General features: G+C 46.5%; 2 protein-coding genes and 1 long non-coding RNA gene across 5 annotated transcripts; 2 read left to right on the forward strand and 1 right to left on the reverse strand.

Moving 5' to 3' along the window:
• Nucleotides 1–13,810: 13,810 nt before the first annotated feature.
• LOC142578971 (uncharacterized) lies at nucleotides 13,811–18,701 on the reverse strand. The gene is made up of 2 exons (XR_012827341.1): nucleotides 17,968–18,701; nucleotides 13,811–14,288 (listed from the first exon to the last, which is right to left on the reverse strand). It is a non-coding gene; the product is annotated as an uncharacterized LOC142578971 (long non-coding RNA).
• A 122-nt stretch (nucleotides 18,702–18,823) lies between these two features.
• On the forward strand, nucleotides 18,824–35,071 carry cib (thymosin beta cib). 3 transcript variants are annotated; one of them, XM_075688724.1, is made up of 7 exons: nucleotides 18,824–18,980; nucleotides 23,184–23,226; nucleotides 25,471–25,568; nucleotides 27,490–27,603; nucleotides 30,328–30,441; nucleotides 31,728–31,772; nucleotides 34,547–35,071. In XM_075688724.1, exons 2-6 carry the CDS (start codon nucleotides 23,210–23,212, stop codon nucleotides 31,730–31,732), a joined length of 348 nt encoding a protein of 115 aa, XP_075544839.1. In that variant the 5' UTR covers nucleotides 18,824–18,980; nucleotides 23,184–23,209; the 3' UTR covers nucleotides 31,733–31,772; nucleotides 34,547–35,071. The 3 variants fall into 3 exon arrangements, with proteins under 3 accessions (XP_075544839.1, XP_075544837.1, XP_075544838.1); XM_075688722.1 differs by lacking the exon at nucleotides 31,728–31,772 and having other exon boundaries at nucleotides 18,825–18,980; XM_075688723.1 differs by lacking the exons at nucleotides 18,824–18,980; nucleotides 31,728–31,772 and adding an exon at nucleotides 19,128–19,150.
• Nucleotides 35,072–57,848: 22,777 nt separating this feature from the next.
• On the forward strand, nucleotides 57,849–63,634 carry LOC142578972 (uncharacterized). The gene is made up of 2 exons (XM_075688726.1): nucleotides 57,849–59,512; nucleotides 61,449–63,634. The coding sequence occupies exons 1-2, from the start codon at nucleotides 58,116–58,118 to the stop codon at nucleotides 62,413–62,415; spliced, it is 2,364 nt and encodes a 787-aa protein (XP_075544841.1). The 5' UTR covers nucleotides 57,849–58,115; the 3' UTR covers nucleotides 62,416–63,634.
• The last annotated feature ends 8,051 nt before the right edge of the window (nucleotides 63,635–71,685 follow it).

Here is a 71,685-nt window from a genome sequence, read left to right on the forward strand (position 1 = left end):
AATAATCATAGCCTTCTACTTTTACAAAATACGCTACAGCGACTAAGCCAACTACGGCTGTGTATACTTAAAATTGTTATATGCACATTGCAATAGCCAAGACAGGATAAATTTGGGTTCATATGCAGCTCACCGGGAGATACAACTTTGCAATCAACTCATTTCTGCTTGCCAAATATCTGCACTAACATAAGACTACAAATAAAAAGACCCTCTTTTTCATAAAACACCGGACTCAAAATAGAAAATCCAGTAGCAATATTACAATTTCACCACATAACACAGCCAGGTTTTGTAAGCCTAGTAGGATTTACTATATAAATGTTGCAGCATATTCATGCTTTCAAATATCTACAACCGTGAAAATAAAGATTAAGTAAAAATAATACATTATATATAGGCTTAGATTGTGAGCTAATGTGTTTTCTACTTACAGCCAAATACACAAAAAATTTGTTCTCTTTCAGCGCTTTTAAAGCGCTGTGTCTGTTCGCTTGTGCATGCAGCCGCTTTACCGCTCTTAAAATTTCTGTGCTGCCACATCGCCTGACACTGCCGTACAGCGTTGTAGCGCTTTTATTATTCGCGGTAATATACCTAAAGCGCTAGTAAATCTTCAGAATACACAAGCTGCCTTTTCGACTACCTGTCTTCGCCATGCGAAAGTCACACTGGCGCTAGTATTGTATCTACACTTCAAGTTACGCAGTACTTGATATTCTACGTATTTTTCGATGCGACAGGCCACTCGTCACTAAAGTCCTTAAGAACGGTGTTTCTCCTGGCAGTACAGCTTTGCAATAATTTCGGATGCTCTCCTGAGGCTTCCGTCGGTCAGTAGTATTTTCGCATACATACGCGCACGCATGCCTAAGAAACGTCTGTGAACTGCCAAGAGAAACGTGGCGCAAAATGTAGCCATACCGGAAGGGCCGAGTACGCGCCGTTTGTAAACTCGGAACAAAAGCTGATATGCTTACCTGAGACGTTAAGAGAAATATGGCACAGGTCACTCCCCGCTGGTAGTCGTTCGTATGCATCTGGTCGTCTCTGTCCGTTGCGATCTCCCATATCACAAGAAAAGATGCTGTGCAAACCGCAGCACTTCGGGCGCTTGTGACGGTCCGGCGAGCTGCACTTGCGCGATGTCGGCAAAGACGAAATAGGCGACACGCTGCTACTGGCGGCGGTCCCCCTCGTCGCAATCACACAGCACGGACAGAAGCTCCCACCGTTACTTGCCGCAACGCCTGGTTGCAGTCGCCCCTAACGCGGCGATTTCAGAACCACTCAACGACAACGTACCCGCGCGTGATGCAGCGCAACTGTAAAATGGCGTCATGCTACTGACGGCTTCGGCTTTGGATCATTTTGTGTCTGCACAACTGGGCAAAACAGTTGCGCTAGTTTCGGTTTTGTTTCCTTGCGTTGAAATAAAAACTGTTTTGCTCACTGATAATTTTACGTTACTTAAGTAATGTTCACGAATGAAACAGCCATGAATTTAACACGCGTCTTGAAATACCCGCTACGTTCACTTGGCAGAAGCAAAATTTGCTCGTCCGAGTGTGGTTGTGTTTGAAATATCTATCGCTGGGCTGTCGGAGCGTGCTCGAAGTGTGAAGACGCGGCGTAATTGTCCTTAATTTGCTTAGCTATAATGGTGCGGCTGCCCTTGATTTCTGTCGAGTGCAGTTTGCTCTGATGTAAGGTAGAACTACAAAGCCACCCATGTTACTGAATGATCTAGTGCACCTGAAGCTGCCAGAACTCCGGTATTTCCTCCACAAGTTCTTGCGACTGTGTGCCGCGATCACCAAATGGGAGCGTAGTCATTTGGCGGAGATTTAGCAACACATTTTCTAGAGCTATCGTTCACCGCTATATCACGACATGGAGAAGCAGCGGGGTTGGTCCTTAGTGAAATTTTCTATTTATTGCGAATTTTGCGATAGCAATTATATGGACACAACCGTCGAAATATATCTGTCGGTGTTGCCGTGACCTTACGCATAAAGTCAAGTGCGATAAGATCCTATCCTGCGCCGTTAGCTGTGCGCGTTAAAAGAAGTGTACGAGGGCGAGCCGAGATGTATAGTGTCTGGATGGGTGCCCCAAGTAGCTATAGGTGGTCACGTGATAAAACGCGCGCAAGCCGGGGAAAGGAGGCGCTTATTTAGCACGCTTCTCCTCTGGCCGTTGCTCTAGCCCGGTCTGGCGCCACTCTCGCTCTGTCTTGGAGATAATTTCCGATGGGTGCAAAGCGGCGAGGGGAGGGGGGGGGGGTGAGGGGAAGGGCGCTTTTATTGCGCCATTTCAAGTTTCGGAGGCGCTTCGAAGGATGAGGCAGCAGCAGTGTTCTGTCCGCTCTGTTCGCGCCCTTCATCACGCCGAGGCTGTGACAGCGAGTGTTCGCGGTCATTGAGTGAAATCTGTTCATGTTTGCACGTGCGCGTGTGACCCCGTGCTTGCTAATTTACGGAGTAAGCGATTGTTTACTGCAGTTTATTCAGGTGATGAAACTACGAACCTTGGTTCGTGCAGTTGTTCGTGCAGTGGTTCATGCAGCATTGGGGGGAAACTGCTACATTTTTCTTTTTAAATTTCTAGGGGGTTCAAAAGCAGTGCTGCGTTCGTTAATGTTTGTTTCTGGTCGCGGAACGCAACGCACTCCGGTAGGCCAGTGGCTTTGGTGTTGCGCTGCTGAGCTCGAGGTAACGGGAACAATCACACCCGCAGCAGTCGCGTTCCAATGGGGGCAGAATGCGAAAACGCGCGTATATTGTGCATTCCGTGCGCGTTAAATAACCCGAGCTGCTGAAAATAAATCTGCAGTTTTCCATTACCGTGCGCCTCATAACAAAATCTTGATTTTGGAACCTAAATCCTCAAAATTTAACTTTACGTAGTGCAATTACATTTACAATCGACTCTGTTGAGTGCGCCTATACTGAACTTGTTATCTCGTTGCTGTGCTCTCTGTAGTAGCCAATGCTATATTTTTTAGATTTACTTATGGTCAGAATCCAGTTTGACAAATCTGGGTATTCCTTAGCATAGGATGCCAGCGTGTGAGATATTAACAAACATGTTCAAGGAAAATCGATATTTAGAGTTCGATGTAATTGCAGAACATGACAAGCTTGACGAAAGAATGATACACCGCATTACAACCAGGACAGGAAACCGAGGGCCTGCCTAAAACATAAGACGTTATCCGGTATTTCTTCTCCTGCATTTTAATCTTTCTCTCGCCAGACTCATCTCGAATATCAGAGGAGTCGCGATCTTGCACGACGACTCTTCGCGTGCTATTAAGAGTCAAACGACCCACACACAAATGTTGACTCTTGTTTTGTGACTCTACCCGCGCGAAAATGGGTCTTCGTAAGAAAAAAGAGAGTCAAGTTGCCGTGACTCACTTTTTACTCTCTTTTTTCTTAGAGTGCAGCTAGCCATCCCGTGGGAGCAGTGGCTCCGCGGTGGTTTGAAAATTATCTGCTGGCATCGGGGAGTGACGCCCGCCTAGCTGACCCACCGCAAAGCACACCTTTTGCACTGTTTGGACGCGGAAGGCCAGCGTGTTTTCTACTCATTGCCAGAAGAACACTTGTCAGCTTTGACTGTGTGTGTGTGTGTGTTAGTGTGTGTGTTAGTGTGTGTGTGTGTGTGTGCGTGTGTGTGCGTGTGTGTGTGTGTGAGAGAGAGAGAGAGAGAGAGAGAGAGAGAACTTTATTGAAATGAAGATAAATTTCACGGAGAGATGGTCGTCAGGCCTGGCCGCCACCTCCTGGGCTCGTCGAATGGCCCGCAATTGCACGTCGAGGCAAGATTTCCGGAGCACGTTGTCCTACTCTTCGGGCGAGGGAGTGGTCAGGAGATCAGGCTGGGCTGGGTCCTCGCTGCAGTCCCAGAATATGTGTGCAATGGTGGCGGTCGTGCCGCACTGCTTTCACTGTGAAAGAGAATGAGCCAGGCACAGACGCTAAGGTACGAGCGCACATGGCCTATATACTGGAAAACCTCTGGATAACGAACGACAAATACGCTAATTCGTTATAGCAGTACCGGCATCACACAGGGCGACGTGCGTTTATTTGATGTCATTTTAGTTATTTCCACCGCATACCAAATTCGTTGTCGCAGTACCTGTATCACACAGGGCTACGTGTTTTTATTTGATGTCGTTTTAGTTATTTTTACCATATACCCACCTCCAGCCCCCCTCCCTTTCGCTCCACGAGAGAGAAAAAAAAAAGCGCCAACGCGAGTACAGATTTCGGGTACGTTCTTGCTCGGCACGCGCCACGTAGGAACGTCGCGGGTGTCCGCAGAGATTCAGCCGTCAGCTGCTCACGGCCTGTCAGCGCCTCGCGCTCGCTTCCTCCGCGCGTACCGACACGCGCGTCATGCACATGGGGCGACCCGAGGAGCGCGCGGGTCTCGCCTGCAGCGCGAAATGTTTGTTTGGCCGTCGCTTGTTTCCTGCGCTTGAATGCACGAGCGAGGCGGCAGGTGCGACGCTTTCATTGCGACAGCGCACAGAAGAAGTATAAGCAGTCTGGGACCCCGACAGAGAGAGCGTGAGAAGGCGGCATATATGAGAACCGCCCTGTGCGCGAAGAACCGGCCTCGTGGCGAAAATGAGCTCAACCCTGCAGCCGTCCCTGGCCTCCTCCTTTGCGGCGGAAGGGGAGGCGCGCCGCTTGCTGAGCACGCAGCAGTGAAGTCACAAATAAAATATTGAAGCGGTAGTCGCTGACCACGCGCCTTCTTGAAGTGGCGATGATAGTTCAAAGCCCCTTTATTTTGATTCCCGCAGAAAAGAGAGAGAGAGAAAAAAAAAACTAAATAAACGACAAGCAAGAGAACGCTTGCTCCAACGAAACCTATTGGGGCTCGACGCTGTTTATAAAATTTAGAAAACGAGGAGGCGAGGAAATTAAAGTTAAAATATTTTTGAGGGAAATGAGAGTTATCAAAAGAAAGAATGAGTGAAAGAAGGGACGCAAGGAAAGCCTGGTGACTTTTGAATTTCTTGTTTAACTTCCTTTTTAACGACAACGGTGTCTCCTCTTCCGTGTGAGGACGACACACTGCTGCTGGTGCGTGCGGACGTGTCCTCCCTCCTCCCGGTTAAGTGCGAGCCCACCTCCCGAAAAAGAATTATAATAATAATATTTGGGGTTTTACGTGCCAAAACCACTTTCTTATTATGAGGCACGCCGTAGTGGAGGACTCCTGAAATTTTGACCACCTGGAGTTCTTTAACGTGCACCTAAATCTAAGCACACGGGTGTTTTCGCATTTCGCCCCCATCGAAATGCGGCCGCCGTGGCGGGGATTCGATCCCGCGACCTCGTGCTCAGCAGCCCAACACCATAGCCACTGAGCAATCACGGCGGGTCCGAAAAAGAATATATATATATATATATATATATATATATATATATATATATATATATATATATATATATATATATATATATATATATATATATATATATATATATATATATATATATATATATATACGGTGACGCCATTGACTCCAGCTGGGATGTTATGAGATAAAGTGTTTCTTTCGCTCTCTCTCAACTGTGTCGCTTGCATACAAAAGAAGAACCGCTACATGCTACGAAGTGTCACCTGCATTCAGTCGAAGACGTGGTTACAGAAGAGACATGAACCTTGACTATAGACAAACTTAGGATCCTCGAAACTTCACATACAGCTACGATATCAAGTAACTGCAGGCGCCAGCGACGGTTCAGTATTGCTCATATTGTGAGCCTCGACTGTTCGTATACTTCTCCGCCCGCTATTCATTCACCGCAGTGGAATCGGTATCTGCCAGTCAGTCGCTAAATATATGTTCGTTGTATACACGCGTATTGCGCGTTGTGTTCGTCGGCGAGGCGTGTAGGATGCACAAAACGGAGCTGGCACGTGGTTCGTCGAATTCGACGTGTAGAATGCTTGCTGGAATAAATAGAAACTCGAACAAGATGTCGTAAATTACTGCGTGTCTCTGGATTTACGGGTTCGCCAGTTTTCTCTCGTTGTTTTTCGTTAGTGTTGCATAGTTATCAGAAAAGAAAGTGAGAGGAACCGAGACTGCGAATTGGCTGCAAAGAGCAGAAACGAAGATAAGACCATGGAGATTTACAAGAATGTTAAGAAAGAAACTAGAGGGGGGAATGTGTACGATAACAGAAAGGGCAGTGCCTTGCTATTTGAGGCTCGAGCTGGTTGCCTAAGGGCAAAAACGTACCGGAGCAAATATTTGCAACAAGATGAGGCATGTGTATGCTTCAGCAAAAATTCGGAGAACGCTCAGCACATCTATAATGGAATGCGAAGGGAATGACCCTGTGAGACCCGTAGGTAACGTACACCTGCCAGAAGCGCTTGGATTTAATATAGACAGAAGCATCAACCGGTCGGCAGTCAAGATAAGCAAGAGACATTTAGAGTATTGGTGGAAGAAAGGCAGGGAAGACATCGATACGACCGGATCTTCTACACGCACAGGTAGCGATACAAGGTAGATAGAGAAGTCCTGAGGAAGGAGGACGAATAAACTTGTAAAAATGAGCTGACGGTGGAGTTTGGGCGGCGTCCCTAGACCAGTATGCCGTGGGCCTGAGCCGATAGCTTGGCCTTGCTCACCAGACAATGCTGGTCTTCAGGGCTCGGGCTTGAGGAAGAAAAGAAGATTAAAGAGATGTATACAAAAATTTTAGAATGGAATACATCTATAGCGCACCTGATTAAATCAAGCAGGCTAGGCGACTATTTGTCACCGGTCAGTTTCAAAGGTGATGGCAATAAACCGAATATGAAGATGCAACGTCGTGTGCATGGGCTGCCACATTGAAGTTGCGGCCTTGATTTTCATGTCATTTCGCTGTGTTCGAAAACACGCTTCATATGGTTACTTTTAGTGACCTGCGACGACACGACAGGCTATACTATATCAAATTAGTGCCATTTTTTCCCTCCAAGGCTGACGGTAAGAATATATGATTAAACTACTTTCATAAAGTTGCACGTGCACCTGACATCAAATCCGCGATGAATAAACTCCGTATTACTTACTTTCGAAAAGGAGGCAAAACGCAACATAATGTACGCAGGTCAACACACTTGCCTGGAACGCGCTCCTCACGGCCACAGCAGCTGCCAAAGCATTGGATGACCAGCACGGCCGAGAGTAGACATCATCTTTAAAGTAGCCGTGCATGGTCACATCCAGCACGTTTTTTGTATACCACGGTCTATCGCCAGTGCCGCCAGCACAGTCCCGAGCAGGCGCCTCGTGCACGTTCTAGACAAGTGCCTTGACCTCCGTATAAGCGGCCTCGGCAGGATATGGTGAGGTGCAATTTGAACGCCGGATCACTAAGTCCTGCCAGTCTTCGTTTCCTTTCTTTCTTCCATTGTCTGTACATCTAGTTACCGCGCTGTGAACTTGCAGCATGGATATACCAACGAGAAACGGGCCAACTATAGTTGGTGCGGTGACTCATAATGCACATAGTGGGGTTCAGCACAAGACTGAACATAAGGATAGTATATAGGCAGGAAAAACAGGCGCTGGACGCACAGGTGACATGCAGTGCTCTGCTGTATTTACCTTTCCTGTGCTTTGGCGCTGAACACAGCCGGCGTTCTTGTCACCACCTGTCTGCGCATGCGCTAATTATGCAGTAATCAGCGAACCGCAAGGCGGCACTGACGCGACTACGATCGACACGCGCCGTGGGTCGGGACCGCGAGCAGGCGGCGGCTGTGGCACGTAATTACTCAGCCCTGAGCTGGCAGGGGATTCGAGTGCGACAGCGAGGCTTCTCGGAAACCGGGAGTGACGCGGCGCGGACTGCGTGGTCGAGAACTGCGTACCGGTGCAACCGGTCGAGAACTGCGTACTGTGCGCGCGGACGTGGAGGTTTGTATGGCTCGTACGCGTGCACATTTTGTCTGTGACTTGCCGAGCTCATTCTCCCTGCGATTTCACTTCACGCAACATACTCGCCCCCCTTTGCTCAACGTAAATAACGAATGTTCGCAATATAATGCAAATTTACTTGCAGTACACTGCGACTATTGTTTCTTACCTATAAGAGCTTTTCTACTTAAAGCCGTTGTCTACCGTTGCTCTGAAGAGTCACATATGGCGAACACGAAGTTAGCAGGACGCTCTGCCACTAAGGAACAAAAGTGTGAGCTGGGGTCGAGCGCGTGCGTATGGGGATATTGATGTAACGGTATTTTATGCGTACTCTATTGACAAGCCGCGACTGGCTTGAGTCCTGTATTTGCAACTTACGCAAGTGTAGTTGCAAATCTAAGTACAGTGGGATTCTGTCAACTAGCTAACTGCGCATCATGATTAGACGATTATGAATAAAACTATTAGTATTAATTTGAGTGGACGAATCGCCCTCTGCGCTGGCGTTGTACCACAACAACGGCGTTCGTGATATGCCTCGACTCTTTCAAAAATGACTTGTTTACTTTCCTGCCGGTCTGTTTCGTCAACTGACGTTCAAGAGCAGAAACCGAATGGCACCGCTGAATCGGCGCAACATTTCGAGCGTGAACGAGTGCTTTACGCTTGCACATTTATGCACATGACTAACGGTGCGTGCAGAAGACGGCCTGCAATCCACGGCCGGTGGCAATGTATAATTCAGGAGCATGCAAATTTTACACTCGCTGAATGACTCGCTTGCTCCACTGCTCCTCTTTGCTTCGAAGCAAGGATTTATGCCGCTCCGCCAGGAGGCATTCGAACCAAACCTGGCGCGCAGTGCAAGTCGCACGCAGACCGACGCACGATAAGGCGGTATACGGCCGTATATATACAACACAGTGTGCCAGGTTTGTGTGTGTGTGTGTGTATGCACACTTGTCAAGACAGCTGCCTCGATCTCCATGGCACTAGGTTATCCTGGCAGAGGGACGGGGCGAAACCGCAGCAGAGCTGTGTGGCCTGGTGGCAACGTGTAGAGGCCGGACGTCGCGTGGAGACGTCGAACGCAGTGGCTTCGCCGGGGCTTCCGCAGGAAACCGCGCCTTTTCCCTGGCAGCTATGCTGCTTCTGCCGCCAGGCAAGACTTCGCCGGCGCCTTCTGCGACGGCTCCAACAGCTAGCTCGCCACGCGCTTGGCGCGGCTTGTTCCATGGGCGACAATCCCAACAGCCGCCAAAAACCTGCCTGCACGATAACGGTCCCGGTTCGCCTTCTACTCGGCTGAACCGCGTGCTCCCCAAACTATTTCGTTGACTTGATACTTACATATCGACACTCTCACCCCACGCTGAGTCTCCGAAAATATGTGAGGTCACACTAAAGCTGACTAATTAAAGAGTATTTTAAGTAGCGGTTAGCGTCATGCGCGAAAGAATGCGCTGCGGGGCTACGCAGCCAGCTGCTCACGCGCCTATGTTTCACTTGCGCAGACTGTACGAGCCCCCGGATGTGGTTTCATTTCAGTACCGTCTCTCTACAGCTTTGCAAAAAAATGCGGATGCCTGCTGACAGCTCACGTTGAAACCATGCCGGAATCAGACGCAGCATCAAGTGCTTCGTCCAAACGGGCAATGAACGCGTGAAAACAACGGACTAACAAACGAACCAAGGGAGTTTCGAAAAACGCAGTGCGCTCAAAATGACAGGAACCGCCTGGGATGATATCAGAGCGAAATTCCCGGAGTGCGAGGAGCGCGCGCCACGGGAGACGATAAAACAACCGCAAGTTCTTCGTTCGTTCGTTTGCTTTTCTTTTTTAAGTCCGCGCGTCTTTCTCTCTTTTTTTTTTTTTCTGGCATGACTCATCGCGCCAGGCGTCCGCGCGTGCGTCTATTTGTCGTACAAAAATCCCTCACGTGACCTGATCCTAGGTGCCTAGGGACTGCATCGTTTAGGGATTTTTGAGAAGGCGCGATGCTGGCGCCGAGCGACGCCGTGGCGTGTTCGTCCTCGGCGTGATCGTTCTCTGGACCCCGCGTTGTTCAACATTGCTCATGTGATTGTACGTGCGTTGCTTGTGTGTTGGTTGTAGGTTCTGCGTTACTTGGCGGAAAGCCGCGAGTAGTGGTGGTGCGGCAGTGCGGCTTTCGCCTCGGTGAGCTCTGGCAGTAGAGAATCTGCGTTGTGTGACCCGTGCTTGCTTGACAATTGAAATGTCGAAGTGGCCTAGCGCATCGGCAGCGAAGTTCTGCGAACCGCGATGTGGCGTCGCCGTGTCCGACTTTGCTTAACGGACATCGAGGGATGTGCTGCTCGCTACAAGTCATGTAAATGCGACTGCGTCGACCGCCCACTGTTCAGTGCTGAATGTGTGTTAGGTGTGCTGTGCTTGAAACGAGTGGTTCAGCCGTGCAGCGGGGGGTGGTGGAGGAGCAGAGTGGCTTGTCTCCATTTGCACGTTCACAGATATGTACTCCCGTTTTGGTCTCATTAGCGGCTGTCGCGGGATTGTGGTGTGCTCCTTGCCTAGTATGAAGTTTACGATGCTAACACGCAGCATGTTCACGTTTTTCCGTGCTATATGTCATTTGCATGACGACCGAGTTGAAAACAAGGCATATGTATCTGTTGTTTTCGTTTGTGTGTTGTAAATTACTACCTGTTGTGGAAGTTCTGGAAGTCTTATTACGCAAGGAGTACGAACGTAAACATATAAACATATTTCTGTGTGTGTGAAATTATGAATTACCCAGAATAGCCTTTACGACTGATAAGTGGGCTACACAGCCTGTGTGAATCAGCTACCTTTTGTTGCGACGCTCTTCCATGTGGTAGACTGATGCATGGTGCGTGTTTATTTCTGTACTGTTGTAAAAAGCATTTGTTTATTTACTCAATACAAATGTACTGCTTCTTCGCCGCAGTGCATTTTAGTTACGCGGTAAAGGATACTAAAAGTGGGAGGGGGCCGCTATCACCCAGCATAGTATGTCCACTCAGGCGACCTGAGAGGCGGCGGTTGCGCGAGTGTATAATCATAGGGTATAATTAAAGAACTCTTTTTATGTCCAGTGACAGTGGCCCCTTTCCACTTTTAGTATGCTTCAACGCAGTACATTGCTTAGGCTTCACCGCAGAACATAGGTGTATTGCAAAAAAGTTAATCTTAAAAAGCTCAATTATGCAACGTTTCTTTCGTAGCTTGCTACACCGCAATACAGAGGTGGAAATAAGCATTGTGCAGTAAAGCATACTAATAGTGGAAAGGGCACATAGGTTTGCTCATTATTTTCAATTGTGATATAATTTGCAAGTGCATCTGTGCTCTTGGTAAGCTTAATTGACAATTCTTTGTACATTACAAATTCATATTGCAGGGAAGCTTACTAAGGCACATTCGTCATTTTGTAATGCAGTATTCACCTTCAATGCAGGAGCACAATGCGGATTCATACCTATGCTTCTGGCTGGACTGCACATGCTCTTTGAGAATTGATTCGTTTTGCATAAGTGCACTGGTACTTTACTCTAAACTGGAGGGCTGAAGTTTATACGGAAGCACAATTTTTATTAAGGGGACAAGATGTTGCCAAGATGGTTGCAGCACAGCTTTTTTTTCTTCCAGGCACCTTTTCTATTAGAAGCTTCCATTGCAGTGTTTCGAGCCTCTTTGAGGCAGCATATAGTGTATATAAAAATCGGACACCGATTGGGAACATCACCTATGCTCTCTGCAATAAGCTGTGCACAGGATAAGTTCATGCCTATATATAGAAAAAATGTAGCATGACCAGACAAAATAAAAGGGGGTGGGCTGCAGCAATACTAGGTGTTAAGTGGTGCCTTATCCTTTCCCTTCAGTTTTCTGTTTTGTGCTTTCTATTATGGATCCTCCACAGTAACTACACGAGTGCTGAACTTGAGCTTGTTGGTTTCAGATCTGATGGTTGTTACTAACAGAACAGTGTGATACACGAACAAGGGCTTGGAGGCATCCGGTCACCTTGCTTGTCTCATGGTGTCGCTTTGTGAGCACCATGAGCCTCCAGACCAACTCGGAAGAAAGGTTTCTTGCAATCGCTTCTGAACTGTATTGCCACCAAACCAACAGTGCTCTCAATGACAACTTTTGGACAGTAGAATGCTTGCACCCAGCAAAGTCTAAGAAGGAAGCATTCAGGATGTGCCAAGTGGGCCTTTTGAAGCTGGCCGCATTGCTGAAGGGGCTTTGCCTATCCGCCCTCTTTATGGATGCACAAGGATGATTTCTTGTTTCAGAAGGATTGTTTCAGAGGTGTCACATGGCAGCAGTGTTGGGTGTTTAGTAGCAGATAAGCTTGCCTTTGGCCACTGTCAATAATCTGTTTTTTCTCCAATGCCCCTGTGAAGTGCCTACTTTTTGGACACAACATGCTCTCCATGCATGCATGCATTTTTAGCTTGTAAAGATGTCTATTACCCCTTGCCTCAAGCTGGTCCTTGCTGATGTCAACCAAGAAGGCAGTGGGGAGTATGGCGATGCATACTTACAAAGCACTGCTAATACCAGTGAAACCAGATTAGTGGAGCTGCCGTTTTTTTTTGTCCACTCCATCTTCATCAGTTACAATGAGCAGTTCTTTGTCCAAACAGAAGGCATATGTAGTTGGTCATGCATAGCCTGCGCACTAAGATTTGTTGGCGTGTTACAAGAGACGTGCCTGAGAACCTTAGCAGTGTCTATACGCAAAAACCTTCTGATGTGTTGATGACTTCCTTCTCTTTATCACAGTTTGCCTGATGAAGCCAGCAACTTGGTCAATTAGATGTTCAACAGGCTTCCCACTAGTTTTCCCAGCGTCTCCTTTACCAGTGTGCTGCTCATAGATATCTGTTTTCTTGACCTTGCACTGCACTTCAACCATGGCCACACCTGCTGAACCTATAGTATGCGATCAGAAAAGTGCTATACATCACGTTGCTCCAAACTCATGACAAGCTAGAAGGCCTTGAGGAACACCTTCATTAATTTCCGTCCTCATCATACTGTAGGAAGCTTCGCATGACAAGTGCAACAATTAACATCTGCTGGTTTTTCAGTGCTATTCCTGTCCAGCTTGCTGAAAGCTATCCTGAGTGTTTCAAAAGCAAAACTGCTGCCGGACAAGAAGTGCATAAAGCAAGGGTAGCTATAACCATATATGTCACACAAAATGAAGAAGGCCACCGAGTGTACAGGCGGTTTAATTCATATCCAACAAGCTTGGTTCTCTCTTTGCAAGTGAGTAAACCCAACTTGCCCCAAAAACATGGCCTGTGACAAACTATGTGCCAGATGCTGTGTCCCCTGCAAAGCTGAAGATGTGTACAAGATCCTGACACCCGCAGTGGCTTCTACACTGCGCAAACAGTTTACTATAAGAACGACTGCCTCAACTAATATGCTAATAACATGAAAACGGGCAGAAATTTGGCTATTCATTGGACCCCACTGCAGGTGCAAGCCACTCTTCCGCCAGATGCGTGTTGTTCACAGGAACTGGAGCTATACAAATGCAGATAAAAACAATGATGTTTGAAAGTAGTAGAGTTGAACTATATTCTGCACAAACAGTGCTACTTGCAGTGCTGGTAACTTATAGCTACAATTCATGGCTGCCCCACCATGCAAAGGCACTATTCTTGAATTAACTTCTATTTATGGTGGCCATATATTGCAAGTACATATCATCCACATTATGTGCAATATGATTAAATGATGTCAACTTTGATAGCCATTCCTAATCTGAGATACAACAAAAGAACTAATATAGGCAACAAATCGTAATTCAAAAAGACAACCAGTGCACAGGATAAGTGACAGACTTCCTTTTATTGAACAAAAGTCACATGTCAACAACAGTGGGTAGCAAGCTTGGGTGACAGAGGCAAAACTTAGCGAAATGCTACACTCATACTCAAATGTAAAACAGCCTATGACACAAAAAACATATTTTACTGAATGAAAGGGCAAGACTCCATCCAAGAATGCACTATGGCACCACATAATTGACATGGTGTAAAAGATGTTAACATGCCCTCTCCATAAAAAAAAGAAACACTTAAAACATGCCTTAAAAGGCAATGTGCAGAGTCTGAAAGCAAGGAAAAACAACCCAAAAAAGGTTTCGCTAAGTCTTTCAATGATTAAAATTGTCAAGCTGTCTTGTCACTTCTTAATGAATCTGCACAGCGGAAAAGGATGAAAAGAAAGCCCAATAGCAGGGCCACAGAAAATGTCACCAAATAAATAAACCTTGCTTACCAAGGATACTGGTTTAGTTGTCCGACTCTGCAAAATAATTGTCTATGAGCTTTTCTTGTTTAGAACGGTTTAGCAGATAGCGGAAAAAATGGACATGAGAGCATCAGGTGCATGCATAGTCTATGCACGAAGAGCCACTGTTTCCTTACTTTTTTTCTCTACTACTATTCACGAATATGTAAGTGCCTTAATAGCACTGCTAAAATCCTACCTCAAAACACAAGATTGGGCAAGTTGTGGCATAACGAAAATTGGAGTTCCACTCATACTGTGAAAGTGATGCAATAAATGGTGAAATATGCGCAGGAAGCTTGCTTCATTCGGTGTTTGTTGAAGTGAACACTTGCCAGCGCAAGTCAGTAATCTCCTTTAAAGAAGTAAAATAAGTGGGAGTTGTGCCTCCCAGTGTTGAAGTGGAAAGACTAGTTTTCTTCCTCCTCTTTCACATCCAGACTTGGTCTCTGGTCTCCAGAAAAACAACCCTTTAGCTTCTTACTGCTGAATTAATTTGGTTTTCTCAAAGCTATATTTGAGCTACCCATTGCTAGGTCTCGCGCTCTGCCCCGTCAACCAGCCCCATCCAGCAAATCTGAGAAGCCAAGCACTAGAATATTAATAAAGCAGATGCACCCAATCACTGTCATTACATGTAAGAAGAAAAATTAACATAGTACTGCCTTCACAAGTGGGGAAAGTGATGAGTAAGAATTTGAAGGCGTGGACGCCAGCTCTATATACAGCACGCAGACATTGAACAGGTGTTAGCCAATCATGGCACCTGTTGGCTAGATCGCACTCTCCAGGATCGGTATTCGCCACGACTGTACCTTCAGCAGAGTGGCTGAAATGTAGAATTGTGGACTGCCAGTCTTTTGATCATATGTTTGAATGAATCACAATGAGAACTTTATCTGCAATATTCTAGCAATAAATTTGGGAATTAGAGCGACAACACCAGTAGACATCAGAACCAGGGGAGTTGGCCCATAGCAGCTATTGGTGTAAAAAAGAAGACTGGCATAAGAAGAATTGAGATGTGCACGCTACATGCCTTTGTTCTGGTAGTGTTCCACTACTTTGGTGCTACAGTTAATGATCTCGAATGAGTTCAAGGAGCAAGAATTTAGTCCAGAAAAAAATATTACGCATAACAGCTGTATCTAGTTGTATCATTTGCCTATGCCGCTGTATATAACCCTGTCCACACTGCTAGGAAGGGAAGCGTAGCAGAGGGCGGCCGAAAGTTGGGTGGGCGGATGAGGTTAAGAAATTTGCAGGGACAACATGGCCACAATTAGTATATGACCGGGGTAGTTGGAGAAGTATGGGAGAGGCCTTTGCGCTGCAGTGGGTGTAACCAGACTGATGATGATGATGTCCACACTTACCTAAAGCACATGAGTGGCATCCTAAACAAAATTGAGCTTTTGATATTGCTTTGGAGAAAATTAATCTGTTTCAGCCTAACAGTATGTATACATATTGCACATACCTGCATTCGGTGTACCTTATCACCAACTGTTAAGTCACCTTCTTACCTTATCAGCGAATCACTCCTGCAACCAAGTGTGCTGGTCTGGGTTTTACCTGCATTTCCACCTGTGCAGTTGGTAAAAGTCTTTGGCTGTTTACTATAACTTCATATTCAAACATAAGGTTGCATTAGAGGCTTTCACACCACTAATGACTGGGCAAGCTTCACGAAAGGCCACCAGTACCTCCTCATTGCAGACTGTGCTCAACATCCTTCTTGGTTGGACTGTGACTAAGAACCCATACATCTTTCCTCCAAAGCGGCTGGCATTGACGATGGTTTGATGCAGAAAGAGGCTATTGTCTTTCCCAGATGCTGGTTCAGCCTCGCGAGGCACATTCCTTCAGTCAATATGCACACTGTCAATGTGAGTGAGACTGATCAAAGGTTGTCTATGGTGTCAGGTTTCTTGCCTGGTTTCGGTAGTGGCATCATGACCAAGTGTTTTCACTCTGTGGGGAATTCCAATATTCCAGATTTCATTGATTACAAGCAATAGTGCTTGCTTCCTTGTTTCGGCAAGATTCCTCAACATCTGAAAAATGACTCCATCTTTGCCATGTGCACTCTGTGGTGTCTGCTTCGTCAAGGTGGCATCCTCTTGGCCGTATGTCTTTGCATCCCCAGTGCGGGTGATGTGCATTGAGCTCACCTCGACTGAGTATTACGTGCTTGTGAAAGCGAATTTGAAGCTGTCAAAGACAAGTGAAGTCGCCTTGGCTGTGGTGCCTGGTTTTGGGACAGAGGTAGACCATTGCCAAAACGGCTTTTAGCCTGCAGCACACCACTGCAACTTTCTGATGAGACATATGTTTATTCAAGCCGTTTCTTCCTTGCCCTAATTCAATAATAGCCAATTTTAGCAGCTGCAAATCAAGCTGACTTCAGAAGACTGCTGATTTTTTAGCCACTTCTAGTAGATTATTGCATGGTTAATTTTCTAGTTGGGCATGACATGCTTTGTGCTTAAAAAATGAACTGTTCAAAGAATTATTGGAGTAATATTAGGACAGGCAACTCTGATTGAATCATCACTGCTTTTGTCGCAAAATGTGGCAATGAGCTAGGCAGATGCTGTCACAAAACCATAGGTTGTACAAGTACAGAAGAAACAAAATTGGAGTTCTGAAATTTAAAGCCATATTTTTACAGCCTCTCTTTATACTGCTGACATTAGAGAGCTTTAGATTAGTGGACGCAAGCAGCGTGCGTAAACAAGCACCATGTTTGGGTATTTCTGGCACCCATGTGGTTTGCATAACCAAGCAGCACACGAGTCGTTTGCGTCCTCTTATGCAGTACTATTATTTTCATTGTAAAACAACCAATATCAAAGTAAGTCTGATCAGCCTGCATCAATATGCTAGAAATTTTTAAGCACTTAAGGTGTGTTGGTTGAATGTTTAAAGCACTTCACCACACCCTTGGTCACTAGACTTGAACTTTCCAGTATTACTTGCTAATCAACTCTTGAGGTGTTTACGTTGCTTTTCTGTGCTGTAAGATTAGTTTGACAGTCCTAATAGAATTGTTAAAGTGAAGGTATGAGCTGTTGTATTGGCCATGTCATTCTATAACTGTTAGATCTGACACTGTCAAAGCACTTGGCAACATTAATCAGCTTCACCTCACTATATATATGTATTGCGGTAGGACCATTCAGCACGTGAAAATAAAAATACCGGCAAATAGAGAGTTCGAGAGCACCTGAGATTATAGTAAAGCGGGCGGGGCAGTATGTTCAAGGTAACAAATGTGTTGCGGTGAAGTTATTGCAGACGTATATACACATTCATTCGTCCCAACTTTGCACCGAACCCTGCGTCCCGTTGCTAAAACTAAGAGCGCGAAAAACGGGCACAAATGCAGCTGAAGATTACAGGGCACAGTATTAGGCTCCACCTCACTGTGCTTATCGCGCCCTTAGTACGAATAATATTAAACATCTACTCTGCACTTCGTGGAATTCTGGCAGATCATGTGACATCACTAAAGCTCCGTTATGTTCACAGCACTACGCGATAATTGTCGTAAAGCCCACGATAAAAGTAAATCACATGAAGTGACGGATAGTGCACTAGCGCTGAACACGATTGAAAACATGCGCTGCCCTATTTCAAGGACGCGTGAACAGTTGTGAGCAAACACCACCTTATGCATTATATTACTTACGTAAGTCGTGGCGAAAAACACGTGCAATACCTCCGCCTACGAGTCCCGTCAAGTAAAAGTGCATGTGCGATGTGATGACGCTGCCGAAAAGGGGCGAACACGACGACGCTGCTGCACAGCGCCGGTTCGCAAATTGCATTGCCGTGGCGCTACGCCACTTGAATATTTCAATCGTCAGCACCAATGAATTCTTCAGAAATACGGATCTCACACCACCAGAGTTCACCGAGACTTAAAGCCGACATGCCACACCACTACTACTGCGCGACTTTTAGCCAACAAGTACTGATCCCACTGCGGAGACACACGACCAGTGGTCGGCGTGGGCCGGAGATTCAACGCACGCCACGGCATCGCGGTTCGCAGAACTTCGCTGCCGAGGCGCTAGGCCACTTCGACATTTCAATTGTCAAGGAAGCACGGGTCACACAACGCAGATTCTGTACTGCCAGAGCTCACCGAGGCGAAAGCACAGATGGCGAAAGCCGCACTGTCGCATCACCACTACTCGCGGCTTTCCCGCTAAGTACGTACAACCAACACACAAGCAACGCAAGCACAATCACATAAGCAACGTTGAACAACGCGCGGTCCGCGCGAGCCGGTGAACGATCACGCCGAGAACGAACACGCCACGGCGTCGCTCGGCGCAACCATCATGCCTTCTCAAAAGTCCCTAAACGATCCTGTCCCTAGGCACCTAGGATCAGGTCACGTGAGGGATTTTTGTACGACAATTAGACGCACGCGGCGTCCGCAAGCTGGGTTGCGTAACCACTCGCGCATGCGCAAGCGCACGCGCCGTGCGCTGTATTCTCGTACCCGGCCGCTTTGCGGCGGCGCGTACTCTGGACCCCATCAGCGCTTTCAGCGGCAGACGACGACCCGGCGCAGTTTGGAGTGTTCGGCAGCACCGGTGTCGACGTAGCCAGCTCTGGTGCGGTGGTAGGAGAGGAAAAAGAAAAGCAAAGCTCGCCAAACCGAATCTCTGGATCCAGCGGACACAATCCTAGGTTGGTACTTCCATTATTCTGCCGTTTTCTGCTACGCCGCCAACTCGGACAACGGGGAACTGCGCGACGACGTCGTCTGCTCTTTGTTTTGGTTGTGCAACAGTCAACGGGAAGGTTAGGCCTGACGCGCCGGCGTCAAAGTTGGGCGTCGGCTGCAGCTTGCGCGCCGGGTGTGTTCTGCTTGTTGCGCTTTGCTCGTTGCCGCTACTGGTTATGCTCACAGTTTGTGACTGACGTTGCTTTGCTTGACGACGCCGTAGTATATCTAACCATGTCTTGCCGACGTAATCGAAAGCCCATCCCTTAGTCATCTGAAAACAAAGCACTGCGATACGTCATAATAGTTCGTTTTTGTGTAACCCGAGATGGGGGGAGGTGTCGCGCAACTGTTGTGTGAGCTGGGACCTGTCAACCGAACTCTGGCGCGCCTCTCATCGTTTCCCTTGTCGACGGTGTGGCCAGACGTTCGTATTCGCACTTTTCGCCGGGCCGGCAGGTTTGTAGGCGCGAATAGCCCTGTTGGGCATCTTGATCCTTCTCTCCGCAGCTTTGGCTAGGCCGTCAATGACCTATATTGGTTGCGCCCGATTTTGAACAGGGGCCAATGCCACCCCGTTGGCGCTTATTAATGACCAGCCGTTTTGCAAGTATTATTTTTCTTCGATCGTGCTTAACCCGCCATTGGAAAATAAATATCCCGTGGAGGCTTGGTTTTGCAGTTTCTTCCAAATTTGCAGTGTGTTTATCAGTGTTATCGTGCACTCTTGCAGTAATGCTAGAGCGTTCCTCGCATGGAAAGTGTATTAGTGACTCCATCAACATTCTGTTACTTAACCGTGGGCTTTGTTCAACGCGGGAATACCGAAATGCGTAGTTTGCGCTCCATGGCGTTGCTAGTCATCCCGGTACCCTGCCATTGCTACCGGTTAAAATTTCCTCCTATGCCCAGAATGCTTATGGGCGTAGTCTAATTGTGCCACTTTGACGAAGCACTTCGAGCAGCTCACTTTGACTCCTTTCTTTTAGTGGAAACTTTGGTATCTTGTTGCTCAGAGATCCCTTATTTCGCGCGTATCTAGTTGCTGGTAATCTCTCAGAGATTGTTCAGCTTTACGAACTGCACCTTGGCGTAGTACCGACGCGCCGTATGCTATACCTTGATCTGGCTGTTGACTTTTCAAGATGCCGCACAGCGTTATATCTGCACTGTCTGCTTGTTCACTAGAGCAAGAACACCCCTTTCCCCTCCCCCTTTCTTTTTAAGCATCGTTGCTTAATTATTACGCAGAATGACATGGGGTAGGCAACCGTCGTGAGGTCTGCTCTAATCTGGCGCTCTCTCAATCCCGGCTCCTCCTGCGGCCGGCGCTGCGGTGCTACGACTGACTACGAAGGCCTCTTGCGTAGACGGCAGTAATGGGATGAAGCCGCGCATTTTGATTGTTGCTGCAGAGAGCTGAACTCTCCACGTGAAACTTTGTCGGCGCGCGTGCTCGATAAAGGATGACATGAATTATAGCGGTTCTTACTAGCGAAGTATGTTACTTGCGAAATGCTTTTCGTTGCATTTCCGATCGATGGTTGTCCTGGCAGAGTTTGCCGTAATCAGCGAGATCGATTCAGGTTTTAAGGAATCGCATGCGTCCCAGCAATCTGGTCCCGACCGCTTCCTGGCAGCAAGGTTTAACTGCCGTGACTTGACGGCACGATTGGGCTGTCACGGCTAAGGTTGCGACGTAATAGCCGTAATAGCTCTTCGGTAACGATTGCGAATGGATGTCTTCCGCCGCCAGACCGATCGGCCTCTCTCAGCCGTGAATGCAGACTTGGCCTTGTTTGCCAAAGATCTAGGGGGGAGAGTCGGACGCGTTGCCACGTCCTCAAAATAGCAGGCGGGCAGCCTCCGAGGGGCGCGTAGGCGCCGGTCGCTGCGCTCAAAGCTTGTGCGGGGAGGCCGCTACGGCGCCATAATTCTGCCCCGACCCCCTCTCAGCGTGCTCGCGTGGGACGAGTTCGGAAGCGTGCGGCCGCGCACACCTTGGTGCCGAATGGACGCGAAAATAGTGCCCCATGTTGCGCGTATGCCAGCACTATCTTCAGATTACCAGAATGTACCTAGCTCTAGTACACTAAAACATAGCGCGTGTAATTTTTATCCTGAGGTGCCTCTATCGTCAGTGTGCACCGCGATAGTTCCACACCTCAAATATGTTAAAGCGGGCGCGCACTGATATGCGGCGAATCCGATGTCTGTGTGCAGTTACACTTTGCGGCTTAGTATCGTGCTTTCAGCGAAGGAAGTATACTGATCAATGAAAGAACAGCTTATGCAGAACGTCTCGCAGCACAGATTGGACAAGAAGTCGCCACACCGTAACGTGTGTAGTCCGAGCGCCGCATGTGGTGCTGAAACGTAAAAGAAAAAAAAGTTTGGACTTAACCATTCAGCACAAGTAGCTTACGCGCCTGCTTGTATTCGGCTTGTTCATGCGTAATCGTGCTCAACACGCGCTCCTCCTACTTCAGCGTCTTTGGCAGCAGACGACGCCAGTTTCACCACGCGCCTGAGCTCCGGCGTCCGGTTGATCCTCGCCACCTTTCATCCGCGGCGCGTAAACCCTTTCGTGGGGAGGTGGCAAACGTGACTGGGCTAGTTTCTAGGGCGACAGTGTCCATTGTTCCGCCTCCCTCCTTCACATCCCTCCTGCTGCGATGCGGCCTCGCGGCCCCGTCCGAGCGCGACGCGTGACCCCGCGCGAGCGGCGCAGCCAGAAGCCGGCCTGCCGCCCTTTCCCGCAACCTCTCGTCGGGCTTCCTTCGCATTTTCTCGGCTGGCTGCCTTTGGCGGCGTTGCGCCTGCAAACTGGCCCGGCGATTCCCGCCGCCTTTGGTCGAGTTCGTACCGGTAAACGCCGTGGGCCCGCAGCGCGCCCCCCACACTCCCCCTCCCTCTTAAGCGCGTTGCGCCCGAGAACTGGCGATTCCTCCTGCTTGCGGAGCAATTTGTCCTATTCCTAGGCGAGGCCCTTAGGGCCTCTCACACAGTACATAGTACACACACAGTACATAGCTCCCCGCAGGCCGTACTTCTACATCTCCCTCCCCTAAAGGGGGGGATTTCGCCTACCGATTAAGAAATGTAGGTTACGGGAGTAGGCTTGGGAGAGGACTGGGAGAATAGGACAAATTATCTGAATACTCCCTACACCATAACCTTGGGCCACAAACGAGGACCCTTGGCTACTATGATCTGCTGAAGGGACATGACTTTTCAAATAGCTAGGTGGGTTCTTGGCACAGATCAGAGGCCTGGTGTATCAGGAGATACTGTTATGGATATTGCTTCAAAGTTACTTCATTATAGTTACCGTGGTGAATTGTCCGCGTAAAATATTTCTTTGCACACCTACTACCATGGTAGCTCAATGGTTGTGGCATTTTGCTGCTGAGCATGAGCTTGTTGGCTTGATTCCTGGCTGCAGCGTCCTATTATAGTGGGTACACATTGGAGAAACGCTCATCCTGAGTGTTAGGCTTGATTATGAAAGCCTGGTTGGTCAAAATTTAAAGCCCTTCATTGTTGTCTGTCATTGCCCATGTGTTGCTTTGGGATGTTAAAGGTCGGGCAATTTCGTTATATTGGAAAATAACTCAGCCCAGGAGCTCGGAATGCTTGAGAAAGCAGTGCATGGGAGCAAGGGACGAGAAGACATAATGCGACAGGTTGACGTGGCATAGCTGCAGGTTAGTGTACGTTAAGGTGGTCATGTTTGAATTATCACACAGTTGTTTATCATGGATGGCTTAGTGCCCATAGGCGTGTAAGCTTGTGTATGTATAATTCGTTGAAGGGTATTTGATTTGAGTTCTGCTTCAGTGCTTTCAAAAGGTGACCCCTGCCTCAGTTTTGTTCATGACCTCAGCAGGTGTAAACATTCTGCTGGTCAGCTTGAACAGCTCAGTTTAACTGGCTGCTTTAACTAGTTCGAAAGGAAGCACTTCATTAATAGGTGAACTGCTGTAATCTTAGAAATTGCTTATTTTTCTAACAATGCTGTTCACAATTATAATCTTATGGTTTGGGCAGGTGCATGTTGGTGTGGTGTGTGTGTGTGTGTGTGTGTGTGTGTGTGTTTATATAACTAACAGCGTGTGCATGTTGACTGCCCCCATGCTGTCCCACCCTGGTTACCATGGACACAGTGGTCATCTCCTTCTGAGCGTGCATCATGGACAAGCACCCCAAGTAAGCAGCCTGTTGTGTGCAGAGAAACTGTTGCATAGTACTTGTAGGATCTTGTGCAACCAGTAGACCTTTCATTTGGGGAGGGCCGAGACATTGCACCTCTTAACTGTATTTGGTGGATGCCTCAGCAGTGCTTTCAATCTGGGAAAGGCAAGTTCACAACAGTCATGAATGTATGGTGACACAGCCTTCGTTGTAAAGGCCTATAGCAAGTGTGTGTCACTAATGTTAGCACTGTTAATTTCAACATTGCGCAATTCATAAGTTTTGGAAAGTGTCCTCAAGTTGCTCTGCATACCCAAAAACTCGAACTCCTTCATATGCCTTTTACGTTCCTTTGTATGCCCGGCCAATAGTGCCCTTTAACTTTTGGTCCCCCATTTTTGAAACTCCCTATTTTGCTTATTCAAGGATCTCTGGTAGAATTCCAATGTTACTACAAGCTTATGGCCTTCAGGTATAAATCTGCTTTATGGCACATAATTTAAACTCTGAAACATACAGTGCTTTGTGTGGCTGAGTGCCTTAAAATGTGGCTACAGTATCATGTTGACGAACAAGCCAAATCACTAGTTATGTATCTTCAATAAGGGAGCTCATGGAATGCAAAAGATCGCTACAATTTATGAAGAAGCCATACTCTCTAATGTTTAGTTTTACTTAATTTTACTTCAAAAACAGTGCCGGATATTGCCACAGACAGAAAAGCGATTGACCTGTTTCTCTCTTGTACACCTCTGTTTTTGTGGTTTTTCTACTATTAGTCCTGAATTGACAGCGTAGTAGTGTTGGCACTGTGAGTGGCTAGTCTGTACGAAATAATTTATATTTCTGCTAATACATGAGTGCCCCAGCACATACTATTTCAGTGGGCGACACATGTGTACAGTGCAAACATCCTTGATTTCTGTCCTCCTGCTTTTTGCAAGTTTACTGTTACTAACAGAACTATAGATTTTATACATTTTTGCTAAATGTAGTGTCGTGCATCTGCTACTCTAAATGTCAGCTCAGTTCAAAAATGGAATTGGTTTGTACAGAAATCACCTGTTGCACATCCTGTCAACATACCAATCAGGGGATATCTGGGTGCCAAATTCAAGAGCTTTATTTTCTCAGCTACTGATCATTTTTCCGCCAAATAAACTCCTAGCTTTGTACCAATACTTCTGTTCGCCTGAAACTAGACAAGTTACCATTTCTGCATCTCAAGTTATCTAGAATGATCTACTTTTAATGCCGAAAAGTGCTGTCAGAACCCCAGATTAGACGTGTGAAGTAGAAAACAACTTTAGCCTGGTATTTAATAAAGAGATTCAACCTTTTAGTTTTTAGTACATTACCATATTGTTGTGCATATAACCTGCACTTGGAATTTCATGCAATTCCAGAGTGTGTTGCATGTTATTTATATCCAGGCACAGTCTCATTGCAGCAAAGCTGTACATAGAGGCAGACTTTGCTTATAAGTGCCTGATGTACAACTATAAAACTACCTTATGGTTCAGTGGAGAGCGTCCGTGAAACATGCAACACTAAAGTTTCTTTTTGATGTAAAGACAACACGAAGTAAACAATGAAAAAAGTTGTCAGGTGGACAAGTGCCATGTCTAATGTGGCGATTATGTCTATTTTATTTTATGGTGCCTTTACACCAGAAGTGAACCCGTATGAAGTGGTCCAACTTTCAGTACTTCTGAATATTGTTCGTGGGGCTTTCATATGTGCCACCTGTTGTGCCACTGACTTTTTAACTATTTGAATGTGGTTCTATGTGTGCGGTTACGTGAGTGAGTCATATGCACGAATTATGTTGCTTCTCTTTTGTTGTAATGGTGTAAATTATGTTGTGGTGCCTTATGGGTGATAATGCACTGTTGCACAAATGACTTAACTCTGCAAAAGCTGATGCTGCAGGATGTAGTCTTTGATGCACAATCTGGCCTAAAAGAATTAAAGAAAGGGGTGCTCTTGGCCCATAGAATTGTCTGCCAGTCACTTTGTCATTTCTTTAACTGTACCTTTAAGCGCAATATAGGCATTTGCTTTAGTAGAAATGACTGAGGGGTAGCACATTCGCTGTGACAGACTTGTTGATAGTTAGTACGACGAGTGTTGCCAAACCAAAGTGATGTCTGATTGTGCGATTCTCCTCAACGCCTATTTCATTGTCTCTGCTCATATGTGCGCTACATGGTCAGATGTTGTACAGTGTTGGCTGATGGGATGGCCACGTATTCCTAGGGTTGCCGACGAGATTCAGCAGGAGCTTGCGAGCTTCAACGCTGCCTCCTTGAAGCACACCGAGACCCAGGAGAAGGTCCTTCTTCCTTCCAAGGAAGGTTTGTGTCTGCCCTTCTGATTAATCAGTGTTGCACATTTTCTCCCATTTTTGTTTGTTTGTTTGGAGGTCCTACCTGGTCTAGTTTCCCATTGCCTAGTAAGTGCTAGTGCATGCTTTCTTGCATGTATGTTATGGTGTCAATGTTGAGTCATTATGGTTAACTCTTTGAGGGCAGATTTTCTTTTTATTGCAGATTCCAATTCTTCTTAGCGACTTACTTTGAAAAAAAATTTTGTATTTATATATGTACTCTTCATTTATGAATAACAATAAAAAAGAAAATAAACTTATAGGAGTTAAAAATTTGATGCATTGTTATGCACATAGTTCAAGGCTTCGAAAATGGGCACACGAGAATATTTCATAAGACTCAAATTTTCCTGCTCTTACACTAATATATAAATCCATAGCGTAATCGAACTGCGTAGGTGCACGCACTCAAGAAAATTGTGTGGTTGTGTGCCCACCAAAAAAGCAAAACGTGTGCCAAACTTCCGCTAATCTTCATCTTAACGCCAACCAGAAGCAATTAGTTTTCACGTGTGTCAAAAAAAAAAAAAAAAAAGCATTGGAAACGCATGCATGGCGGCATCCTTCCTATGTGCACCCCTGTGAGCACTAAACGAGTGAGAAACAAGCTGTCACCCTTTGACCGATTAGTAACGAGATAGCCATCAGTTTTGCAAGCTCAAGAAGCTGAAGCTGCCCGCGGAACAAAACCCAAACCACTGTCGGCGCTTGCGCCAATGCGCGAGAGGTAGTATATAGATACACTGGAGCAAACTAGCTCTAAAACAAACCATGCAACGAAAACCGAGTGGGAGGCACGTGAAAAAATTTCCTGTATTCCCACATAGTGGCAGCACGTGGCAGAAAAGAAAAAGTTAGGAAATTGGTGCGCTTTTTAAACGTACAGACGGCGCCGTAAATATACGGCAACGACCATTTTTAGACTTGTTTGTGGCACCGTATATTTAAGTCATTGACCCTCAAAGGGTTAAACTGCCCACTATCATTTGCGGTGTCCAAATTTCTTAGTGAAGTAAAAGTATTCAACCCAGGCCATCGGTATAGGAAATCTTTCTGGGGCTGTATTGTAACAATTTCATTTCCCCTTCTCGCCTTTGTCATAAAGCTTGCTTGAACACAGCTGTGCAGTCACATTATTGCTAGGATCTGTCACTCGGGATGACAGATGAAAATGGAAAATAAAATATTGTTGGAAGAAATAGGCCCTGGTATGGTTCTGCATGAATCTATATTGTTGCAAGCAGTGCGAGTATAATCAGTGGAAGCTTAAATCTGAGCAAGTCGAAAACAGCTGAAGTGCATTGTTGCATTACCAGGTTTGACTGCATTTGCAATGATGGCACAATTTGAGCTTCAAAGCATACGTGTAGGATTATGCAATGACTGGAAATCGGCTACAGCACAATTGCATGTCACACTCCCATGTAATTAAGCACAAAAGGCATTGTGATTAGGTTTTTTTTGTGACCTGCCATGGTAGCTTAGTGGCTATGGCATTGCACTGGCAAGCTTGAGGTTACAGGTTTGTTCTCGGCCGATACAACTGCATTTCTATAGGAGCAAAATGCAAAATGTTTGTGTACTTAAACTTAGGTGCATGTTAAATAACCCCAGGCAGTCAAAACTAATCCAGAGCCCCCTACTATGGCATGCCTCATAATCACGGATTTTGGCACATAACGCCACAGAATTGACTTATTTGTGTTCACATTTCAACTTGTGATTACCTTGCCCGGTGGTTTGAGCACTGTTCTGGCACCTAGAGTTGCAGATAGTTAACCTGTAGTCTTGAGTCAGTGGCCTCGCGGAAAGGCAGGTGAGTTTCCGTGACGGTAACGGGAGCAGGTAAGGCTGTCCATGAAATGTGGTCCGCGTGGCCTGTCATGCAGATGTGCAGCAGGAGAAGATCCACAACAGCCTGTTGGAAGGTGTGGAGCAGTTTGAGAAGACAAGCATGAAGCATGCACAAACGCAGGAGAAAGTGTGCCTCCCCAAGAAAGAAGGTTAGCGCCGGGTGCGCAAAGCTTCTTGCTGGTGCCACTCCTCAGAAATTCAGCACTTTCAGTTCCGTTAATCCCTTGGTGTTGGCAGTGAGCAATTCGTGATGGATTTGACTGGCAAAGCAGGTACTGCAAAGTAGATGCAGCAAGTTCTGATGGCCAAAATTCAGTAGGAGCATTGCTGGAAACGTTTTATGTAAAGGAAAATTTAGTCACTTGTATTATTTGTGAAGTCGTTTGCTAAATATTTGGTAATGAAGCGTGCTAATGTTCACTTCCATGTAACCTGAAAATCTATTATCTTGGTAGCACGCTTTATATAATAGAGGTGGGCGAATATAAACTTCGAATATGAAAATAAAATTGAATGTTGAATAGCCAAATGCAGATGCATGCATTTACACTAGGATTTCAGTAGGATTAGGTTCCACACCCATACTGAATACTGCAAAAAAGGTGGGTATAGTACAGCAACAAAGGATGTTTTAAATTTAAGATCACTAATTGTCATAAAAAATAACTGTATGAATAGCCTCGAAACTTTAGAGCATGATTGCAAACAAGCTTTCCAAGAAAGAATGGCTGCTGTATGACTGACTTTCCAACAATGCGAAATGTTTGCCAAGAAAACATAAGTTGTGGAGAAATAAAGAAATGCTCCCGAAGGACTTGTGTGCCATAAATGCATGTAAAAGGAGCAGTTTCAAGAAAAAGAAATCGAAGGTTGTAGCATAAAAGATGAAACTGATACATGACCAGACTGCCAGAAATGACAGACAAGAAAGATTGCAGGTTGTCATGTAGGCTTTCACGATGAAACTGAAGGCAAAGCTTGCATTACCCATGTTGTTTCTGCATTATTGAAATGTTTTGATAACTTCTGGTAATTTGCAATGCCCTGTTTAGCGGACAGGCAACAGTAACCAGACTTTAACATTCTTTTGTTGCAAAATATTTGGTTGTTTGATGTGAAATATTCGGAAATATCTGGTGTTGTAGTGGACTAAGTTAAGCATGATGAACTTCGAGCATCTGTGAGAGTGGCACTGCATTTTATTTATACTACTTGTTGTGAGGGCTGCTGCGAGGTTGGTAGCAATATGGAGTGGCACCAGTGAAGTGTTTGCTCTGTGTACATTTCTTCATCTCTTGGTGGTTGGGTCTTGGCATGGGCAACCTTGCCACTGTCTTCGTCTCTTTCCTTCATTATGACAATGTTCTGTTCTTGTGCTGTTGAGAACGCATGTATTGTTTATTATTGCTACTATAAAGCTTTGGTGCGCATGCACTGAAACAGTTGAACTATAAAACATAAACAGAGCACGAGGTCGCGGGATCGAATCCCGGCCACGGCGGCCGCATTTCGATGGGGGCGAAATGCGAAAACACCCGTGTACTTAGATTTAGGTGCACGTTAAAGAACCCCAGGTGGTCGAAATTTCCGGAGTCCTCCACTACGGCGTGCCTCATAATCAGAAAGTGGTTTTGGCACGTAAAACCCCATAATTTAATTTTTATTTTTTTTATAAAACATAAACACTTGCAGCATCCTGCAGTACGCCTTGCCAAAGGTTTGTGCACTGTTGTGTGTTAAGTACGTCAAAAGAAGCATTGCTGTGTATTGCGCAACCATTCTTAAAAACAATATATGTGCATTTTGATTGTTCGTGTTGAAAGTTCGTGTGTGAATCATAATTGCGAGTCTGCACCTTGCATATGGTTAGTTCGAATAAAGTGCAGTGTCTTGTCATCGCATGAACTGGAGCTAGGTACCTCCTGTTCGCACACTACTTTGCCATTAGAGTTCCTTGGTGGTGGTATGCCATTTTCACTCAGCCAGTGGTGATCTTTTTCTGCAGTGTCCCAAAATGGACAACAACAGGCAAGCATTATTAGGTGGCATCAAGGGCTTTGAGAAGTCCCGGTTAAAGCACACAATCACCAAGGTGAAACAGTTCAAGCCCACAGCACAAGGTTCGAGAGGCACGGCATGGCAGTGATAGCCCCTAGAAACATGGCTACTATCCCCCCCGACCCCAGACTAGTGTAGCAGCAGTTGCAGCAAGCATGTCAGTGGTGCTTGGCCGCCACTGCATGCATTGTGGCCCCCAGGCAGAGCTTTTGTCCTCTGGCTTCCCAAAATGTGAACAGTTGCCTAGTGTGAAAATTCTGCTTCATTGGGCGTTGTGCACATTCCCAAGTATGCCAGTGCTAGTCCTTATCCTCCTAATCCTTTAATCTGCTGGCTTCCCTTTGCTAAAACCTGGTAAACAAGGTGCTTTTGATTCAGCACTGCAAAATTGCACTCCTGATCTGCGTTGCAGTTGCCAAATTTTTTTTCATAACAAGTTTGTGTTGCGCTTTGGTTCATTTTAATTGCATTCTATTGTGTGCACTGTTTGATTTGGTGGCAGCGAGACTCTGAAGAGGTGCAGGAAGTTGGCGGATAGTTGAATGCTTCAGTGCATTGTAGCAGATTAGTAGTAATGACTGACAGCATTGGCTGTTTCATGTATTTGGTTCTTGGCAGGTTCGTTAATATCCATGCCAGCAAACTTCATGTGCACCAGTTCAGGGTCACCTCATGGGCTTTTAACTGTCGGGTCTCCTGTCCTAACTACTGTGTGGTGTCCACAAGCATGCCTCTTTTCCTTAATCCATCCAATTCTGTCTTAGTGGTGCATGCTTTCCTCACTCAGAGTAATTGACATGCAATCTTTCTTGCAGACATTGAGTCGGAGAAAGAGCACAAGCAGATGATTGAAGGCATTGAGACCTTTGACCCCTCGAAGCTGAAACATGCGGAGACCAGCGTTAAGAACCCACTGCCGACCAAGGAAGGTATGTCCAGTCTTTTTTTAGAACAGACATGTCGGTGCTGCACTTTGTTCCTATTAGAATTTAGTAATATTGTCAGCTCAATCCCTATGCTTCATGTCTTGTAAAAGAGTGCAATAAGTGTGTAGTATGAGGAGCTTACAATATCTCGAAAGATTCCAGTGCTCCTATGAAACCGTTTAAGCTATATATTTACACATATAATAGCATGCACAGTGCTTTTAGATATGAAGATAAGAAATTCAGCAGACACTTAAGACTGTTTACATGTGGGAATGCAAAAGCATCATTGTCGCTTTGATGAAATGTTTATTTTTGCACGTTCCTTGTCTGCACAGGCTCTCGTCCACATTTTAACAGAACATTAGTAAGGCCAAATGAAAATGGGCCAAGTGTCTCAATACACTCGCTTGCCCGCGAGGAGTTCATAACTAAAAGGACCACTCGGCGGCATTCAATTGGACATTAACGCTTTTTATTTTACTCATTTTATACTCGTGATGTGGCTCCACCTCCTGCCCATTGGCTGCGCTGTCACATGCCCAATGATGCATGCTCCAAGTCGCACGCACTAGGCACACATTTAGTCAGTCAACCAGAACTGTAGCCGCTGTGGCGTTGGGGAAGTGTGCTTGTCGCGCACCCCGAAGGCCCGAATTCTGTTCCCACCCAGACCGAAATTTACCTAATTTGGAAACTTCCCTGAAAAATTTCACATGAATGCTAGTATTTTTTTTAGGTTTTACTCTTTGCCATCGGCCATTTTTGGTACCATCATTTGGTCACACCGCCGACAACAATGTGTATTATTGCATAATGGGGCATATGCTTTCGCATTAATATACAATTACGGAAGCTAAAGACTTTGTGTAGCTTCGTCTTTTGGCTTAGACAATGGCCATTTGCTTGGCATGAGCGGTCTGGTACTGCAGTGCACATTTTTTTGGAATTGCGTGTGCCGGGGCATGAATTGGGTGTCTCAATATCGTCACACAAAAAAGGCTTCAACAAGAGAACTATATGCTGTTACTGAGAATGAGATGCACAAACATCAGCTAGCATGGCTGGGAAAGGCAATTATGCAATGGGCTCTTTCTCTGCCAGCATTCTGCTTTAGGTGGCAATGAATATTGCAGAACTAATTTGATTGGATAGCATGAAATATGCTGCTGACAGATATCATGGTTGTTGGCTTACTTAGCGAATGAGTGACATTTGCTCCATTCTAGAAGTTGCTGGTTTGTTGCATCTTTTAATGCAGTGAAACTTCACTTGACCGAACATTTCAGTTTGAACCTTATGGATCATACCACAGTACCATTATTACATTCAATGTAAGTAAACAAAGCTTAGTGAATTGCTGTAGCACTTTTCGTAGCCATTCTAAAGAGGCACGCTCTAACCAGGTAGCACAAACAGGCCTGCAATAATGTACGTTGAATCCATACCATGCCTGTGTGTGGTTGCGTGCCAGTTGTTGGCCTCGCAGTAATTCAAAGCACGATATTGAAGTGCCCCCTTTTAGGTTTGTGACAGCAGTTGGCTCACTGCTATATTTACAGAATGCTTCTGGTACAAAGTCGCACCTACACCTGCAGCAGTATCTATGGGATTCTTCTATTGAGCAATGATGTCTCCTGCTTGATTTCCAGCCAAGGCAGCCAAATTCTGATAAGGGATGACTGCAACAATGCTCTTGTTCTGATCAAACTTCTGAACCCTGCACCAATCTGCTCATAGGGACAGCATAGTGACGATCAGCATAATCATAGTGACAAATTGAATAAAAGTGGGATAAATTGATGCATCTTAAGGGTCGATAACGGGGGCAAAGCACCTTGCAAAGCTATAGCAAGTCCTGCTGATCTACAATTTGGCCAGAAAGTTACATTCGTAATTGCTGCCTTCGTACAGGCATTTTCTAGTTAATTTTAATTGAATCAGTGTTACAGCTTCAAGCAGTTTGAAGTTAATGTGAGCCTGCTGCAGTTACTGTCCCATAGGCCCTATTTAGTCATGTAACATACCTTGCATGCATATTCAAGATGTGCTAATTGCCCGAGGTTCTTTTTTTACCATAGCTGTGTACATGGTATCTTGGTTAAGTGAAGTTTTGCTGTAGCTCACCATTGCTTCTTTACTAACCTCAAGCCCTTGCAAAAACGTTACCTTTCATCCTACATCTGCTTCTGCTTGTTGCATAGAATTTGTGGCCAAGCTTTTTTAGCATGCACCTCACTTAAATTTTAAAGTGCATAGCTTTATTTTTTTAAAAATTTTTCATATCAGATTGAATGCACTTATGCTCGGGACTCCCCATTTGTGTGTGGTGGGATGGCTACGTAGCTTCACAAGAGGCTGTGAGGTGGTGTCACTTTCTTGTAGGCACCTTTCCAATGAAGAGCGATTTTAAATAAATTAATTCATCCATTCCGATTGGTGTACACACATGGGATATATCATCGCTGAGTAAAGAGGAGAAAAGCATTGCTTATTGCATCACTTTTGTTAGCCTTGCATCAGGTACAGAAGCATTGTATTGTGGCAGTTTGTGTTTTGATGACTGAAGCACATCCAAAAAAGTTTCAAGATAAAAAAAATTGATTGACCTGCTAAAAATTACTGCATTTGCTTGTCCGAAAGCATTGCATGCCACTGAATCGTGCTTTAAACAGCAAAGCACCATTGAAGACTTAACATGCCATCTTCATATAGCCTTGATTGGCGTTATGCATTTAATCCACAAGGTTGAATGCATAATTCAGTGGGGTCAGAAAGCTGTTTGCATGCTTACTTGGGTAATCAGCTTAGACAGTAATGTTTTCAACAAAATTACCAAAATGTGCTCTGTGCAGCATAGTTAGCTGTTCAACAGCTAAAATGAACTTGTCCTTTTTCTGTGCATTACATTTTGTATCGTTGAAACCGCTGGTGGCGAGGCTACGCACTCGGCCAGCAAAGTGCGTTCTGTGAGCGCACTCGGACCGGAGTGCACTCTTCTGCGAGTACTCTGCTTGCGACACTTAGATTAGGGAAAGTACACTTAAAACCGAGTAACTCTGTATGTGCACATGCCCGCTTGACAGGGGTATAACTTTTGGGCTTGAACATTTTGCTGTATTGTGGGGGGCTGTTTCAGACACCTCAGCTGTTTGCCAAAGTACCCTGTAGCAAAAACTTGCTAACTTTGTTTGTCTTTATTAAGTTAGCCACACCACTTCATCTTTTGAAGACTCACTAAGCCCTTGCTTCCTTGTAGCACCTAGGTACACCCAAAGTTGAGAATCCAGATATAAAAGTTTAGCTTCTGGTGTGCCCTTCATAAATGTCTGGTTCTACTGTGGGGAAGAGCAATATGTCCAGCCCTTTAACATTTATGTAGCATGTGCAGCCTGGTGTCTGGTTTGGTGTTCCTGTTGTAGTTAAATGAAACTGTTCTATGCGTATGCACTGCTGTTATTTTGACGGTACGTTTCTGCTGCTTTAAAATCTTCTTTTCATGTGTTTGCTGGAAAACTGGTTTGATATAATGCCGAGATTCTTTTCATTCAGTTTTAATTCTTTCTGCCGCTCACAACCAGCCATCCTTACAACATAGGCTGAGTGCCATTTGAACCGCCATAAAACTTGAGAAAGAAATTGGAATACAGTTGCATATAAACTAGATCTTTACACTTCCATTGTGCTGCACTGATGCTTTCTGGTTGCTTGAAAATGTCCACCCATTTTTAAAGCTACTTTGAGATGGGTGCTTAGTTGAATAAGCTGCTAGGTTTTGGTACCAAGTGTTAACACTGGGCTAGCTCATTTCTCAAATTGCACCACCATCTCGCTGCTGTAAGAGATGCTCCACAACATGATTAGAAATGCACACCCCATTGCAACAAAGTGGCCTTTCTTTTGCAATAGGCTACACGTAAAGAATTTTACTTTTTTGCAGTTTGTAAGGGCATTACTATAACAAAGATGAGGTCCTGTGTGGAGGCGCAAGTGGTGTGCAACAATTCTCTTTAACGTCACCATTGCTTTCAGAATGATCATTTCTGACAAGTGATGTTGGTGCTTCTGCATGCTCATTGTGGCCGACTTTTTTTTTTTTTTTTTTCAGTCATAGAGCAGGAGAAAGCTGCGTGAAGAGCTGCGCTAATGCCAACACAACCGATGCCAAGAGAAACAAAGATCCAGTCATCGTGTATCTCCTTGTCCCGTTTTTTTTCTTCTGCATCCTCCCGGGGGTCTTCCTCTTCACATCCTGGGCATGCATCCCTCTTGTAACTCGGTGTCCACATCAGCCGTTTCTTTAGTAGCATTATTTGTGGCAGCCTTTTATCAACAGAGGTGCTTGTCTGTGCGTGCATGGTTGTCGGTAGCAGAGGGTCACGAAAGCTTAAATCTGTGCAACCAGAAGGTGCTCTGTGGTTGGGGTCGCCTTGGCTGATGTCTGACTGTGCTGTTTTTACACATCGGCACCATGCAACAACAGATTGTGTGAAAGATTCCTGTTTAGGCTGCCTTACAATTTGCAAACAAGATTTTTTTTTTTGAGATGGTTGTGGCACCTTTCGTTATTGATGCATTTTGTACGTGGAAAGGCGGTTGGATGTTTATTTAATAAATAATTTCACTTTCGGAACAGTCTCAACTCCAATGTTTTTGCGAGAAGGTACTGCAGGAGCAGACTGGCAAAGCTGGCGGCATCAAAGGTGGGTGGAAGGCTGGCAGCTGCTGTTCACATTGCTTGGAAAGTTTCACCTGAATGGCAAAGCATTAACAGCAATAGCAACTTTTATTGTTTAAGGCAATTAGATTATTAGCCAAAGTATGGCTGGTAGCTTTATGGGCAATATAAATACTTCAAGCACTGGGCGACTACAACGATGGGGTAGGGAATGGCCGGACAATGAGTTAGTATGTGTTCATATATCCAGGACATGACCCTGAGAGTGTGGCTGTAGTTAGTGCAATTGCCAACGAAATAAAGGCCAGAGCATTTCGCCATAGTTTCATGCAATAATTGCTCGAGACTCCATGTGTCGTGAGTCTATTCCACTTGTACTGCCAAAATTTGAGTACTGGTCTGTCTGGGGTGTCTGCCAAGTTAAAATTTCGAAATTTTCAGCCCTTTCTAGGTTTCCCCGAGTGGCTTTGCAAAATTTGATGAGCGACAACTTTGTTTTATGTCCACACAGGCTGACGCCATGTCGGCGTTGCTGTCACACTCTTGTGAGCACGTGAAAAAAACCGCTCAATCCAGTTTTAATTAATAGTAAGGCGTAGTGTATTTTATTCGAAAAGAAAACTGAAGGCAGGGGTTAGTTAAATGCACAGCAAATAAAGCAACCGAAAAAAAAAATTGTAAAGCCCATTGCAGATTGAGTTGCGCATTCTCAAATACGAATAAAAAGGATATGCATACAAAAGCAAATGTTTTCGTGAGGTCCGAACTTTGTCGCATGTGAGATTCAACAGCCAAGTCAACCGCGACCGTCCTGACACTCAGCCCGCGCACAACGCCTCAGTGTTGCGTTTCACTGCTTTAAAGAGTGGTTTGGTTTAGATGAGACTACTGCATCTCTGCGTCAGCCAACATTTTTTTTTTTAGATCGATTTCAAAGAAGCGGCAGCATGCCTTCTTTCCCGTTCATTCCTCACTGCGTATGTCCGTTCTTTTCTCGTCGCCCTTCCGACACGCGTTCGCCCCATGGACCATTCGAAGCATACTCTTCGCCAATTGTACAGTCAACGTCGATTTTTCGGGCACCCTAGAGGTCGCGAATACGGCCGAAAATAAGGCAGTTAAAAAAAAATATGCATGATTTTTACTGTCCTTAAGGGCTAAAATCGCCACATGCACATCGGAAAAAAGCTCTCATACCTGCCAGTACGCTTATTAAGTACATCGGTGCTCGTGCTGTGACAGGAGATGCATGCATACATACATACATACATACATACATACTGTGCCCCGTCACAATTTCCCCCTTCCCACGCTTATGCTTCACCGCAATACTTGTGCGTATGCGTCAACGCGTAACATTACTTCACGAAGGCGAAGATGAGTTTCGGGAACTGGCATTATGCAGCGCGTCGTGCTTTCCGAGCTTCGAAGCCATTGGCGAGGATTACAAAGGCGGAGTCGGCGCCATTCTCAGTGCCTTTCCACTCTCTGAAGGATAACCAGCACCTTAATGAAGAACTGCATCTCCGCCGCGGGTCGGCCCGGCATTGAGCATCTTCGGGATTGGCCCACGTATGGGGATTTTGTTTCTACACATGGACGCGATCTTGGGGGAACCAGTCCTTAACAGCTTCGCTGTAAAATTGGTTACGTCTTTGTGTTTCTTAATTAATGACGACGACGAACGCGTTCGCGCGGTAGCGCCATAGAATAAAGAACAACTGGTAGCGCAGAGTGGCGTCAACGAGCCAGCTGTGGAAGAAGATGCTGGAGCCAATCCTGATGATAGTGGGGACACGACCCTGGGGGAACTAGCTCTTAAGAGGAAGCTTTGGCTCGAGTGCTCTAAATGCACGTAAAAGGATAATTCGTTTTTCTCGCCAACCACTGCAACAAATTTGACGAGGTTTGTTGTATTTAAAAGAAACTTGAAACCTAGTGACCGTTGGTTTCGAATTTTCGATTTAGGTCATCAAATTTTTGTTAAAAATTGTCGAAAATGGAAAATTTTCAGACAACGAAACTATCAAGTTAACAACTCTGTAACTCGGCAAGGAAAAATCATATCACAATCATGTGAATTGCATCGAAAGCGGACAAAATTGATATGTTACACATGAATCTAAAAAAAAAAAAGGATCAGTGAAATGGAAATACAGCTTTTGCAGAATATAAATATAAATTAACGTACCGAATTTGTCCGCTTTGAATGATCTAATAGATGCCGTTTACAGAACCGCGATATCTGTTCTTGATGCAGAGCTACTAATTTATAAACTTCGTACTCTATATTTTTAGAACTTGTGAATTCTTTAATATAGTTTAAACAAAAATCAGGCCCTAAATCGAAATTCCGCTTCCAACATTCACTAAAATTTAACGTTCTTTCTCAAATGCAACAAATTTCATTAAAATCGGACCAGGGGCTATCTCAGAAAAGCGTTTTACACGTATTAGAATAGGCCGCATCAGAGTTGGGGCCCGAGCGGAGGTTTTCTCCTACCAGCTTCTCTGTAAAATCACGGCGCCGAACAGCAAGAAGCTTGCTAGCGAACGTCGAAGCAGCTAGGCCTAGCATTGCCGCGGTAATGGTTACGGCTGCCAGCGTATGTGCGTGCGAGAGCGCCGCTTCGAGGCGGCGAGGTAATCAAAATGGCGGCGTTGGTGGCGTTGATTAATGCCATTTCGGACCTGGGGTCACGGCAAAAAGTCCGGAAAATCGGACGGTGAAGGGTTCTCGGGTCCGAAATTTCAGACGTGCTTATGCATTGACTCTATGAAGTACGTGGCCGTGCCTCGACACTGTCCGAATTATCGGGCGTGCTATAAAAGTCGGTCGTTGACTGTACACTGGCAACTCCTCCAGCCGACGACACGGCGTCAAAATAGATTTGTTACGATTCCTCTCTGTTAGTCGAGCCAGCATATTACTGCGACTTTCGTTCTTTTTCAATAAAATTGCAGCGTATTAATTTTTCCCTATAGAAGCACAAATTACCCGAGTTTTCCCGGAGTATATTCCAGACTATTCAAAATCCCTGAGAATTTCCGGTTTTCCCGGTTCGCAGACCGGGACCAAGTCGGGGCAATTTGCCATACTGAAACAATTGGCAATTAAGGGTGTGGGAAATTAAGAAATAGGAAGGGGCTTGGCCTTCGTTGCTATTTGTCCAGGAAGTGTCGGCGTTTATGGAAAGGGCCCGCGTCCCATTGAACTCCTATCGCGAGTTGCCGTGCTCTGAAAACTGGTGAAACACTTTCGGTAATGTCATTGTGAAAGTAACTGTCATCTAGGCAAAAGTCACTTGGCAACTGAGGCCGAAGCTATTGCAACATGTTGAACGATGTGCGAAAACTTGAGTGTGGCTGCCAGCGCGACCACCGCCACCGGGCTGTGCGTGGCAGTTTAGTGCCAAGTTGCAGCCGTACGCTGTCGCCCTGCCGTTTGTCAAAGCGGTCACGACAGTCGCGACGTATGCATGCTTCTACATTGGCATCTCGCGCCTTTAGTTGCTGGCGTTAATTGATCGGCGTATATTGCGATTGCACTGCGAATGCTCACTTTTGTCAAATTCACGGCTGCCGCGCCGTCTTTGCCAGCACTCGGTTAGCGAGAATGCGCAGTATAACAGTCTAGCTGCAATACTGGCGCGTAAGCCGCTGATATACATTGACAGGAGGTGGCATGAAACTGCTTTGGATGCGAGTTGAAGCGCCTTTTCCTCTTTTTTCGGGAAACGGTTTTTCTCGTGGACGTGGCTCCCGTCGTTGCTGATTCACGGCGCCATTTATCAGTACGCCATTCAGCGCATTTAGCGTCTTCTGCTGCTTTGTCGCTGCATTACACCGACACTGACAATCCCAGCCATAGAGTTCCCAGCGGTATGGCGGCTAGAGGGGCCCCCTCTAGCCTTGTGTTCCTGGAACACTACTCTAGCCACCATACTATGGTGTTCTAGAAGGGGGTAGTGGGCTCAGGAGCCGGAGCGCCCTATGCATTGCAGCGAGGCGGCGAGTGTGGACGGGACGCGGATTTCGGTGGCGGCGCTGTAGTCGCGTGGGCTGGCTCCCTCCGCTGCTTCGCCATAGAATAAAGTGCTTCGCGCGATTGTTCATGCGGGCTTGATTCGCGACGTTGACTGTTTTTTAACGCGATAGCGTTAAGGAGCTCGTGTCGCAGAAAAGCCGGTGGCGTCGGCGTCCGCGGCGTTGGCCGTGAGCGATAAATCACGGCAGGCACTTCATAAATAAAAAGCAACTTCCAAGATGGGCTGGGTGGGAATCGAACCAGGGTCTCCGGAGTGTGAGACGGAGGCGTTACCACGGAGCCACGAGTTCGATGCTTCAAAGCGGTACAAAAGCGCCTCTAGTGAACGCGGTGTTGCCTTAGAAACGAGCTGTTTCTAAGGCTCAGGCGTGCGTCGCTTGCTCAGGCGCACATTTCGTTGTCGCGCCGAACGCTGCGTTGCTCGACGCTCACCGCGTCCGATGCGGGCCGCGTAGTCGCTGCGCCGTAGCCCATTGTCTTACACCCCTTGGCGGGTCGACGGGAACGCTGTCGCGTTCCACTCTTGAAGGCGAAGCTTAAGCGTCCTCCAATTTTTGGTGTTTTAACCTACCGTTCGAGTCTGTTTCGCGCGCAGTCGGCCGAACACGTGAGCAGTAGGAAGGTCGAAACGTCAACGGCAGCGATCCTGCTTCGCTCCCGGCTGTGAAACAGGATATAAGTGGAAAAAAGGAAAGCAGCCGTCGTTCACCGCGCCGTAAGATGAATAAACACGGCGAATTTGGGAACGCAACTTGCACCGCCAAGACAACAAACTCGACGAAACATGTGCGGTTTGTGTGCGAAACACGCTAAAAGAGTAGGTGGATTTTTAAGCGATTCAACTGCAGATGGCCTAAGGGTGACGATATCTAGCACATTATCACTGCTGGATTATCTTGTCAGCCAGGGATTTAGGTATGTTATGACATACAGGTTAAGCCAGGATTCGCTGGAAAACTTTTTCGGCATAGTCAGGCAATCATGTGGGTCTAATGTCCACCCAACACCAACGCAGTTTCTAATTGTCGTTAGTTGCCTATCCTTTTATAACCTTGCGAAAATAGTACGCTCAGGCAATGCTGACCTTAATGGAGCTAGTGGAGAAATGAGTTCTCTCCTGAGTGCGCAAGATGCTCCAGCTCAATAAGCCAGGGCTGCTGCAATCGACCATCTCATTGAGGAAGGAAACCTAGCTTCAGCCGAGCGCATGCTTCGTAGTATTCCTGCTGAGCACAGAGAGTTGGTGGAGCAGAAGAGCGACGACCGTCTAATACATTACATGGCAGGATATGTTGCTCGAAAGTTTCTGAAGTGTTATGACTGCATGTCTTGCAAGGCCTTTCTTATGGAAACCCCCAATACGGAAAGCAGAAACTCTGAGTTCACTGTGACATGCGACAAGGGAGGGTTGTTATATCCTTCGCTGGAGCTTTTCAGGGCAGTGAAGAAGTTGGAGGACATGTTCACTGTGTTCTTCAGCCGAGAGAAACTCTGCAGTGACAGCATAGTGGGTGTAATGTTGCTAGTGAAGGAGAACTTCGGCTATGCCTTAGGCTGCAGCCAGCACTAAGATGCGCTCACAACAGAGTTGACCAAGTTCTCTGTGCTGACCAGGCTGCACTTCTATGTAAAACGGATCAACCAATCGCGACAGGAACGGCGTAAAAGAAATTGCACGCGAAGATAAGCCGTTCCTCATAGTGCCTCTCTCGTAGCAGCCATGCACTTTGAGAAAGGAGTAGCTGCCCATCTTTTGTACCAATAAAGAGTTGTTTGTGGCTACCACGAGTTCCCTTTATTTTGCTGTGTTACGAAATTTCGCTATCCCTGGTAACCACTACGACCGCATAATAGTGGCATCACCATAGGATTAATTCCCTAGCTTTCAGTGGATATATGCTTTCGTAAACAAAATCGCAGTTAAAGGAATAAAACCTCATCATATCTGGCCTCTGTTCCGAATGTGTTAGTACACGCGCCGCAATTGTTTGGCTCACTTGAAGTTGTGAATGCAATTGGGTCCTGACCTGTATAAAAAGTGTTAATGGCAAATGAATTAAGCAATTTACCCATTCACATATTTACCTCTTCTACGGTGTTGGCGAGTGTTTAGTTTAGAAATCAGTCGCATCGTTGTGCGGCCGTTAGTCTGCACTCGTTGGGTCGGCTTTATTTTCACGCAAGCTTGAAGAACGTCCGTCTTTCCACCTTTCTCTGTGCCTTGTCTTAATTTCAGATGAAGTTTTCAGAAAACATGCTACGGAGCTGCGCGCTTTCTTTTTTCGGCGTGACACGAAGCGCACACGGCTTTCTCTACGTTGAAAATAGTTTCGCGTTCCGTACAGCCCATGCTCTAGTGGCGCCATCTGGCGTCGTCGACGTGAGATGCCACACCCGCGGGCTCTCCCTGACCCCACTACCCCCTTCTAGTTCACTATAACCATACCAACGGTGCAAAAAGTTAATTCAGGAACTGGGCCTGGACTTTACCTGCGCTTTCTAAAACGAACTGGCGCCGTGCAGAGGGAGCCACGTTCGCACCACTGAGATGCCGGAACGGTCAAGTGCAAGCCTGGGCGAGGACTTATGGAGTCGCCATCTGTCGGAAGCGCCTCCCTTGCGTAGTATGAGGGATAACACGGCGCGCTCCTCATAGGTTTCGCTTACGGTGCTGAATAAAAACACCACGCGGCAGCCCTCCTGGACATTTCTGCAAGTACTCTCAAAACGGTAGAAGTTTTTTACTGTCAAAATAACAAGCTTGGGCAAACTGAAAGCATAGAATCGTTTACAGACGCTATCTCTTTACCGAATATGTACAGTGGAGTGCATATGTGCTCGCAGTGCATATTTACCGAATATGCACTGCGCGCGATCGTCGCGATGGAGTCTCCCGAACCGGCTTCTTGCGTGAAAGGTAGGCAGACAATAAGAGTAAACTATGTGAAATGTGTTTTTATAATGGGCTGTCTGTATAACCGAATGGGACATAACAGAATGAAGTCTCAACACAGCGATTGCAGGGGTTCGCAGCGACCGACTGCGCGTCTGCATGCATGTCCGCGCACAATGTTTTGCTTTCGCTGTGAGGCGTTTTCGCACCGTGCCGTGAGCTTTAGGCCTCAGCATAGGAGCATTTGACAGCACACTAGTAACCATTGTTGCGTGCACGCTATCAGAACTGTTCAAATATAATTTCGTTCTAGAGACTTCGACGCCCATGGCGACTGTGATGTGCGTTGCGACGATTTAATCTTTTTTTTCTTGTAAATTCTTGGACGTTTCAATATTATTTCTTATGTTGCGTCGCACTGTATGTTTATCAGTCTTCTCAGCGTGTGACTTCCCGTTGCTTATTTTTCGTAATCCAGTACATTAATTCATAACACAAACATGACCATGTGCCATGTCTTTTTTTAACGTGCTTCTTACCGCTCCCTTTCCATTCTAGTGAACTTGCCAAAATCTGGCATCAACAAGTTCCTAGACCAAATAAAGCCTCATGACATTAGCGGGGCCGCGGGCGCGGATTAACGACTCAGTGCGCGTTTTCTGCCACTTACCGAACATCGCAGTTCTAACGCCGTCGCAGAAATCTTCCTCGCGTCTGTGCTTGCTGCATGCCTGAGTTCTAGCCGATGGCTATTTGCCGGTTCTAAGTTTCGCGAGCCAAGCTTCACGCAGCTTCTTGTCCTGCAGCTACGTGTGAATAAGACTGACACCATACTCCGTTGTGTACGTCCGGCACTAAGCAGTAGCCTACCATGCTGCACGCCTCCAAAAGCAGCCACTACATATTACAGTATTTGCTGTCAAGCAGATGCTCAAGGCGGGAAAACCTCACCATTTAATCAGAACAGCAGCGCTGGTGGGACTTTAAACTTTCGTTTTCAGTTCGCTTCGGCGCTTCCGAAGCAGCCGACGCGTCCGCTGTGTCCACGTGATCCCTCATGCCACGTCACGGCGACGGTGGCGCCAGTTTTTACAGTGGTGGAGTTCGCCTCCAATACTCGCGGTCAACTTTCTGTGGCTATTACGGGAAAGATACGGGGGCGGAGCTTCTGCCCATATGTTACCGTGCCAATAGTCCGCCAGCGCTTGACAGTGGAAACGAGACGCTGAATCGGCGCAGCTTCCACGTGCGACGGCTTCGCGTTTGCCTTGACGCGGAAGGGAAAAACCGCAAACCATGTATAAACTGTCACATTGAGTGGTGTGTTTTGTCTTATTTAACTGTTGCCAATAAGCTGTTTATGTTTCCTCTTCCCCAGCGTAAACTAGCATGGATGAAAACGCGGGACTCCTTTCAAAAGTACTGATGCCTTTGACAAAATTGCTTATTGACGGTTGCAGATTTATTGTATCCTGTTCCTGCTATGTGCCATTCTTTATATATTCTGTTTACTGCAATGTAATTTGCTGTGCTTTTGTAGTTGTTATTGTTGTTGTCTTTTTGTTCTGCCCCTCCTGCTAGGACCCATTTAGGGCCTGCCATATGCTGTAAATACATAAAATATAAAATTATGAAGCGCTCTCACTTGTGCCCGCTTTGCCTCCGTAGCTTTCCCTTCATTGCCACATAAAGTTGTGTGCGAGTATAAGTGCATAGTGCAGGCGAATCGATAGCCCTTCGCTTGGCTTTGCGATCTATTTAAAGACAAGTTGAATTTCAACGATGGTTTGATTCATAATAAATATTTCTATGGTGCTTTACACGAACTGCATTCTCAATCTGCTAGCTGCGCAGGAATTAGCCGCTTCCGGCTGTCTTCTTCGATCGGGAAAAGGGGGTTGGTTGGCCTCGGCATCAAACCAATCAAGCTTTGAACGTAATCTCGCTCCGGTAATTTCCTATCGAACCCTGGCACATCAATAGGAAGGAAGCGCTCACAGCAATGAATCGTTGTCACCCAATTTACTTTCGCGTGTGACATTGCGCCCTAAAGGGTGTAAACATGGATCATTTGCGCAGTCGCGTAGTTCCCTTTCGTTGGAGTTGTTGCTCTTCCTTTTTCTAGATGTATTTTCTTTTGTGTTCCTGTACAAAGCTGCTTGATCAACACCATTGAAACTAGTCTTGATGGTCCTTAATCAAGTTTTTTTTATAAACGTCTTACTCCAAGATATCGCTCGTTCTTTCTACTCTCAAATTTCTCGCTTTTGAGTTATGAAGGTGCTGCCATCATGCGACATAAGTATAAAACATCACCTGCCGCTCATGGCCTCTGAGATCGGAGAGATTGATACTACGCATACTTACACCACCGTACATACTTGCCAAAACGAAAAGCGGGAGGTCACGGGTTGCAGGAAGTAGCGCCCAAATTGAGCGTCGACTTTCTCGGAGTAATTGGAGGCAATCTCAAAGGCAAAACTTCTGTCCGCTACAAGCGGCGAGAGCGACTACAGGAACCGAAAATACGTCATTGCCGCCACGTTTTGGACCGCTTACGGTTGAGTCTTGAGCCGGTATCGCTAGATGGCAGCGCTTGTACTGATGGTCTCCAAATCGGGACATTTGAACGTGTAATGATGGGATAAAAAGGACTTGCGAAGGCTAATAATGTTGGTGGCTAGTTGGTCGGTCGTTCCTCTTTGTAATGGCGCAACCGACTCTTGCGGATCTGCCATGAAATTGGGCCGTGGAAGGGGTAAAGTGACTGATTTGCATGTCGTGGCGTTCACCCACACTTCTGCATGTTTCGCCATGCTCGGAGGCAATACATATGGTTTCGTCTTGACGCTGATACAATCGCACGATACACTACATAAAATATATACCTTAAGCCACATGGAAATGCCATTTTAAAAAGAGACCCCTACCATCACATGTTCGCGCATTTAAAAATCAACCAACAACATCGGAGACATAGCTAGTATCAATCTCGGAGGCCGAAAACCAAAAGTGAGAGCCGCGGTGCTAGAATTGAAGTTTTATGCAGAAGATACCGCTGCAAGTCGCGGAGGGATGTATTTCTGTGCTGGCAGGCTAGTAAGCTGTGTTTTCATTTCGTTACCGCAGATAAGTGGTAACCTTAGATAACCTTGCTCAGGGTTCATCACGCTCAAGGATGGTCATCTTGCTACTTGTAACTGGGTTAATTGACGCATTATTGTTATTGGTGTAGTACAAGCCGGAACAATATGAAGTGACCTTCTTTTCTGTCCTCTTCTTACTTCATAGTGTTTAGCATCCTATTTCAGCAATATGATAGCCATCAGCGGCGAATCCTTATTGTTCAACAATACCTTTGGTGACACGTGATCTTGCGGTCTTCTTCATTCCAAGGACGTACGCACACACTCAGTCGCTCACATACACACGCGTACGTAACCCGTGAATGGGTACGGCGGCACCTCTCTGAAGCATTAATGCTACAAGTGAAAGAAAAAACGCAAGCAGGCAACAAGGCTCGTATTTACGCTTACTCGCCTCAGTATGGTCCTGACGTTCTTGCATTTAAAAGGAAGGGGCTCAGTGACAGAACACCATGTATGCGGAGGCATTGTGAGCTGGAACATATATTCTTTAAAGAGGAATCTTCTAACAGAAGCAACAGGAAGCGCTGTGTCATCGACGTGCACTTTCACGGAGACAGCGCCGGGGAAGCGGTTTAGGGTCGTGATTACGATTAATGGCTGTCCCAAGTTAGTAGGAAACCTCGACTACAGCCCCAGGAAGGATGGTCTTCGCTCTGGGCGACGGGTCCTACCCCCTGCGCCATATGGCTGCTGCGGCTTGCTGTGTTTAGCATGCCTATCGGGTAGCTAGGCTATTGAGCAGCCCATCTTATTTTCCGCACATCACTTAATGACCTCACCTTTGCTGGCCGCAGTCAAGGAAGGCGAACTTGTAGTCGTGCGAGCTCTTATCGAGACGAATTTAGTAAACGCGAATATTTCTTTAGAAAATAATATATATTCCTTGGGGTTGTAAGAAGAAATGAAGATAGCCGCACTGCTAAATATTATAAAGCGTGCTGAGAATTACGGGACGATCGAGCCTTTTCTTCTCTCCTGAGGCGCACAAGGACGAGATGCTTTTGCGGGAAATTGTCACAGATGACGGCTTGTGGGAAGGCGCGCTTTCGAGGTACTTTCAGGAGCACTTGCGCGTACAGCAGTTTGACGGCCCTTACCTGTAGTCCATAGTTCAATGGAAGTAACTGAATTCTTTGCGAGTATAGAGAAGGAGAGTTGGACGTTTTTCTTAATTTTATATTATCTGTTGACGTGTTTACCTCCTCTTACTCGATACAAAAACCCGATCTCCTCAGAGCTGTCAAAGGTTCATGCTTCGCAGTGTTGTACTCGCGCGCGCGCGCGCACGCACGCACGCACGCACGCACGCACGCACGCACGCACGCACGCGCACACACACACACACACACACACACACACACACACACACACACACACACACACACACACACACACACACACACACACACACACACACACACACACACACACACACACACACATGGCTGAGGAAATCACGCTGGCCCCGGTTGTAAAATGAAGAAGAAGAGTACAGTACGACGTACGTTGAATAAGCACAGTATATTTGACTGACGTTTCGGCTGGTGGACCAGCCTTGGTCAAAGTAACATGTACATGCATTTGGGCTTCCTTATAAACCCGCGATACATCAGATAAAGTTGTGCGCAACAACAACAACAACAACAACAACAACAACAACAACAACAACAACAACAACAACAACAACAACAACAACAACAACAAACAATGTAAATATAGCGAACCACTGGCGATAGCGATACCACACACGTGGCGCACAGTGCAGAAATGAATCGTTCATTTACTCAATATTTCAATTTAAACCACTTGAAATCAACAATAAAAAAGTAATACAAGAAAAAGAAACATGGAGATAATAAGGCACCGCGCGATAGTACATTCAGGGTGTAGGTGAAGCGCACTGCTCAGTAGTTGTCATAGCGAGCAGGATGAATGACCACGGTTTTTATTGGCATACGTACGGTCGTATACAGTGTCGTGTGCAGACTATGAACATTATGTGACACAGAATTGACGCAACAGCGAAAAAGAGACAATAATAATAGAGGGTTCTTGAAAGAAAGCTGCGTCTCATGGCGGACATAAGGCGTCACGGCTATAGGATGCTTAGTAGGCTCGCTGGTAAGTGTGCCTGTGCTTTCGTTAATGCGAGATGACACGGTGTTAAACTTATAGATTAGGTAAGACTCACGGACTTCGTGATCGTGATGGGAAGGAAAGCCTGATTTAAAAATAGTGGCCCTGAGTTTTTCGAAAGAATGCCCTGGTAAGCGAATATGTCTTGATAATGGTAGGCTAGGAAGAGTATTGGCATGCGATCTATGGTTATTAAAGCGTATTCGAAACGAGGTTTCTGTTTGGCCAATATACTGTTTTGTGCAAACTGTGCACTCCAGCATGTATACAACATTTGAGGTATCGCAATTAAAAGATCCGCGAAGTTTTAGGGTAAAGTCCGAGGACGTGCTAATCACTCTCTCTGTGGTTTGCATGTGCACACACACCTTGCAACGCGCTTTGTTGCATGGGGCGCAGCCGGACGTCTTGTTGTGCTCATTTAATTTTGAGGATGTTAACATATCGCGGAGGTTCTTACACCGTCGGTACACGACGAGAGGTGGTTCGGGAAAAATATCGAGAAGATGTTCGCTTTGGGAAAGGATATTGGCGTGGCGTTTCAATATAGAAAATACTTTTGGCGCTGATGCCGGAAATGTTAGTACAAGATTGGTGCTGTTACGTTTTTCGGGTGACCGGTTTTCGCTAAGAATATCGGCTCTGCTTAATAGATCTACTCGGCATATGGCGTCGTCAATTTCCTTTCTTTCTTTCTTTCTTTCTTTCTTTCTTTCTTTCTTTCTTTCTTTCTTTCTTTCTTTCTTTCTTTCTTTCTTTCTTTCTTAAGTGGGACAGAGGTAGGGGGCCTTCTAGCTTATCACGCCTGCCTAGCTGACGAAGCTTCTTTAGTTTTGATGTGACGCTCGTGTCGAGATACGGACATGACTTTAGCCTCTTTATCAGTGTCCATAGACGCGCGCAAGAAATTAAAGAAGAAAGCCTGAAGCGGGAGTAGAACGGGCGCATGCAGAAACAAGCAAGAAAACGGAGAAATAAGAGGGTGATCCGACGCCTTAGCTACGAATAGCGGACAGGATTAACGAGGGCCTTTAGAAGACTTCCATAGGGGATTTGCGTACTGCTTGAGATGGGCGTCAGTGAAAAATCGCCCTGAGATTCGTATGTGTCAGTGTTCAGGATAGGAAGCGGTAATTGCTTAATTAAACTCCTTCCGGTCCTCTACCGTCGAAGCGATGCCCTTGAAGGCGTCACCTGAAGCACTCATAATGTCCGTCATTTACCACGTTTTAACTTTTTTATATCTTGTCAATCGTGATTAATTAGGGTGTATTCTGGTGCGCTACCGATGAACGCTTTCAATAAACCTCGATAATCGGAGGGAATTAGAGGGTGCCAAAATTAAACATAAGAATTGTAACCTTGCTGACAGCTGCAAAATAGGGGAAAGAAAGAAAAGGCGAATCATCTTACGTGTTTCGATTCAATGCAAAACGTAAACGCGTGCGAGAGTGCGAAGGCGGGCCATAGTTAGTCGAGCAACATTCTGAAAAACGAAAAAGAAAACGCCGTTGTTGTTTCGTCTTTATGTCACCCTGTTGCTTGCGCCGTGGTATCAGAACGTTTTCATAAAAGAGAGAGAGAGAGAGAGAGAGAGAGAGAGAGAGAGAGAGAGAGAGAGAGAGAGAGAGAGAGAGAGAGAGAGAGAGAGAGAGAATTGTGCGAGCAACGTAGAACAGAGAACGTTGTTTGCACGACATCGTAATAACCACGAGAACAAAAACGCAGATATCGATGAAACACACACGTCCGTTGTCGTGTACATCCGGGCTACCATGTCTTCATGCTTTTGTTTTACTTGGCGTAGTTATTACGACGTGCGAGCGAAGTCACGACTATATACAGGCCGAATGACGTTAAAATATGTTACGGCACGCATTTTCAGAAATCCTTTGCAACAGCTCTGTCATGTTCAACACAAGAGAAAACTGGGTTGTCGGTCCTGGATGCGCAAGCGGGATCAGAAAATGGTGCTGCAGGTTGCAGAAAATGCAGAAAACGGTGCTGCGACAACTTGCCAAAGAATGTTTGGGAGTGCGAAGACAAGTAGTAAAGGATGGCAGGTAAGCTAGTTCAATCGAATGAAACTCTCAGGGCTGCTTTCTTTCTGTAAACGCCGACAGAGAGAAAAGCCAGACACGGGAAGGAACGGTAGCATGCTTACCGAGCTTGATTTGTAGTTATATGTCAAGTTGACGATATTAATATACGCACAATAGTCGACAATAATAGCGTTTCATAAAGTTATGTTTCTTTGACAAAGGGATAAACGGTAGTCAGTCAGAGAAACAGAATTTGGGAGCCACGGGAAAGGAAGCGCGGTCAAGATTGGCGGACGATTAGATTAGCTGGAGTGATGAGATGAGATGAAATTGGCAGCCATATAAGGTGCATTCGTTCCACGCAGAGCCGGGGTAATTTGTAAATGCACGCAAAAGTCCCCTCTGCGTTGGCAGTAGGCAACTCGCCCTACCCTATTTTGTTGAAACCGGTCTTCGCAAAGCACATGTTGAAAGCTTTGAAGTTGATTGATCCCGTTAGGCTTGAACGACCTCCTTTAAGTTGATTCTCGAGTGCATGTGCTTGAAAAGACGCAAGAAAGCACCCGAATTTGCTCGACCAGGGCAAGCCACCATCGTACGGACAGACACAAATTATATTTGACCTAATGTACTTCTGGGTGGAGCCGGCAGCACCGTAATTGGCCACCAGTCACACTGACGTTCGTATCTGATATGCCGGCTGACGTAAGCAGAGAGATTTCGGAAAGAGACGACATGTTCCCCAGTTATCCCGGACTGCGCGACAGCCATCTACTGTTTGATTTATCTGAATGTAATTGGGCAAATTCTGGTAACTATTACAGCGGTGGCCTTTCCACGAACAATAATTTGTTAAACGAATAAGTGAGGTTAACATTACGGATATCGTCTTTCACCGCTCTATTTCGCTTTGATGACGAGACTCTTTATTCCGCGTCGTGCTTTTTATTATCCGCCTGCAGTACTACGCCGCTGATCTCTGAACTGATCTTACTTTTTTTTTCAGCTTTAATCGACTGTCTTTCAGCAACCCCCAAATGTCCCCTCATAGTTCGGTATGTTTCTTTTAAATGGTATCTCTATCCTGTGTCACCTCAAACAGAATTTTACGGGAAGACACTTAGTTTATTGTTCTCAATCAACCCATATATGGTTTCCGGGTTGGGCCTGTTGCCAGATCCTGAAGCAGAATTGTGAAGTTGCCAGGCTGTGGCTATTAACGCGCCGATAAGGTACCTATCTCGATCCGGGCAATAGAAATGGTGAAAGGAACGGACGTTCTTTCTTCCTTTCTGTGTGCAAGAAATAGCGATTCACAATGACCTTATTCTATTGAAGCGATCGATAGTCTCTTGGAATGCATTTGATCGGAAAGGTGAAAGAATTGCCCGAGAGAATTCTCAGGAATCGCCACTGAGTACACTATAGTAAATGGTCTGTGCCCTGGCGAACATTCTCTCACGATGAATTTCATTAGAAGCGTCTGATGACCTTAGGAAGACACTAGGAGAAAGCACTTAAAGAATACTATAAACGTGGTTTCAATTGATCTGGTTTGGATCGGGCTTCAGAGGTAGTAACGTTGCTGGATGCGTCAAATCCCTTAAACACGACAGACAAAAACTAGAACAATAGTTTGAAGTTTGTATTTGAAGCAAATTATAGATAAATAATTAGTAACGTAAATGTCGATTGACGTTGAGGTAAGTTCGAATAGGAATGCTAACATTTTCAGCTGGGCAATAGTCAAGAGGCGTCCGTACGTACGTCTTGCTGTTATTGTGGTTTTACACTAAACATTGCGCAGTTCTCAAATCTGTGTGCTGAGACACCTTGATCTGTTTCTTCATACGAGATATATATCCTTACAGGATCAGGAGATGACAACCTGAGCGCTCAAATATATAGGTGAAGCGAGTATTGCACTGACTTCACATTGGGTGTTCTATAGTTCTACACTTACTATCACAACTATACTGACTATAAGAAGGCGGAGGTGCGCGTAAAGTGGAAGAAAGGGACAATATATGTGAGACGGCGCAATATTGGAACTTTTTGGCATGAGATTAAAATGTCGGTGGCACGGACTATTGCGAAAACTCTCATGGAAAAGGAAAAAGAGGATATCGCGTAAAGTTCTCGGTTTTTGTCTCGGAACTTATCACGCAAGCTACATGGCACGAAAATGTGCACACAGTTTCCAATCACTGCCTTTTTCACAGCTCGTCATTCCTGCATCTTCTCTAAAGGCTGGAAGCGCTTAAGGCACGAAAAGAAGAAGTAGAAGAAGTGAGTAAGGAAGGAAGGCTTGCTTGGTGGTTTCTGTCTTCTTATTTTTCTTCTTCTTCTTTTGCATGTCTGAGCAACCATAGGAAAGACTGGATTGCATTCCTAATCTCGGCTTCTGCGATCTGACGGCTGCGGACTGTTTCGGCAGGTCGAGTCTCGAAAGTTCTCGACTTTTATATTGTCTCCGAGCTCCTGGTATCCGAAAGGAATAAGCGTTCGATTTCCAAAGGCGTGATTAATGTTCGTGGACGAACGCGGAGAAAGGCGGCCATTCATCTACCCGTTCTTACGCTGCCGCCAATGGATGTGACAGTTCTTTCCGAGGAAAGCGGCTTTTATTCCGCGCTAAATGAGGCAACGCTGATCCTTCGCGCGCGAATTTTTTCGTGCTTGTGTTTTGCTCGCACGCTGTCTTCTCTCGAGCACGACCGAACGGAAAAGTGCGAAGCGACGCTATAAGCCTTAATCGTTTTTGTTATCGTCTGAGAGTGATTAGGGACGCAACGGTAGTTTGATAAAGCCCGCTACGACGAGGCGATCGTTTTGCGAATTTACGGCGTTCGCCTCATCGCGTGCACGTCTTCCGTCTTTCGGGGCGTTGCATGGTATATATAACTTGGAAAACTGTTCAATTCAATGCCCGCTTCACGAAGTGCCGGACCTTGTAACTACAACGCGGACAGTTTGTTGCTGGTTACGTTGTTATAACTGCACGCAACATGGCCCGAAATACGTGAGGCTAAACATTTTACTCTATTGAAGAAAGGATCTGGTGTAGTGCGCGGCGGATATATCGCTGCGGTAAATCCCGCATGATTCGTGCGGCAGGCCAGTACAATACGTAGTATTGTTTTTTTATTACACGTTCAAATTTCTGGCACTTCTTTTTATGCTCATGGCATTCACTACTTAATAAGCGTGAGTTTTTATGAAGAGGAGTTCGAACTGGGGGGGGGGGGGGCGTCATTCACTCGTCATGAACGGCCTCATCGTCCAGAACGCTCAACTACCTCGAAAATGCGCACACTTTATGTGTGCGCGTGCGTTGCTTTCGATTACGAGACGCTCCGTTGAGGGGAAATCGTTAGCCATTGGTGGTCCTTGGTACGATGACTGCGACAGAAGCGGTCGGCTTTACGCAAATCGAGCATGACTGCGGCTAGTTTGACTGCAGCGTGTAAAGTCACTCGGCGGATCGGAGTTCCTGTAGGCGCCATTGCCCTCTGGGAGGACGGTTTGAACTCTATAGCGTGTCTGATACCGCAATTAAGCGGTACTTTAAACTAGAAAAGAGACATAGTGAGAAAAGGAGCTAAAAGGAGAGATTAAACGACGTTATACCTCGTATTGCTCAGTCCCTATACGAAGCCCGCTACTGGCATGCTGCATGTGCGCGATCCGTGGTCATACTTTGCACTCCGTACACGCAAGTTGAGTGCGAACCTCCGTTATCCACCCCTATAGCGACGGGTAACCCTGAAAGCGTATCCATTTGCTCTAAATACCCCCCTCCCCCCTCTTCTCTATCTGTGTGGGCGTCCAATACAAACAAACTGTGCGAGATTTGTAAATGTAGGACCTAAAAAGTGGGGGTCGCTCGCACCGGAGCCGGAACAGTTTACCTGGCATTACAATCCTTACCGGTGACGTTTATCGATGCTCAGAGTCGACAAAAGCATTCGCAGAGAACCGAGACGTCAAGGTTTGACCTCAGGAATAATTTTAACTCGAGATACAGTATTCTTAACACCCTTTGTCGTAACAAAATTGAAACGGAAGAATAGGACAACGCCCGTGGCCTTTCTCTTCGTCCTGCAACCGCCATGGCGTAAGACACAGGGTTCCTTCCATGTTACCCTATATATGACAAACACGGTGCCTTCTCGTTTATGTCCTCTTATGTTTATTACGTAGAGGCGTCGACACTCAAACGACTTCGCGGTCTGTTCTCATGCCTTGCAGTCCTCATTGTTCTTGACCTCGCACTGTTCGTCGTGCATTTATTTATGAGCGCCGCACGTAGGCAGTCGACTCTTTTCATCGCCCATTCCAAGCAGCTGTCGCGGAGGGAATGATCCTTGCGCTTGCTGCCATATTTTTTCCGGAGGCGCACCATTACGCTCTCCTAGCTTTCTGCTTCATTTCGGCTGGCGTGTTCCGCAGGCGTGCATTTTACATCCCGGGGATCCAATTTGGATTTTCTCTGTTGCCTTATTATTCTATTCCTTGTATTTCCATGATAAAGAGATGAATACGCAGGAAATTGGGTCGAATGGGATGACCTTGCTGGCCGTGCGCTCTTTGAATTCCTTGAGAATTTTGTTCTTTTTTTTTCATGGCGCTCTTTGCTTTTCTGTAATGCCTAACTGAGCTCACAATTGAAGCAGCGAGAAACAATGCATGCTAGAAGAACGCGTCCAGTTGGTTACGTGTAGATGTATGCATTGTCCGGGCAAAGGGTCGCCGCTGGAAAAGAACTGGAAGGTGCCAGGTTGAAGCGGGACACTCGGAGGTACGGCCCGTTTCGTGTCGTTCTGTAAAGGTATTACAGCGACGATTGGTATATAGGTCGCCGTAAGTGTGCATCAGACTTTTGGGGCATCATTCGTGGGCGTCATAACCATTTTTATCATCGTCATCATCAAGTTGCCTTGGCAGAAGTGGTCGCCACAGAAGAACACTGTATGGTCGCGGAAACGACGGCGATTGACGATGACCGCGCGACGAAGACAAGTGTGAAGATGACACGACAGTTCACGTCTCGCGGACAGAAGAGTTGACAAATCAAGCCATCCTTATGCTCATTAAAGAACTTTTTTTTCTCTCTCTCTCTCTCATCTTCATCCCCGTGTACAGTGTTGTCGTAGTGCCACGTCGTCAGTATAGCCGTCGTCGTTGCAGCATCCGTTGTCGTTGTCTTTTCTCTCGGGTCACTCATAACTGATTTTGATGGCGTACTTGCATCGCTTCTGTTCCAAGTGCTCGCGCAATACGCTAAAAAATAAAGTAATTATGCGAACTTTCAGATGCATCTTTGTGGTCACTTTAATATAGTCCCCATTTGACTCGATACACTGATTCCATCTCTTATGTTGCTGCAAGCACATGTGGAAATTATTTTCTGTGAAACAGCTTGCGCAGCGATTTTCTTTGCTTTTGAATTGTCGTCCCCTAAATGCCATCATCGGAGCACTAGCTTACATGTCAGAAAAAGAGAAAAAAAAAAAAGTCGCAGGGGACTAAATCTGGTGAGTAGGGAGGGCGTTCCAGCACAGTGATGAGACTGCGTGCCACAAACTCACGCCGTATCAATGCAGAGTGCGCAGGGGCATCATCGTATGTGCATAATACACCACCGCTTTTTTCAAAATATTTGTTAGCACGCGGCGCACGTGATCTTTCAGGCGCTTCAGGACCTCTAGGCAAGAAGCTGCATTGATAGTTTGACCTTCAGGTGCAATTCGCGGGGCAAAATTCGATGACAGTCAAAAAAGCACGGTCAACATGGCTGATATTTTTCCTTGTTCTACCGCGACATATTTTTTTGGGGCCTTCGCTCGTCTTTCTTTTTCCATTCCTTGCTTTGCGACTTTAGCTCGATGTCGCATTCGTAAATTTAATTTTCGTCGCCGGTGACGACGTTTTGAAAGAATTCCTCGCTGTCATCTGAAGTTTTCCAATCAACGGAACGTTCTTTCCATCGCAACTTTTGCTGAAAGGTCAGCAGTTTCGGAACAAGCTTGGCGCAAGCATTTTTTTTACAGCGAAAGCTGTACATGTCTAACACAACAGATGTATGCAAAGTGTGTGGCACCAGAGCCACGCTACAACACGTGCTATGGGAATGCCAGGAACTAATACAAGACAGTGCGAGCGCAGCCTCCATCGACAGCCTCCACGCGCGATGGCAGGCCGCGCTGCTCAGCTCAAACCTAGAAGACCAACTCTGGGCAGTCCAGAGGGCCAAGGAAGCCGCCGAGAGGCAAGAACTCTTGGCCGTAACCTCGGCGGGTGCCCCAGCCCACTAACTCGCCGGACGCGAATCGTTCTGATTCGAAATAATGTTTTCTCACTCACTCACTCACTCACTCACTCACTCACTCACTCACTCACTCACTCACTCACTCACTCACTCACTCACTCACTCACTCACTCACTCACTCACTCACTCACTCACTCACTCACTCACTCACTCACTCACTCACTCACTCACTCACTCACTCACTCACTCACTCACTGTCCCAGACAACATATGTATTGTTGATGTTGAAAGACAGGAGTTATAAAAGGATCCAGCGTTAATTCCTGATTCACTTTGAAATACACTCTCATCAACACAAAATCTTGTTTATGCACAATGATAACAGTACAAGAGAAGTGACGGAAGCATTTCAGATAACGAGAAAAGGTAGTGACTGTGTTATAGTCAGCCTTCCGTATCCTTGTCTTCTAAAGAAATGAGCCGTTCAACTGGGGTCAACAACGGTGTTCATCTCACCCCCGACCACGAGGCAATGTTTTGGAAATGAGAAGTGCTTTACTGACATCGAGCATGCGCGCACGTTTGATGTAAGGCTTCAAAAAGCGAACGGGTTTTTCCAATAAACGCAGTTGTAAGCCAGCGCCGTGTGTGTACCATCCTCTATTCTGTTGTCTGGTGTCGTTAGCGCCGTTTTTAAACATTGCGTAGTACCTTCTGGAAGGCACGCGTGTACCAGCGACTACCTTGGAACCATCGTTGAGCCATGTATAGAAGCTGACGCACTTTACTTGGTGATAGATTCCGACGATCACCAACTGCCTTCGCCGCTTTCGTTGTGTTTTGAATGTAGTACACTCTTACACTCTAAAAAAAGTTTGCAACGTTTGGGGTGTATATCTGCCACGCAACGATAATCGTCATCTGCATTGATGCGTTTCCTTTCTTTAACGCTGCGAGCCCGGTACTTTCCAGTAACGAACGGCATGCGCGTTATCAGCAAGACATAGCATTCCCGACAGGAAAGTAGCGGGCTCGGCGTTTTCAAGAAAGGAAACGCATCGAGGCAGATGACGATTATCGTTGTGTGGCAGAGATACACTCCAAAGGGTGCAAACTTTTTTTCAGAGATGTAGAAGAACGTACACCCTTTGGTGTGTATATTTTCCACACAACAATAATAGTCATCCACCTTGCTAGCGTTTTCTTTCTTGAAAACGCTGCACTCGCTGCTTTCTGCCGAGAATGCTCTATCATACTAACAACGCGCACACTCTAAAAACAGTTGCACCCTTTGGGGTGTATATTTGCCACACAACGATAATTGTCATCTGTCTTGCCCACATTTCCTTTCTTTAACGCGGCGAGTCACGAATGGCATGCGCGTTATCAGCATGACAGAGCATCCTCGGCAGGAAAGTAACGAGCGCAGCGTTTTCAAGAAAGGAAAGGCGGGCAAGGCAGATGACGATTATCGCTGTGGGACGAGCCCCAAGGGGTGTAAACTTCTTTAAGAGTGTTTTTTCAATAAAGAGTTGTTCGTGATTCACAGTTCTTGCTACTGTGTTCTTCGCCGTCACTACGACGTGACCACAAAGGTTATATGAAAGCGCCCACGCAGTGATTTACATAACTGTTACACAGCCGACCAAGTATGCGCACCTCCGGTCTGTACAATAAAGAAACAACTTCCCAAATAAAACATTAACCGACGTCAGCTCACAGGCATCTCTAAAGCACATCGATTTGTTACTGGAATAGTGGATTATGTTTTGATTTACTCTATTTGCTTTGATTTAGCCACTCAGTATGTGTCACTGGGTGTGTTTCCGTTCATGGTAAAATACTCCAGAATGAGTACGTACTCAGTGTGACTCAAAAGGTACAGATTCCCTAGATGTTGCTTGATGCGTGTCTTACTTTTGTGCGTACGCCTGTCACTTCCATTCATCTCTCATCAAGCATCATACATGGCTGCATATACATATCACAGTGTGCATATACCTGATTTGGAGTTAGAATTTCGGCATAGCTTGTGAACGATGCAGTGCATCAACATAACAATTGCATGATAATGAAGTTGTGACCTCTGTGGCGGTGAAACCTAATCATTCCATGAGATTACAAGTTGAATAAAATGAACGTGAACAAAATTGAACGCATCGCCGTTGTAAAACGTTGATTTAACCACTTTACTAAAAGTTTCACCTCTCATAAGTTTAAACACGTACGTTGGATCTGCATTTCTTTTTATCACGAATGAGAAACACCTCGGCTAATACTCTATTATGGCGGTGCCAGAGCTAGCGAAGAAGAAAATAAAAAGAAGAAATTGCAATTTTACCATTTGAAGTGAATTTTTTTTCCGAATTCAATAACTGTGTGTACAACCAGAGAAAAATACGAAAGGACTCTGGTAGAACCGTTCAATCTTTGGCCCGCCCCCAACAGTTGGTACGACCCATGTATTGTATACGCATCACCATTAATTTCATTACCACTATCATTATCATCATACCATCATCGTCGTCGTCGTCGTCGTCGTTATTATCCTGTCGTGACGCTCGTGAGCTCAGACCATGGCACAGGCAGCCTCGCCGCACGCGAGGCAAAGACGACGGTGCGCTCCACGCCGGCATCGTGTTCAGTCGAACAACGACCGTTGCGACGAGGGACAGAATGCACTGCCACCGTATCGACGTAGCCCGCAATAGTCCTTGGCAAGACCAACTGGACCTTGAAAGGAAGTGCGACGCGGCGGACGCCGGGCAGAAATGCTGGCTCAGCGCCGACTTGACAGCCTGGAACCAAGTGATGCACACACTGGCATTCGAGCTCGTCGAGACCAGGCCGGGCAGGCTGCGCCTGAGTTCGATACCGCGCGGCAAAGCGGGAGGCGACACGACGGCCGTCGCCCGACAGGCGTCCTTTCTGGTTTCTCGGCTCCTCGCGCGCCACCGTTGCATCGACGAGTTCGGCGTGACCTGCGCCGTGCCTTGCGGCCGCCCCTTGGAGGAGACGCCCTTCCCGATCCGCTTGCGTCCTCCGTCGGCGCAAGGCGCGAAGCGAAGCATCCGCTGGCTGGAGATCGAGGAGCGCCCCACGGCCGCCCTCGTCGTGCAAGACATCGACGCCATCACCGACCTCGTGACGGTGCGGATCAGCGCGCGCGCGGTCCGAGCCGAGTTCGCCGCCGAAGTCGAGAAATTGCTGCGCCGCAACGCGGGCTCCATCAAGTCGGTGGACATCTCCGACATGAACCGGCTGCCGCGCAACATCATCAGGGCGCTCGAGTGCCTCGTCAAGTGCGAGTCGTTGAGCCTCAGTTCGCTCATGGATTTCGTCAGGGGCCTGCCGGACGTGGAGGCAGTGGCGCAGCTCGTGCGGACTTCCACGGCTCTGAAGGAACTCACTGTTGACCCCGTCATGGAGGCACAGATTTCGGCGATGGCCAAAGCTCTGGAGTGCAGTGCTACGCTGACGAAACTCACTCTCTTCATACCGGACTCTGCCACACTGCCCAAAGGTCTATTTCCTGCGCTTGAAGTGAACACTGTCTTGAAGGAACTTTGGCTTACAGGGTACTGTTGTATTGACGAACAATGTGGCCAGGCTATGGCATCGGCACTGCGAAATAACGCTTGTCTTCGGGACATCCACATTGAGGACGTTCAGATGGACTACTCTAGCATGGCGGAGTGGCCAGATGCTCTATCGAAGAATAGCGCGCTGGAATGCTTTCAGTTGTCAAGTGAGCAACTGCCCCTGAGCGGAATTTTGGCCCTGTGTAGGACTCTACCGACAAACAAGGTCTTAAAGAAGCTCGTATTTGCTGGATTTCGAGCTTCACAGGAAGAAAGGTATGCGCCTTGTTATTTCGATTATATTTGTTGTAATGTGCCCGGTAGCGTTACAAATTGCATTGCCACGAGGCTTTGTTACTCATTTAACTTTTTTGTTATGGTCGTCTACCAGTGAGCTTGTCGACGTTAGAAGTGACGCGCTCTCTAGGATACAGAGGCTGGCGAGGCGAAATGTTTGTTGCCATCATTTCTGATATCATGGTCGGTCAGTCGGTCAGCTAACCCAGAGAGAGGGAGAGAGAGAGAGAGAGAGAGAGAGAGAGAGAGAGAGACGGACGGACGGGCAGTCAGTTTCAGTTCCGGTCCAGTTAGTCAACCAGTTGAGATCACGGCATAAGATGTATATGTGTACTATTTAGGTGTGGACACACCGCAACGAATGCCGTCGGGAACGCGTCCAGATTCTAATGACCGTTTTCACTGCCCTAAAGCAGAACGATTATCGCAGCGCCATCAGGTGAAAAATCGGCGCAAGCTATCGGCGGCGATATCAGAATGAAAAAAAAAATGTTCTTGTCGCCATGGCAACTGGCAGACAGTTCGCTCGCTTATCGCGCGCAGGACTTGCGCGAATGTTTCTGCCTTGTCAGTGGCGTGCAGGGTGCCAATGAATGGTTACTGGCGGTATACGTTTTAATAGCGCGCCGAAAGTGTCTCTTTTATAGCTACTAAACGAGTTATTTCTGTGTTTTCGCTCGAAACTGTGCCCAGACGATAAAGGCATGACAAAAATAAAGAAAAAAAGGAAAAGAAAAAGAGGAAAACGAAGGAAGAAACGTCATTTTATTCATTGCACAAAACAAGAACGTGCAGAAAACGACGCCAGAACAGCGGGCATTTCCCATAGACATGGAGGGAGGAAAGCGTAGGAGAGGCCTCGGCCAGAACGGATGTGTTGGAGAAAGTGTGGCGGAAGTCGCGTGCTGTTTTTCGCAAAGGCGCACTGGGACTGGTAGTCCAAACATCAACGTCGCCATAACAACCGCGCTCCTGAAGCTCTCGCTTCTGCTCTATGCCTCTGGAATGTGAGATAAGTTTTTCCGGTTCATGTATTTCCAGCAGCACGTTCTTTTCGCGACACAAGCTATCTCTGGAGCGTGGTGTGGTTTGCAATTTGTGTTTTGGGTCTGTGAGTGCGAGTGTCAGTCAGCAACACAAGCAACACGTACACTGAAGTATTCACAGTGCGAGTCTCCGTCGTCTACTTCAATGCGCCACAGAAAAGCACATGAACGCTATGCTTCACTAAAACTGTTACAGAAGCTTCGTCGCTTTGTTCTGACGCGCGTCTGCAGTGCACAGTTCCGCCGGTTCACAGCAATACAAGATAGGTGTTCTGTGGTGCAAGTTAAAAGGTCGCGCCTAGCTGCTATGGCGAGCTGATAGGAGCCGCAAAGGGAGATGGCACACCAACATGGCTGCGTTTCCGGCTTCAGAAACGTGACGTCAGAGCCTCTCCTATTTCGTTTCTTTCCTCCATGCCCGTAAAAAAGTATTGCCACCTCACGTGACAGACTCATGATCGGAGAGTCATCTCGTGGCACTGTTACGATTTAGCGGACATTTCCAGGCCTTTTTTCAAGGCGCTCTGTCAACTAACCGGCCAGATGAAATCACGCAGCAGGACACGCTAAACGCGTACTGTTGGCGCGCACTGCTGCGCAATCTCAAGATTGCAGATGTTCTTACCGAGGCAAGCACTTTTGCTACCTAAAGAGTACATCTTGCACCGTGGTTCAGACACAGACAGCAAAACCACTCGGTCAGCCAGTCACGGCTATTAGTCAAGCAGTCGGTCAGTCGGTCGGTCAGTCGGTCGGTCGGTCGGTCACTCAGTCAGGTGGTGTAAGCTGTCGCAGATATTCGTAGGAACTCCCCTCCGCGATAAGTTCTGGGGTTTGTAATATTGCGCAACCCTCTTTCTCTCTGTCAGGGAACTCTTGGCAGAGCAGTTGGCCCAGAGCAAGTGCTACGGCCGGGTACAGCTGCCATGGGTTGACCTTGACCTGGTGGGCCTCGGAGTGGCCCTCAGCTCTCCTTTGGAATGCCCCGAGGAACTGCACCTGCCGGACATCTGCCAACTGTCCGAAGCAAGTCTCAGGCCTCTGTGCGAAGCCTTGGCGTCAAGCAAGCGCATTCGCTCATTTAGCTTCGCCGTGCAGGGTCACACCGAGGGCAGAGGAGCTGCGCTCTGCGAAATGCTGAAAGCCAACCGGTCCATCAAACGCCTGCTTCTTAACATGGCGGACGACAGAGACGCGACCTTCTCCCGAGACGTCTTTCACGCCCTGGCTGCCAACAGGTCCATCACGCATCTGGTCTTCCGCCTGGACAAAGTCGAGAGCCTCGAGACGGCCACCGCGTTCTCTTACATGTTGGCCCACAACAGCACAGCCACGAGCGTTTCGGTCTGGTTCGCGGCCGATCTTCACGCTCAATTCATCCAGCAGGTGTCCAGTGGTATGTCGCGCAACAAGGTAATCGTGAACCTCAAGCTCGTGACCGACCTGGTGACCTGCGACACCACGAGCTTCCCCGTTTTCGAATCGCTGCGGAGGAACAAATCCGCGCTGAACCGCGCCACGGAATTCGTCCTGACGCACCGAGCCGACAGGCAGTTGGCCGAGGACTTCGAGCACTTCTTGGGCCGGCCGTGCCTTTTCGCTCACCTGGTGGAGGTCACGGGAAAAACGGAACCCGAAGCGCTGGTAGATGTGACCTCGGCCCAGCACTTCCTGGAGGACAACTATCTGGTTCTCACGGGAATCGTCAAGCATTCTGTGGTGTGTCGGCCAGCCGAAACCACGCAGCTCGACGCACTTAACACCCACTGTTGGCGAGCAGTGGTGCGTCATCTCAGGATTGCAGACGTTCTCACTGAGGCAAGCTATGCCAGTTAAGGATCGAACGTCTAATTTCGTTAGAACTATGGCGTATCGCGTTGAATCAGGTGGTGGTCGTGCGTTTTATTCTGATGCAGAACACCGCTGTAGTAAATTAACCGGATCTGGAAATGCGTTAGCGCGAAAAACTATATCGCGCTAACTCTACTACAATGCGAGCCATTTCGAACTTTTTATTAAATTCAACGAAATTACTTATTAATTCTCAAATCTGTTTATTGGACCGCCAACGTGCGGTAAAGCTTAGAAACCAACTGCATTGGTGTAAGTTGGTCATAATTGCCTGCCTCGTATAGACGCTCTCCGACACTGCGCGTGGTCACAGTAGGTGGCGATGGTAGGTAATGCGGAAGATCGCCAGGGATCCGCCGCAGTGGCACATTAGTTGCACACATTCAGTATACGTGTGCTTAATGGCACGTGCATTTATGTACGTGCGATATCGTGTGTCGACGGTAAAGACGGTCGCACAGGCAACTAACTAGTATAATGACTTTCTGAGGTTCCGTCGATTTGCTGTTTCGTATTATTTTGCCACTCGAACTAAGAGTTTAGCCGGTGTTAGCGCGGCGTTATAATTACCGCGTGCTTTTTTTTACATTGATACGAGGAGGTTGTACTATATTTAGTACCTTACACGTATAGATTATCTAAGAGATTCAAGTTTTGTCGATATTATATTACGATTCCTTATTTTTTGCCATATCATCTACGAATTAAATAGGTATCAGCGTCGTTTTATAATTAACGAGTTCATTACTACATTACGATGAGGAGATTGTTCTATAGCCGTTTATCTCATGTGATACACTCCTGGAAGCTTGAGAAAGATGGCCGCATCTAGCAGTGGTAATGTTGGAATATCATTGGTGTCGTTCTTCTCTAAAACCTGTAATAACTCATTGTTTCAACATACATGCACGTAAATTTTGTTTAGAACTGTTGCATAATCAAAGATAAATTTTCCGTGTTCATGGGACCTTTTAGCTTCGTGACATTAATATTTTATAGTAATTATTTTATTACGCAATTACATTTCTTTTGGTGAGAATATATTCACTATGGACAGCAATAAAGGCGAACAAGTTCAAATCTTTATTGGTGTTTAATGGTGTTTGGAGAATTGCTGCGTTTAATTCCTCCCCCCCCCCTCGCCCCACGACTGTGGGCCGAGCGTGAGCCCCAGCCTGCTCAGCATGCGGCAATGCGCACAATGTAATGTGCATTGCCCATTGCAACAACGCACTGCAATGTGCACTGCACACACTGCACAGCGCTCGACACCGTCTTTCTGTTCTCGAAAGTCACCACAGCCTAGTCTTCAGAGCTCTCCTGAACCTCCTGGTGTCAACCGGGCTGTCGTTCTAGGGGCCCGCCTTGCTATGTATCACTGCTCGCGAAACGGTGCTGCCAAAGGCCATTCCTCCGATTGTCTCCTTTTCGCTCCCCTTCTACTTTCCCTTATAGGCGCCGAGTTATGCCCCCTGCAGGGAACAAGAAATAGCGTATTTTAGAGCGCAGCTCTTTGGCATCCGTTCCTGGGTTTCGCGTCGTCGTCGTCGTCGGCGTCGTCGTCGGCCTCGTAACCAGCTCCGCCCCCCTTTCATCCCCCCAGCGCTAGCAGCGACCGACTGATACCGCTGGATGCCGCTGACGCCGCTAGAGAGTCAAGATAACGTGACTGCATAGAACACCGTCGCCGCCATGCAGAAAGAGGAGGAAAGGGTCCCCCCCCCCCCCCTGTTCTTGTGTGGCGGATAGCTGGGGTTGACTCACTATCGCCGTCAGCGGCATCAGTCAGTCGCTGCTATCTCTTCCCTCCTCCCTTTATCGTGTTGTCCGCTTGCTGCGCGCGCTTCTGCCCCCATCGTTTGCCGCTGGGTGTACACGCCGCCCCCCTCCGCTTCCGCTTACTGCTGGTTGCTCTCGACGGCGGCGATGAGCCTCCGCTTCGGCGGCGCGAACTGCAGGGTCTTCTCGGCGGCGGCGATGAGCTTCTGCTTCAGCCTCGCTTACTGCTGGTTGCTCTCGACGGCGGCGATGAGCCTCCGCTTCGGCGGCGCGAACGGCAGGGTCTTCTCGGCGGCGGCGCTTAGCCTCTGCTTCCCCCACGGCTGTGACAACCTCGCGAGGCACTTGTATAGATCTCGTCTTTGAGAATCAAGCATTGGTGTACCAAGTCGAACATATATCAGTCTATTTCTCCGACCACAAAGCTTTTCCTTCATGACTGTCAAGAACTGTTAGTGGAGTCTTTGTTAAAGGAATACGTGTGAAAAATAAAAAAAAAAATTATGTGATAGCGCATACATGTGTTGCTCGATTTCTTTGCCTCAATCTATCCAAAAGGTGAAACAGCTTATTTGCTGCGCTCACATTTCGCATTAGGAAGTAACGTAATCGTCGGTAATTTTTTTCCTTTATGCAACCATCTATCTATCTATCTATCTATCTATCTATCTATCTATCTATCTATCTATCTATCTATCTATCTATCTATCTATCTATCTATCTATCTATCTATCTATCTATCTATCTATCTATCTATCTATCTATCTATCTATCTATCTATCTATCTATCTATCTATCTATTCCTCCTTCCCTCCCTTCCTCTTGATAGATAGCCCATTGAAAAAAAGTTGCAGTCAGTATACTAGCGAAATGGCGATTGCTATTGCTACAGAGTTGCAAATGGAGTGCAGTGACTGCAACAATATATACTACGTCATGGTATCATTCGGCATTGCGGCTGGCAGCGAGATTGCCATTTAGTGTCTCTCCTGATGTGCCCACAAGGTTTTGTGATTCACTAATGGCATAGTGAAATGTAATGGGGATACAATAATAATCATAATCAACATAACATATAAAATATACCCCCTGCCTCATCTCCATCACCAATTAGACGTCCATCATAAGGAAGATTGATAATCGCATCAACGTCGCCAATCATCTGCAAAAGATGGATGCATTGCATTTTTTTGGGAGAGTCATGCGATGGTGGTTAAACAGCAGCAAGCTGCTGCGGTAGCACAGTGACTATTGTGTTGCCTTCGCCGAGCTCGAGGTCGGGGGTTGGCTTGACTTCGCGTATGTAGAAGAGGAGCATGCAATATCATGGATAATTTAGTCATTTTTTTGCAGACCTTTTTTTCGTCTCGACTGCCGACCAAGACTCGGGTGGCTTGGCGGCGCCGAGTAATGGTAGTTGCCGGGCAAGTCTGTAGTAGGCATGCCAACTTTTGAATATGTTTCTCTAAGGATAAAACGGCGTGGGCAAAGAAAATAGGAAAAAAGAAATAAATCTGAAGAACGTGTGTGCCTGTGTGACAAAGAAAGTGTTGGTGACTGAGAAGCCAGACGGACCTAATTTACGTTTAATGAACACACTAAAGAAGCGCAACAAATAGGGGTGAGATAAATAGAGAGAAATGGAAAGAAAGGTTTAATACATCAACAAGTCGAACAATGAAATCGACGAGGCTCGCAGGGTTAGCTTTCGATGGCGATGCACAGATTTACGGAGGGAAGTGTCCGAGCACGAATGCCTCGAAAGAAAGCAGGACAAGGGCGCTCAAGAGCAGGCAAACAGTCTCTGTAGAATTATCAACGCCCTTCTTCTGAGGGAGGAGGAGGGCTCTTTGATAAGGATATATATTTCCTAAGAAATTCCCGTACGCCAAGCTGCTGTTTATAAATGCAGACAGTTGACAAGCAAGACTTGCTGATGCTTAGCGCTCGTTTCCTTCTTATGTTACCTCTTCCTTACGTTTGTCCGTGTGTACGCGCGCTGCAGTTCGCCATGAATGGGCTATGAAATATGGTTCAACAAGTTCAGGCTACCAGCGCAAGCATAATACTGAGGCCAGGACCAGTAAGCCCAAGCCCCACGCCTGCAAGTTATCTAGCCGAAATTGCAGCATAGCCGTGTCCTGTAACGGGTAATGATGTCACTGGCTATAGAGCGCACCACTGAATCCGCGAATACCGTAAAATTTGATCAAGGAACGGTCGGATATCCTCGTAGGCGGTGTGTGTTAGTGCTTCGTGTATTTCATGGCACTTCTGTTTGAGCAGTGCTTTCGCCTCTCTACTTCCTTAGGGTTTTCAGTCGGAGGGAACGGAATTGTGTCCGTGTGGTACGAACACATTTATTGTCGTGATCGGTGGTAACGTGTTCGTATAGCTTTGTTCAAAATTCTGTGTCGCGTACCTGTGTGTCGTGTGCTAAACAGCTTCGCTGGTCATCTACCTTCACAGAGCTGAATACCTCATGATTTCTTTTTTTTTTTTTATTGCGTTCCTCTCGAGGAAAAGCAATCAATCTTCCTTCCTTGCTTTCTTTAGCGCCCAGTTCGCCTTTAACGCTTTCGTCAGCGTCGCGTGTCTCTCGCTTCCGAATCTATTCTCCCTTAACGTGAATGGTTTTAGTAGTTATTCTAGTTTAAATGACAAAAACCACCGGTCTGCCGATTCTTCTATTGCTTAGGGCTTCCATTAGTACTAAAAAAATGAAATGTAATATAAAACGTAAGTGTGTTAGTGCCGAGACTAGGAAACGAGCGCAAACGAATCCGTAATGACTCGAGGGAGCCAGAGGTAAAGCGTCGTAAGTCAATAAACGCACAATCGCATACTAAAAGAAATAATAATGAGACAGTGGCAGAGCTCGCAGAATGGTAGAATTCACTCGAACAGGGAGTACACGAGGCGAATTACTGACTAAACTTTCGCACACACGATTTCTCGGAAGGTTTTCGTTTTCTACGCTCTCTATTATCTTATTTTCTGAAGCTCAAATTTACGCGCAGATCTTAGTAGGCGAAGCGAGCCATTCCGCTGAAAAGCGCAGCAAAGTAGATTACGTCAGCACACGACGAAGAAAAGAAATTGCAGCGGAAACGACGGCTGACTAAGGGTGGAACAAGCGAGTATAGGCTAAGGAATTGGCCGTGTTCGTGTTTTGCGTCACTCGTGATGGATTGCATGGTCGTTCGTTGTCGCCGAGTAGAGTTGAAAAAAAAAATGTTTCCTTTTCACTTTATTTTCGCGGTGAACGCATGAGAGCGAACGATCATGCATCGCTCGAGTATCACGCGTTGCAAAGAATCTGACCAGAACAGGGGTGTGCTATTCTCTCACGCAGTCGAAGAGCGCCGCATTGTCCAATTTGCCATAGTGTCATCTCCGATTGAATCACAGGACGGCTACACCGCTTCTCTGATTGGCTCTCCTAGAACGCGTCATTCTAGGTCGTAGTCGTAATCAGCTCACAAGAGAAATCATTGAAGCAAAGGCTATCATTGGTCTGGGCCATGCATGTGTAAGCTCACCTTCATTATCATGATCAAGCAATGAACTGGCGTATCTCCGACTGCAGCCACAGGCTGTCTGAATATGTTGTCACACGGGTAATATCGGTTTTGTTGCTTGCTTTTTTTTGTAATCTCTTGATGTCACATGGTTTGCCGAGTGTATAAGTAGCCTTCGGTGTCACGAAATAAACCATCAGTTGGAAGTTAGCGCTGACTCTGTTTTCCGTTTCCTTTCATTACCCCTACCTCCTTCCTTTTTCGCGCTTTCTGAGCTGCGCTACAAGCCTAAAAAGTCATGACAGTGACACGTCGAGAAGTAAGCAATGGAAATCAGCGTCGCGTCTTGCGCTTTCAGCACGCGCTATTTGTTGACAGGCGCTGTAACATCGAAAGCTAAGCGCCTGATGACTATGATAGGCGATCTTTTAAGTTTTTAAATGCGCAAACATTTCTGTGCCAGCCCAATGAGGAAATCCGGTCCGTCCGCCTGCCCGTCCGTCCGTCCGTCCGTCCGTCCGTCACGTAAGACGATCGCTTTCAAGATATGGCCCGCGGCAGCGAGCGAATTCCCCTTCGTGCTGCCCCTCGCTTCAACAGGAACTAAGCGGCGAGAACACGGCGAACACGAAGCTATCAGCACTCGGCGCGCTCTGTCCTCATCGCAGATCGCTTTCAAGATAGCGGCCGCGCCATACGCCGCCGCCGTCGGAGTACTGTCGATCACAGTGGTTGATGGTTCTGACGCGGATGAGTAAAGCGCTAAAGAGTGATAACGGCTTATAATGATCGGAACGTCATCAGCGCACCTGGCGCCGGCATCTGCAATAGTTTGTGTCCTGGATTCACCTTGCGCCGCCGTCCGAAGCAGTTCGTGTCACCCCAGCGCGGTCGTTTAAGCTGGTCGGATCAAGTTTCGTAACATCGATAATGACACTGAGCTGCATGGAGATTAGCTAGTGGCAATATGCGTACGCATACTTAGACAGCTCCCAGAAGAGTTTCTGCGTGAATGTCTTTCTCGCGGTGACGAACAAGACGTCATATTTTCTTCATTGCTACAGCTCATTTCATTCTGCGAAACTGCAATGCTTTCTTTCCTCTTTTAGGTTCTCTCAAAAGCACAGCGTTCACTTCTCACTGTGGAGGTTGCAAAACTCGGCAGCTTTCATGGACCTTGGAATATTTTCCCGAAGAACATTTCTGGGCTGCAGATCCACTCCAATGAGCTAGCGACATTTTATGTCTAGAAGCTCTGAAGGGAGCAGAGCTCCGAATGGTCTTTAAGACAGCACTTAATTGCGCAAGAATAGCATTCACTTGACATGCTCTTTTAAGTGTTCGTCTCTCTTGCACCAATGGGATGCTTCTTAAAACCGTGCATCAAGTAGTTCCAGCAACAATTTTATTTCTGCACCAGGACATGTCCAGACTGTGCGACGCGATTCTCCCCCCCATCTCGACGTACCCCTCCCCGGGCGTCGCCCATAAACCGGCCATTCTATGAGATGACCCTGCACTGGACAAGAACAAATACGCTTGAGTTTTTGTGACCGGTGGCAACGAAGCACGGCGTGTTGACCATTGGTGAATGACGAAACCGGAGCTCCGACCGTTGCATTGCGCGAAAGTATGGCGTTTCCCGGCTTTTGTTACAGAGGGCACGCATGCCCGCTAGAGTGCTTGTGATAGCGGTCTACTTGAGTGTCTCAAAACTACACAATACTCCAGAAAGTGGACCGTAGTAAATAATGAAAAAAAAATACAGATCCAACGCACATGTTGGAAGCTATGCGAAGCGAAGCCTAAATAACGCGATTAACTCAACGCATGCAACCTGTCAGATTTAAAATTAAACTTATCTCGCGACCAGTGAGGGTAGGAGGGGGAGGAGGAGCCCTGTGCGTACGGCACGCATACGTAAGAACTTTGCCGGGAGCACACCTTTTCTGCACCCCCCCTCCTTCACCATCCACACATACGTATGCGCTTTACTATTGCTATAACTTCAAGGGCAATGCACAAGCAGCAGTGAACTTTGAACAGCAGAGACTGACAAAAAAAAAGACACTGTCTTTAGATCGCACCTACGTTTTCTGTGACGTTGCTGTTGCCGATTTCGCTTGCTTCAGGTGCTATACTGAATAACCTTGCTCAAAATAAGTACCCCACTGGTATACGGCGTCTTGCACTGCCTCAAGAAGGCCGAGAAAGTACCAAGTAATGACTTTTTTTGTATGAATTATTTATATCTTGTGTCACCCCATACATTAAGATTTCAAAACTTCTTTCGAAAGTAGAATCTTTTTTTTCGTAAAACATGACGCAAACATTCGTAACATCGTTGAACGAGCTCAAATTCGTAAACTTCGCGAAAATTTTTTTGTTTATTTTTATTTTATTTACACATACTGGAGCCTCGGTGAGGCCATTGCAGGAGTGGGCAGTGAGGGAGTGAAGAGAAAAAAGAAAGCGAGGGAGTTCGGGAGAGTTGGCTGGTATATGGCTTTGCAGCTAACGGTCGCGCGTTCAATCTGATGAGGACAGGTGCATACAGAGAAAAGTATGCGACAAGTATGAAATAATACTTAGGGGTGCTTCCTAAATTTGTTGTAAATTCTACTTTTTATCTATAATACCGAGTTCCTCCTCTTTTGTACAGGTTCTGTCTTTTGACAGTGCAGGCGTTCTTGAGAATTTATGAATCACGGATGCCACGTTCTCAAACAATATTAATTTGTCAGCCTGCGTTGTTATTCTTTTTTTAATTGTCAACTGGCCGCGCTTACACACTCCGCAATCTACATTCATGCGATAGTTACTCAATCCTTTGGACGTACGCGTCTGCGATGTAGTTACAGTTTCCGACAGATCTGTTGCCATTGATATTCAATCCGACGACATTTTCCCTAATGATGCAAAATTACTTCCACATTGTATTCTAGACGGTTTATTTCAAGATCATCTGCAGAGCTTTCAAATATCGTAACTGCAACAGACGCTTCGCAATGTGAATAAAAGTCAGGTGTACGTACATTTTTATCAAGATTGGACATTTTCTCTTCGGCGGCCCGATTTTATACCCATCCTTTTGGCCGAATACATAGCAGTGGTGCTGACTATACACAAATTAAATTCATCAATTACACCAGCCGTGATAGTCACTGGTTCGTTATCATTGCGCTCATCCCTTACGGCTTCCCGTGACTCTCGTGTAGTGAGGATGTTTCATTCATGGGTACCTGAATAGTTGAGAAGTTTGCGTTTGATTTGGTAGCCTGGCCATAAAGGACTAATTATAAATGAAATTGCCCATTCTCTAGCGAAGGCATCGATAAGTGGCCTGATTCTCCCTTATTGCCCTTTGACTGCTCATGCTACTGCTGCTAGACCTCGAAGGAGTGTCATTACGCAGGTAGCTTCAGGATCCGCAACAATTAACTCACTGGATTACTTACGTCTTCTATGCCCTTGGCTCAGATTCTTGCCCAGAAGTGTACATCACGAGGCTACGCTGCCTTATACCTACGTTAAACTTCTATCTACAAAGGTATGGTCTGGTCCCCTCAACATTATGCCCATTCTGTGGCGAAGCGGACACAATGGCCCATTTGTTGTGACCTTGTAGGCGTTTTCCTGTAATAACAAAAATATTACAGGAAAGCCCGCTTCGCAATATTGGCCTAGATTTATCTGTGCATGTGATCCCATCTTTGTTTATATCTTTTTTCTATCCCAACTTTTGCAGCCTCTGTTATTGGGTTCAATCACAGCAATGTTTGCTTGGAAATCCAAAATTACCTGCTTAAATATAATTGATTACCATGCTAGACTGATGGTCTCCCCTTACCACTATTTATTTATTTATTTATCTATTTATTTATTTATTTACCTATTATTAGTTTTCGTTATCTCAGTTCACGGCTTTTTATCTTAATTCACTCACAAAAATGTC

This window comes from Dermacentor variabilis, chromosome 4 (assembly GCF_050947875.1).
Source record: "Dermacentor variabilis isolate Ectoservices chromosome 4, ASM5094787v1, whole genome shotgun sequence".
Taxonomy (NCBI): Eukaryota; Metazoa; Arthropoda; class Arachnida; order Ixodida; family Ixodidae; genus Dermacentor; species Dermacentor variabilis.

Excerpts from the sequence above, each read along its gene's own strand:
- LOC142578972 (XM_075688726.1), top strand. The coding sequence starts at position 58,116 with ATGTATTGTATACGCATCACCATTAATTTCATTACCACTATCATTATC. Across the intron at positions 59,513-61,448 it reads CGAGCTTCACAGGAAGAAAG|GGAACTCTTGGCAGAGCAGT; the intron begins GTATGCGCCTTG and ends TCTCTCTGTCAG.
- cib (XM_075688722.1), top strand. Across the intron at positions 27,604-30,327 it reads GTGCCTCCCCAAGAAAGAAG|ACATTGAGTCGGAGAAAGAG; the intron begins GTTAGCGCCGGG and ends TCTTTCTTGCAG. Across the intron at positions 30,442-34,546 it reads CCCACTGCCGACCAAGGAAG|TCATAGAGCAGGAGAAAGCT; the intron begins GTATGTCCAGTC and ends TTTTTTTTTCAG.